The sequence below is a fragment of the Manis pentadactyla genome, chromosome 3, assembly GCF_030020395.1.
Source record: "Manis pentadactyla isolate mManPen7 chromosome 3, mManPen7.hap1, whole genome shotgun sequence".
In the NCBI taxonomy this organism is placed as follows: Eukaryota; Metazoa; Chordata; class Mammalia; order Pholidota; family Manidae; genus Manis; species Manis pentadactyla.
In genome coordinates, this window is record NC_080021.1 from 87,979,882 (window position 1) to 88,051,970 (window position 72,089).

The following is a 72,089-nucleotide window of genomic DNA, read 5'->3' on the forward strand; positions in this document are numbered from 1 at the left end:
ATATAGATGGCTCTTGTTTTTTTATCCATTCAGTGACTCTATTTCTTTTGATTGGTGCATTCAGTCCATTTACATTTAGGGTGATTATCGATAGGTATGTACTTATTGCCATTTCAGGCTTTAGATTCGTGATTACCAAAGGTTCCAGGTTACTTTCCTTACTTTCTAAGAGTCTAACTTAATTCACTTAGTATGCTGTTACAAACACAATCTAAAGGTTCTTTTCTATTTCTCCTCCTTTTTCTTCCTCCTTCATTCTTTATATATTAGGTATCAGATTCTATACTTTTTCTCTATCCCTTGATTGGCTTTGGGGGATAGTCAATTTAATTTTGCATTTGCCTTGCAATCAGCTGCTCCACCCTCCCTACCATGATTTTATTTTCTCTGGTGACAGCTATCCAACCCTCAAAACACTTCCATCTATAGCAGTCCCTCCAAAATAGACTGCAGAGATGGTTTGTGGGAGGTAAACTCTCTCAGCTTTTGCTTATCTGGAAATTGTTTAATCCCTCCTTCAAATTTAAATGATAATGTCACCGGATAAAGTAATCTTGGTTCCAGGCTCTTCTGCTTCATGGCATTAAATACATCATGCCACTCCCTTCTGGCCTGTAAGGTTTCCACTGAGAAGTCTGATGTTAGCCTGGTGGGCTTTCCTTTGTATGTGATCTTATTTCTGCCTCTGGCTGCTTTTAACAGTCTGTTCTTATCCTTGATCTTTCCCATTTTAATTACTATGTGTCTTGGTGTTGTCTTCCTTGGGTCCCTTGTGTTGGGGGATCTGTGGATCTCCATGGCCTGAGAGACTATCTCCTTCCCCAGATTGGGGAAGTTTTCAGCAACTACCTCCTCAAAGATACTTTCTATCCCTTTTTCTCTCTTCTTCTTCTTCTGGTATCCCTATAATGTGAATATTGTTCCGCTTGGATTGGTCACACAGTTCTCTCAATATTCTTTCATTTTTAGAGATCCTTTTTTTCTCTCTGTGCCTCAGCTTCTTTGTATTCCTCTTCTCTAGTTTCTATTTCATTTATTGTCTCCTCCACCGTATCCAACCTGCTTTTAATACCCTCCATCATGTTCTTTAACAATTGGATCTCTGACCTGAATTCATTCCTGCGTTCTTGGATGTCTTTCCGTACCTCCATTAGGATGTTGATTATTTTTATTTTGAACTCCCTTTCAGTAAGAATCATGAGGTCCATATCGTTTAAATCTTTCTCGGGAGTTTTATTAACAATTTTACTCTGGACAAGGTTCCTTTGGCGTTTCATGTTTGTATATGGCGCCCTCTAGTGTCCAGATGCTCTATTCTGGAGCTGCTGAGCCCCTGAAGCAATGTCAGGGGTCCCAGGGGAGTGGTACTGGGGGTAGGAAAGAGCTGTTCCCCGCCTCCTGGCTGCTGTGCCTGTCTCCACTGCCTGAGCCAGTGGGCTGGTCACACAGGTATAAGTTTTTGTCCCAGAGCAGCCGGGTATGGATCCCTGCTTTCCACAAGCAGCCAGAATCCCAGTCTCCCCAGGAACTCTGCCTGTATTAACTTTCCAACCTGGTAGTCATGTGAGTCTCATGAAAGCACCATGAAATGTAGGTTTGTGCTCCCAGCTACAGGACTCCGGAGCTATGTATTCAGCAGTCCCAAGCCTTCCACTCCCTCCCTGCTCTGTTTCTCTTCCTCCAGCTGGTGATCTGGGGTGGGGGAGGGGCTCGGGTCCCACGAAGCCACAGCTCTGGTACGTTACCCGTTCAGTGAGATCTGCTCTTTTCTCCAGGTGTGTGCAGTCTGACCCGTCCTCTTTCCTGTTGCTCTCTCAGGATTAGTTGCGCCAATTAAAATTTCTAATTGTATCCAGTTTTAGGAGGAAGCCTCTGTCTCTCCTCTCATGCCACCATCTTTAATCCATTCTCCTCACTTCTGACACTTTTAAAGTGCTTTTCTCTTTTGTTTTCTCCTCATCATTCTATGCTCCCTCCTTTTCTTATGATCAATACTGATCTCAGGAAAGGATTCAATATCAACCATATATAGTTCAGTGTGAGCTTTAATCAATATTCCGGCTGGAACCCATAATGTATGTACTGTTTTTCTAACTATGAAAATAGACAATCATAACATTTTGAAACTGAAACAGATCAAAGCAATCATCTGTACAACTGCTTCCTTTTAAAGAAGAGTGGTTTGAGGTCTAGTATGATTATGATGTCTTGCTAGGATCACACGGCTAAAGAGGTTTCTAAAAGACCCTTCATCCTTAACAATCATATACTTCCTAAAATATAATTCGTGATTCTTTTTATAATTTTAAGGTTGAAATTAAATCTTCTCATTAACACTCAAAGCCCTTGAGGAGGACAAATCCAATGATATTTCTCATAAATGCCAAAAGAACTGTGAGGACTTGAAACTTGACTCCTTTGGAAGAATTCATCCCCTGGTAAAGGAATTTCAAGCCACAGTGAACAAGTGGGAGGAAGATCTCAAAGGCAAAGCCTTACTGCAGAGCTGCAGAATCAGCCATGTGTCAGCAGCCTCCAAGCCCGCTGGGCCAGGAGCTCAGCCCTTGCCCTTCCCAGACGCCTGAGAACAGAATGATTCAGAGAGCAGAGGGGCCTCGTGCAGGCAGAGGGCCCTGCAGGCCCGCCTCACGGCCCTGTCCAAAACCATGCAGCCGGGCCAGGCACAGGGTGAGGGCCCTCCTGCCTCAGTGCCCTCATGAGGTATGCCACCTCCACAGGAAGCCGGTGGGCCTCCGTGTTGTTGTGTAGGGACCCCAGAGGCCCTCCTGGCCACCAGGCAGGCCCTGGAGACTCTGCAGTCTCCTCTGAAGCTGGGCTTCTAACATCCATGCTGGAGTAGCATTACATGACACTGTCTTTGGCCAGGATCCATAGATGGGATCACCTTCCTGCAGGAAGACCACATGTATAGATGGTATCATAATCAAAAGCTATTCAAAAGCAGGTGCTGACAAAACAAGCTTGAGCATTTCAGTAAGAGCCTGTAGAATGCCCCCTACCTACCCCAGTACTGGCAGAGGGCCTAGGCCCTGACCTCAGATAGCCCCCGGAATCTCAGCCTCCTGGGCCAAAGTCTGGGGGGGGTGTTGCCACACCACATCCCACCATTTCCCCATTTGCTGGAAAAGAGACACTGTGACACCCAAATAAACTTTTCTTGAAGAACCATATATTTTTCACCCAGTAAATATTAATGGAGTATAATTTTTGCTCTGAAAACACCTCTGTGCTGCTCAAAACAAACAATATGTGTGTAGAAGGTCAGAGTCAAACACCCCTAAAACCAAAATGAAACTCTGGCATGAAAATCCAACTTCCTCATATTAAGTTGGTTTTCAAAATTACCATTAGTTGCCTTCATCTTCCTTGGATAAAAGTCAAACCATAAGGACTTCATAGGAAAAAGGAAGCATGATTATAAAACAAAGTCAGGAATCTGAAGAGGTTGGAAAGCTGCGAGATTGTGTGCATCCCTTGCAAACTTTCCCTGGGAGATTCATCATTGTATTCCATTTAGTCACCCAAAAGCTGGGCCCCAGACAAGCTAAGAGCAATGACCTGAACACCTGCTGTCCACCTGTACATCCCGAGTGCCTCCAGGTCAATGTCGGCTCTCAGCTGGCCTCTCTGACACACACCACCCCCACTGCTCCAGCCCTTGCAGCCTACATTCCAGATCTCAGCACTTAAGCTAGGCTGTCTTGTTGGTACCACCTAATCCCAGGTCTCTGAAGCCAAGACCAGCAACACAGCCCTGCCCCCTGAGGCTAACATCAGCTCCAATTCCCCCAGCTTTTTCCCAGCACACAAAGAATGAACAGATTGCTCAGTCTGAGGTTCTGTCCTTTACATTTCAAATTCATAGTTATCTCAGACCCTGAAATGAGGAGCTTGAGCTGTGGAAATTCTGATAACCACAGTACTTCAAAGTAATTAGATTAAATATACTTATGTAAACTTGTAAAGGTTTAGAAAAATCAGATCAAGTGATTGGTGATTTATGTAAACATAAGAATTCATCTATTCCATTTCAAATAAACTCTTTCTAAGCAAACTGCAGAACTGCAGAATCACCCATACATCTGGCTCTTTTGCTTTTATATATATAAATGCATTTTGTTTGGAAAGAATTTATATGAAACAGAATATATATATTATATATTTGTTTTATATATGCTTATAAATACATATTTATATATAAATAATATATAATAGACATATATAATATATAACAAAAACTTTGCTTGGAAAGGATTTATTTGGAATGGAATTCATGAATTCTAATATTTACATAAACCACCAATCACTTGCTCTGATTTTTCTAAACCATTGGTTTAGATTATTCTAATAATTCATGAGTATTCTAAACCAAAGATTTAGAATATATATATATATATATATATATATAGAGAGAGAGAGAGAGAGAGAGAGAGCCTATTTATAATATGTATATATACAAAAAGGGAGAGGAAGAAATTAAATTGAGCCCTTTATGCCAAGACGCAGGTGTAAATTGACCACAATAATTAAAGTTCATAAAAGAGAAACAACAGTTCCCAGAATCTGTTAAACTCATGAAAACCACTCCCAGCACCTGTCAAACTCAGTCCACCTGCCCCTAGTCAGTCAGTCACAGAGAAAGACAGAGGATGGTGGCCTGGCTTCAATAGGCAGAAAGGTAAGTGTCCTTTATTGGAATAACCCCGCTCTCTTAGAAAGGACTGTGAGCCAAACCACTGTGACTAGGGGGTGAGGCCCCAAAGCCGTGAGAACAGGCAAACCATTTCAGACTGCCATGGACCGGATGTGTATGTCCCCCCCAAATTCATTTCTGTTTAAATCCTAATGTCCAGTGTGATGGTATTTGGAGGTGGGTCACTGGGGAGTGATTAGGTAATAGGGTGGAGCGCTCATAATGGGATTAGTGTTCTGTGAGAGACCTGCAGACCTCTGTCCCATTCCTGCCCCCCCCGTGAGGACACAGCATGGAGCCTGCAACCTAGAAAAAGCCCCCAGTGACCATGCCGCCCCTGATCTTGGCTTCCAGCCTCCAGAACTGTGAAATAAAAGTGTTGTTTATAAGGCATCCAGGCTGTGGTAATTGGTTACAGCAGCCCTAGCAGACTCAGACACACATAAACTTCCTTCTCATGAAATATTTAGATGAGCACAAGAGGGAGTCAAGCCATCTCAGCCAAGGCTGTCTACTCACACAACTCACCCAGAATAAAATATGCACCCAAAACCTTGCATGATGTAGCTTCTGACTGGCTTTTCTCTCTCTCCTCTTAGAAAAAGACTGCTCCTGTCCCCTAGCAGAGGGCCAACACCACCATCACACAAGGGAGAGCACAGGCCTGCCCCATGGACTCGCTGACTCAGCTCAGAGTCAGAGGAAACCCTCTTCCCGGCATTTCCCCTCTTTCCAGGAGTCCGCCCTGCCTCGGGCTCTGCCTGGGACCCAGCTTTCCCTGCAAGTCTCCCCTTCAGTCCTCCCCAACCTGGGCCAGACTTCCTTCTCTTTGGGCCCCTGAGTCTGCCCCTCCCGAAGAGAAACTGACCAGCTCCTTCTGCCTGGGACAGGAGGCTGCTGGCTGCACAGCACCTGCCTTGTGCTGCCCCAAGTCCAGTCCAGTCCCGCTCTGATAGCTCCACCCTTCTCCGTCTACCTGTTTACCAGTGCCCTTACACCTTCTCTGGAATATGGTGGTACTGCGCCTCCTAAGAGAGGCCTCCTGCTTTCTCTTCCCTTTTTCTAACCCACACTTTCACTTGGGGAAACAACTTAGCTCCTTATAATGCTGCATTATGTTATTCATGCTGAAATGGAGGTTATGTTCTGTGGAAAGAGAAAACAGAGAAAGCCATTTGGGAGTTCCCTGAACCCTTCCATGAGCCGTGACAGGCTCACATCAGTGCTCTGGTGCATGCTGGTGTGACCAGGATGGTCATTTGTGCTGGACAATGGGAAATCCATATTTATTTTTTGTCTGGGTTCTGGCATGGATCTCCTAAAATGCTTAGAATTTTCTGAGTGATCAAAGCATCTTCTGTTATTTATAATGAGCCCTTTTAGACCCTACCTGAGTTTATGCTAATAAAGTGACTCCTGTGAGTCCCTAGATAGCTTCAGGCCCAAAGCATAAGTAGAGGGCTGGATCTTCCAGCCTCACTCCCACGAAGTCTGAAAAGGGGAGGGGCTGGCAATCCAGTTCAATCACCAAAAGCCAGGGATTTAATCAATTGTGCCTCGGTAATGAAACCTCCATAAAAAACAGGGTTTGGAGAACTCTGGTTGGTGAACACCAGAGATGCTGAGAGGGTGCACCCCCAAGAGAGCATGGACGCTCCATGGGTACCCCCATACTGTGCCCCATGCATCTCTCCCATTTGCTATCCCTCAATGGTATCCTTTATAGTAAACTGGTAATAGCACATAGGCTGTTTCCCCAGATCTGTGAGTCATTCTTAGTGAATCACTGAACCTAGAAGGGGCTTGTAGGTTGCCCCAAATGTGTAGTCACCAGGCAGAAGTAGGAGTAACTTGGGCACACATTTGAAGCTGGTGTCTGATGTGGGGGACAGTCTCATGGAGCTGAGCCCTTAACTTGGGGGATCTGTGCTGACTCCATCAGGAGTTAGCATCAGAACTGAACTACTGGACACCCAATCGGTGTCAGAGAATCAAAGAATTGATTGGTGTAAGAAAAAATGCTCTCAGTTTGAAATAGAATGAGGTGTTCAGTTTTCTCTTTCAGGGTAATGACTGTGGGGCTGTATTTGGGCGCACTGTGACTGGAGGAGGCTGCCTCTGATGGGGGCGGGGTTTCTGTTCACACAGCAGAGCGCTTTGCAACCCTTCAGCACAAAAGGTTCCACATACATGCAAAATGTTATTGCAAGGTGTTAACAGTTCCAAATGAACCTTTCTATTTAACTGGGTCAACCTCTGGACTAGTCAGTCTTAACTCAATAGATGATGGAGGGGGGCAGAACTAATGAGTTTTTGTTTAGAATATTTATGTGTCTGACCTGAGAACTATGAAGAATTATTTCAATTTGAGCCAGGGGGGAGTTTTAAACATTTTTGCCAAAAACACATAGATCACTGAATGCTATTCCTCACTTTCTTTAAATATAGGTAGAATGAAACCCAGACATAATAATGGCAATAATGCCATTTTTCCAGTATCTTCCTTTTAAAAGCCTTGAGGATGTGTACATAGATTGGCTTGTTTATCCTTGCAACATCCCTGGCCTGCTTACCTGCAGTACCCAAGTGGGTGGTAGGGAAAGAGGGCCGGGAGCGCTGGCCTGTGCTCACTCTCCTCACCTCTGGAAGCAGGAGAGGGGTCTGCCTCTCCAGTGTGTCCACAGTGTCAGTCAAGCTTCTGGGCTCCAATCAGGCACTTACTTCTTCCGGAAGCTCATTTTCTTAGTGGATGCCTTCCGGACACTGCTTTCTGGAGACCACCAATCTGCCTCCCCTGCTTTATACTGAGGGTATTAATCAGGGTTACCTGGAGACACAGAGAACCAGCAAGATACTTGTATCTACATCTATATTGATATCACTATCAATATAGCATAGATATATAGATAGATCTATAGACAGATACCTATGAGAGATTGCTTTATTATAAGGAATTGGTTCATGCAGTTATAGAGGCTGGCAAGTCCAAACTCTGCAGAGCCCATAGCTGAGGTCCTAGTTCAAGTCCGAAGGCCAGAAACTGATGTAGAAACAGGAACAGTTGACATCCCAGTGTGAAGGCCACTGGGCAGGAGAATTCTCTCTTAACCTGAGGACATCAGCTTTTTGTCCTAATCAGGCCTTCTACTGCTTAGATGAAGCCCCACCCTCATTAGGGAGAGCCACCTGCTTTCCTCAGTCAAAGGATTCAAATGTTAATCTCCCCCAGGAACACCCAGGACAGTGACCTAATATTTGAGCATGCCATTGTCCTCTCACATTGGTCTGTAAAATTCACCATCAGACTGTGTGCACGTAAGTGCCATTCACAAGCAGCCATCTCTCCTTCCATGGAATCCAGTTTTCTCAGCCCTTCCACAGTCCATTGGAGGATTCAGCAGCCCAGCAGAGCCGAGGCCACCAAGTCCCACCAGCAGACGTCCTTTTGGGGCCCCACTGTCCCTGCAGATGAACTGGGATCATTCCCCTCAAGTGCTGAGGCTGCCATCAGCACCACGCAGGGGTCAGGCCCCTGCCCACTGAGCTGAGCCATAGCCCTTCCCATGGCCAGATGCTCTCTCCCTGGGGTGCATGCCATCAGCTCCCCAGGAACCAGCACCTGCCCACCACCCCTCCAAGAGGACCTCTGGACCCTCTGTCCCATCTCCATTCAAAAACAAGGATCACCTGTGTCCACCTCCTGGTTTACAGAAGGACTGGAGGCCTAGAGAGGTAAGCAACAGCCAAGATCACCCAGAGAGCTCATGGGGCCTAGACACAGCCCCTACTCCCACCAAAGGCCCCATCAGAGCAGCGGCTCTGCAAACACTGAGTGAGGTCTGGGCCTGCATCAGTCCCTTCTGTGCCTTCAGTGGGTACCCGGGTCAGTGCCCCCAGGGCCTCTATTTCCTTGGCACCTCCTACTGAAGCAGGCACCACCTCTCCCACAGGGCATGTTGGCATTCTGAATAGGGCCAGTTTTCCTCTCAGCCCGACCTAAGGGCAGTAGCATGCCCCAGCCTCGGTGAAGATCAGGAGAAGTCCCCACACTTCCCCAAATGCCCCTCAGGGGAAGGGGACGAGCAGCCTTGTGTTGGCTGGTAGCGGATCTGCACAAAATCCTCAGGAGAATGAGTCCACCCACCGTGGCTCTTCCCATCCAAAAGAGTGAGTCACAGCCAGACTGGCTTGGACTGCACAGCGCTCGGACTGCATGGCTCCAGGGCCTGGCCGCCTGGCCAACCTCGGCCCTCACTGCGGATCCGCACCTCTGAGCTCCAGGCTCCCAGCTGGAACGGCCCACACTGACGGATGGGGGCTGTCAGTGCCAGACCATGTAGTAGGTGAAAGTTCTGGAAACTTAACAGAAGAGTCAGTTCCTGTAAAATTTCCAGTGTGTTTTTGTTAGCTCCAAAAGAGAGATCTGTGTGCCTCAGCTGCTCCAGCTCTGCCCATTCTAAAGGGCAGCAGGGCTTTTCCTGGATGTTAAGAGTATGCACCATATATAGCCCTAAGTCAGGGCTAAATTCTCACTAACATTTAACCTTGAGTGTTTGTGAGAACAAGGAAGGCAAGTAGGTAAGTCCATATGCATTAAAGTCAAAAATAAGATAATGCCAAAATCATTCCTACTGAACTTGTTTTCAAAATGTTGGGTAGCATAGTGTTTGGTTCCCGGACATCCCCAGGAGGTACAAATTAGGATGGAAGGAGGGGCAGCCTGGGAATGTGCTGGAAGAGGGGACACAGGACAGGCTTTCATCCAGAGCAGCCTATGGGAGCACCCACAGCAGACCGCCTGGACTCCTGCTCCTCTGACATGATTGCAAAGAACTAGGGTCCAGCTCCCACTTACCAGTTCAGGAAAGAATATGGACCTCAAGTACGTGATAATTTTTAAGTGCAACATACTTTTCATACCGATTTTCTTTTGAGGAGTTAGAACTTGAGCAGAAAGCTTGATTATTCATATAGGAGCCATCTATAAATAGCCAAGCAGAAATCCAGGCTGGCTCACAGCCCGATCTCCTAGTACCTGCAGCCCTGTCCAAGTACAGAGCCTACCAGGTCCTGAGAGGGGCACTCCTACCATCCCCTCACATGTGAAGTGCTGAGAAATCAAATGGCCATAAAAGCACTACTCGGTGTGTAGTGCTTGTTTATTTCCATAGTGTAAATACTCCCATCACGGCCAATTCCAACCCACCAGAGTCTAACCACCAGGTGGCAGAGTCCCTGGATGTTTAATCACCCACCATCTTAGCCAATTGTGGCCAGTATCCATCCAAATATATCCAGACAATGACCACTTCTCAGAACCACCTGCTACACCTCTCACCCTGATCAGTAACCATCTCTCACACCAATCACTGTGACAGCCTCCTCCAGACAGTCTCTGTTTCTCAGCCTTTGCCTCCTTTTCTCTATCCTCAGCACAGCGGCAGCCTTTCACAACAGCAGTCAGAGCATGGCACAACTTTGCTCAAATCCATCTCTCGATGGTGACAGCCAGCCTGCTTGCACCGACTTACAAGCTCACGGAGATCTGGGCCGACCCCTCTGCCCCATCTCAGCACCCTCCCTGGTCACTTTCTCCCAAAGCACAGCCTCCTTGCTGGCCCTTAAGCGCACAGCATGCTCCCACCTCAGGATCTGGGGAGTGCCGGTCCCAAGGCTTAGATACCAGCCCCTGGCACGTCTGTAACTAACTCCTTCACAGGCTCCACATTTGCTCAAATGTCACCTTCTCAGGGAGATCTTCCCTGGTCATCTCACCCTGCTCCCCAACCCCCTTCTTGCTTAATTTCCTCCTTGGTATTTCTCACATATTCATATATTGTATAATTGATTTCTTTCATTTATTTTGTGTCTCCTCCCACTAGAAGAAACACCCCAAAAAGGCATGTAATTTTTGTCTGTTCTGTTCACTGCTGTATCCCCAGACTACAGCAGCAGCTGGCACATGATCAATGCCCCGCGTTTACAGGCTTACCTTGGAGATAGGGCAGGTTCCACTCCAGACCTGGAGCAATAAAGCAAATATCACAAAAAGCAAGTCCAGTAATTTTTTTTGGTTTCCCAGTGCATATAAAAGTCATGTTTACACTACACTGTGGTCTACTAGGTGTGTGATAGCATTATGTCTAAACATACAATGTATATACCTTAATTAAAAGTAATTTATTGCTAAAAAATGCTAACCATCATCTGAGCTTTCGCAAGTTGTAATCTTTTGCTCATGGAGAGTCTTGCTTTGATACTGGTGGCTTCGAACTGATCAGGGTCGTGGGTGCTGAAGGTTGGGGTGGCTGTGGCAATATCTTAAAATAAGACAATTTTATTTGTCTTAAGTTTACCATCTGGATTGACTCTTACTTTCATGAATGATTTTTCTGTAGCATGTGATGCTGTATGACAGCATCTTAACCACAGCAGAACTTCTTTAATAAGTATAATCAGTCCTGTTGAATCCTGCTACTGCTTTATCAGCTAAGTTAATGTAATATTCTAAACCCTTTGTTGTCATTTGAACAGTCTTCACAGCGTCTTCAGCAGGAGTAGATTCCATCTCAAAAAACTGCTTTCTTTGCTCATTCATAAGAAGCAGCTCCTCATCTGTTCAAGTTTCATCATGAGATGCAGCAATTCATTCACATCTTCAGGATCCACTTCTAATTCTAGTTCTTTTGCTAATTTCTCCACATCTGTAGTAAATTCCTCCCTTCAAAGTCATCCATGAAGGTGGGTTGGAATCAACTTCTTCCAAACTCCTGTGAATGTTGATATTTTGACCTCCTCCCATGAATCATGAATGTTCTTAATGACATTCTAGAATGGTGAATGCTTTCCAAATGGTTTTTGATTTTCTTTGCCCAGATCCATCAGAAGAATCACTACCTATGGCAGCTATAGCTTTATGAAATGTGTTTCTTAAATAATAAGACTTGAAAGTTGAAATGACTCTTGATCCACGGGCTGTGGAATGTATGTCATGTTAGTAGGCATGAAAACAGCATTAATCTCATTGTCCATCTCCATCAGAGCTCTGGGGTGACCATGAGCATTGTCATTGAGCAGTAAAAAGACTAAAAAAAAGGAGTCTTTGTTTTTAGAAGGAGTTCTCAACAGTGGGCTTTAAATATTCAGTAAACCAGGCTTTGTTATTCCATTTATAGAGCACAAGTGGAGGAAATTTAGCATATTCTTAAGGACCCTAGGATTTTCACAAAGTAAATGATCACTGGCTTCACCTTACAGTCATCAGATCCATTATCCCCTAACAAGAGAGTCAGCCTGTCCTTTGAAGCCAGACATTTTCTCTCTAGCTGTGAAATCCTAGGTGGCATCTTCTTCCAAAAGAAGGCTGTTTAGTCTACATTGAAAATCTGTTGTTTAGTGAAGCCACCATCATTAATGATTTGAGCTAGATCTTCTGGATAACCTGATGTATTTTCTCCATCAGCACCTGCTATTTCACCTTACACTTTAATGTTATGGAGATGGCTTCTTCTCTTAAACCTCATGAACCAGCCTATATACCAGCTTCCAACTTTTCTTTGGCAGCTTCCTCACCTCTCTCAGCCTCATAGAATTAAAGAAAGTTAGGGTCTTGCTCTGGATTAGGCTTTGGCTTAAGGGACTGTTGTGGCTGGTGTGATCTTCTATCCAGACCACTACAACTATCTCCATATCAGCAATAAGGCTTATGCTTTCTTATCCTGTACGTCCAGTGGAGTAGCACTTTTAATTTCCCTCAAGAACTTTTCTTTTGCATTTACAGCTTGGCTAACCATTTGGTGCAAGAGGCCTGGCTTTTGGCCTGTCTCAGGTTTTGACATACTTTCCTCACTCAGCTTAATCATTTCTAGCTTTTCATTTAAAGTGAGAGACATGGGACCCCTCCTTTCCCTTGAACACTTAGAAGCCATTGCAGGGTTATTAACTGGCCTAATTTCAATATTGTTGTGTCTCAGGGAAGAGGGAGGCCTGAGGAGAGGGAGAGATGGGGGAACAGCTAGTGGGTGGAGCAGTCAGAACACACACACTATTTGTCCATTAACTTTGCAACTTACATGGGTACAGTTTCTTGTGCCCTAAAATAATAACAGTATTATAAAGATCACTGATCATAGATCACCATAACAAATGTGATGATAATGAAAGAGTTTGAAATATTGTAAGCATTACCAGAATGCGATAGAGACATGAAATGAGCAAATGCTGTTGGGAAAATGGCACCAATAGACTTGCTTGACTTGGAATTGCCACAAATCTTCAATTTGTAGAAAACCCAACATTTGCAAAGTGCAGTAAAGCTCAGTGAAACAAGGTGTGCCTGTACCAAGCAGATGAACCCCCTATTTGGTCATAGCATCTGATAAGGAGTACTTTTGTCCCCCCCTCCCTTTTCCTCTGTTGCCCCTCCCCCATCTTATCAGCTACTCCAGCAGCCTTGCTCCAGGTGGGCCCTCAGCTCAGGTCTGCCTTTGCACCTGTGGGATAGACAGCTGGACGGCACTAAGCCTTCTCACTGTAATACAGATGGACTAGTTTGGGTTGTCCCTCCTACACAAATTATCATTTCTAGTACGAACTGCGGAAGTTTGTTTATGCACAGTAGGAATGAGCATTCACATTGTGTAACACCACAAAAAGAAAACAAATAATTTCATGAAGAACTATTAAAACGTTCTCAGAAAAAAATAAATCCAAGCCCTGCCATTGCTATCCCTGCAACAACTTAGGGGAAAAGCACTCTTTCAGGGAGGCTTTCTTGCCCCGCTGGTCCAGATGTTACTCCTGCACAGGCTTTTGCGGAGGGCCTGGTGCAATCCTGTGACGTCAGTGATGGATTCTAGGGCTTCCCTGAGCCACAGCACCCATCCTCGGGATCCTGCTCCACCCCGTCTCCCCTGTGCAGAGCCAGGTGGAGCCCAGCAGGCCCGGCCGTGAGGGGCCTCCCAGGTCTGAGCCTGTTACTGGCTCCCTCCCTGCCTGCCTTCCTGCACAGTGGGGCCAGGCAGATGGCCGTGGGACCCCGCAGAGCGCCGCGAGGACCGGCCTGCACCACAGCGCGGGCGCCCTCCTGCAAGCACACCCCTCTTCGCACGGGGCGGAGTTCGCTGCAGCAATCCGGGCGCGCACTCCCTCGGGTCCTGCCTCGTCAGGTCGTCAGGGCTCCGCACCTAAGGCCTGGATGCCTCCTGAAGTCGAGCCAGGAGGCCGGAAGTGGAACGGACTGCAGGTGGTGACATCTAGTGGCCCCAGGTGGTACGCAGCTTCATAAGTACACATTTGGTAATTATATAGATTGGGGGCGGGAAATTCAGAACACACTACCTGCGGCCTCCGCGGACCAAGAGCTTTAAGAAAAGGCACTGAGGGGCATCTGTGTCTTGCCTTTGTCCGTCCTGCTGGAGGACCTGGCTTGGTTTGTCATTTTCTCCAACTCCTTGCCTCTCAAATAGGTGTGCCAGCGAACCTTCCCCCAGAGCCAATGGGTGTCAGCTTGAAGCAGGAGGGAGCGGCAGCAAGGGCCCGCGCTAGGAAGAGCCTGAGTTTAACGGTGTGCAGAGGGTGACCAGGCGTCAGCCTTCAGGCCTGGAAGTGCTTCGTTTATCTCAGAAGAGAAGAACTGCGTTTTGTAGTCAAGGGGAGTCCTCCCTGCACTGAGCAGTATTTCCAAATACAATTGCAATTGCTAAGCACCTAACAAGAGCTAACAAGGCGGTACCTTCAGCCCGGGACAAAGGCAAGACTGAATTAAAAAACAGAAATAAAGTTGGAACTTAACTACAAGCTTCACGTAGTGAAATTTCCCAAGAGATTTATTACTTGGGTGTGCCAGCAAGTTTAGATACATATGCCCAGTTACTATGCAAAGAATTCTTGATATTTCTCCATATGGATAGGAATATTCATCACATAGTTTACAATTCAAACATACAAAAGTCAAGAAATGTAGAAAATTCATTCTTTTACTACCAACTCACTAATGTGGCTTATGTATACTTGGCATGTTAAAATAATAATGAGAACCATGCAATGACCATAAAATCCCTATATCCATAGACAGCTGAGTAATGTCAGAGGCAGAGCTTGCATCTATGAACTGACCTATTTATCCTGAATTTAAATGGGGTTCTGAAGCCTGACTTTTCTCCACCTCAGTTTTGGGGGTGGTTGGCCTTTTAGAGAACAGAGAGGGTCATTGTGGAAAGCAGGGTTCATCCATGTATTTCCCCCTGATCTGCAGCACCCTGCATCCTGCTACTTAGGGTTATTTTTTAAATATTTCTAAAAATTACTACCAGCCTGTGAGTCTTAGTTACAAGCTTACAGTAATGAGCACATCAAACAATTTTGTCATAAAATATTAACAATATATCCTTATTTAAGGGAGAAAAAAGACAAAAATAACTCAGGAAGACCTGGCTGGCTAAAGACAGGACCAATATAAAATTTCCATGTAAATCCCTTCTCTGAGATTGCCAGTGTGCAAAGAGAACAGCCTACCTTCTTGACCAACTCCTTAGGGATCTTAGCCCTCCCCATTCCCATGAGCCATCCCAGGGCAGAGAGCAAACTGGTAAGCAGGCCCTTTGCCTGAGGGGTAGTGAGTGCCCATGGGCAGCCACATAGAAAGCAGATGACCCACACTCATACACCCTGCCAGGCTCCCGGGAGTTGCTCGTCCAGGATAGAAATCATGGTAGGAAGCCCAAAGGAGAAAACAGCTTAAGAGGCACCCTAATGGAACCATTATAAGTCTCACTGAAGTGATTAAGAAATGCCTTTATTTAAGAAAGGGGATGTGCTCCCACAGTGTGCTTCAGCTCAGATCTGGGGCCAACAGAGGCAGAAATGGTACAGGAGACAAAGGGATGCTTTAGAGGGGACAGTCATGCCCCACACAATTGACCTTTAGCAGGTGCACTCCCTGCCTCTCCTCAGGTGTCCTCCTGGGGGCAGGCATGTCCTCTAGAGGCGAGTCCTGGTCCCTGGCCTTTCACACCCTCTTGTGGACAGCTGACAACCTCATTTGGCTCAGAAGAGTTCTATGTGGAGGGAGTGTCCTGCTGCATATGACCCTGGCCTCTGAAAGGTATCCTAGGACAGGCATCTGTGAGTGCACTTCCCCTTGATATACAAACAGCCAGCTTCATCTCAGAGTGCAGGATCTCTGAGGTCATTGCAAGGGAAGCAGGCAACTGAAATAATCTTGCCAGATGGAGGTGGATTAGCAGAAGAGAAACCCCACAGCCCAGACTTCAGGAGGCTGTCATCCATCAGACCCTCAGAGGATGTGAGGGATTCAGTTCTCTGCTTATCCAGAGGAGTGAGCTAGCCCCTTTCAGATACCAACTCACACACACAATCAAACTCACACACAATCACATACACACTATGTCCTGGAACACTGATTCAGGAATGACTCAAGAGGAAGATTTATCACTGAATGAATCACCAGCACTGATCCATGCCATATCCTGGGTTTTCCTGGGAGGTCTTCCCAGTAAATCCTAGCCAGGCCTGGTTCTGGTTAGCCAATGAGATCATACCCAAGGGCATGGACCCATCTCACCACCTATCTAACTGCAGGGACTCACTGCCCCTCCTGGCCCCCCACACACCCGCTGCTGGATTCCTGCATCTACTGCTGCTCCCTCTGTATGGAATGCTCCTTGCCTTCTCCCCACCTGTGAAAATCCTACCACCCCAAGACCAGCCCTGCACCGAGCCCCATTTGGCATCTCACACATGTGGTTATACTGTGTTCTCTGATTGTTGGATCTGCTGTCCAGAGGCCATGGGCTTCTTGAAGGTGGGGTAGACATAACCCTGTGTAGTTCTGACTCTGGTGGAGTGATAGCTGGGTAGATCCAGCTAGTTTCTCCAATCCAGTCGACTCTCCACTTTCTCCCAGTGAAAAGAGAGACTGTGCTATTCTAACCTCCTCTAGCATAGACACATTGAAAACCCTTCTCAGTGGGAAAAGGAAAAGGAAAGCGCCCATCTTCCTAGTGTCCAACACCAAAAATCCCCTAAATTAAGAAGTGGCTTCTCCCCAAGACTAATTCAATGTAACTCAACAAAAGGTCACCTCTGCACAAGGCCCTGGATGAGGCAACATGCAGCCACATCTGGATACACTCCTGCCACTGCCTGCCTGCCCACCCACCCACAGAGGCATGAGGTATGGTCTGCAGTCTCTCGCGCTGCCCACCCAAAGGGCATTTCCTGGCACTTACAATGTCTCAGGCCCCGTTCTAGAACTGGGAATGTAGCAGGGTCCAAAGCCCCCTGTTGCTCACATTCTAGTCGGGGAACAGACAATAAACTAAGCACAGACAAAAATAGCTCCCCATTTCAGATGGGTCCACACTATGATGAAAGTCAAGCAGGGAGATGCTGGCTGTGCCAAGATGCTGTGTCCAGGCATCAGGGGAGGCTACCCTGTCCAGCCAACAGTTGGCCAGTGATCTGAGTGACAGGAGGGGTGAGCTCTGGTCTCCTGCTGTGAGACCTCAGGCCTCTCATCCAGTCTGGCATCCAGTCTTTATCTGCAAAGTTGAGGTAAAAGTCTTTCTCCTAAGGTGCTGTAACAGAATGTTGCAAAAGCTTAACCACAGCAAAAAAACCTGTTAAGCATTTGTCCTTCTTGCTCTCCAGTCTGAGGTGGTGCTGCTATAACTCCACAGCCAGTACACAGGTTGCCGTCCGCCTGCTCCACCTGCCCCTTCTCAGCGGAGGCCCCCAGCCCCTCCGAGAGGCTTACAGTGTTCTTCGGGATCCTCCTGGGCTTGACGGGCTGTATAAATCTAAGTGCATCGTCATGAACCTCAGCATAGATTTAGCCTTCTTTTCAGGCACCAGGCTGGTTTAATGAAGCGGCTGCGGCAAGACAGTGATAGAAGCTATGAATGTGGAGAAACCACAGCCCCAGAGAGAGAGACTCTCCTAGGCAGGCCCACGCTCAGGGGCCTCAGGAAGTGGAGTGTCTCTGGCATCCCCCAAGCCAAGTTCAGCCTTCACTCTGCCAGGGAAAAAACAGGCTTCTTAAGTGTCCCAAGCCCTTGGAATTTTCCGATATCTACGATACAACTTGGGTCATCAGGCTATCACTGAGATCACCCCCTTAACCACTATCTTACTTCCTGGGTTTTGTTTAAAATGATGTATACACATATACATATTTCATAAACTATGTATATATATCATCCCACATATACACATTTTTTCTTTAATTCCCCAAGTCCTAATGCACATCATGTATCTCCACCATAGCCTGTAGTCTGGTAAGACTTCCATCTCCAACCTACTCCCACTGTGCCTCAGCTACTCTGTACACACATGAGTGCACACACATATGCACACATATGTGCGTGCATGTGCATACATGCACACATATGCATGCATGTTTGCATGCATGAACACACATGCAAACATTCTCCCAAATGTGTGTGCACACACATGCACCTGTGCATGCAGTCACATGTGTGCATGTGCACCAGCACACACATGTCCATCCTGCCACTTCCTTAGGCAGAGCCCCCTTCTGCTTTCCCACTGACATGTTCCAGTCCCGTTCTCCTGGGCTTTTCTAAGGTAGACTAATGTGATCAATTAATCTATGCTAAAATGTTGATAAGTTTGTCATGTCTTTCAAATAAATTGATAATATGTGTTAACAGAGCCCTTGAAAGCTTGAACCCAAAGCTTAAGTGGGGATTTCTGGCCCAAAGGAGGCATTTGGGGGCAGGATGCCCTGAGTCATCCCCCAGGTCACGATCACACCATGGAGGTGGCAGCTGAGAGGGCCTGGGTGAGCCCGACCTGGTCTGTGCCCTATAAAAATTAATCCACTCAACTTCTAGGGAGGGAAATGTGTGAAAATAAAGTGAAATGGGAATTATTCGAGTCTTTAGTCCACCCACAGTGGCACTCCTGGGGAATGTACATGCTCCACGCCTCCCAGTAATCCTGCTTTAGAGGGAAAAAGAAGATTTCCCACAAGTGGAAAATCCTACCTGTGGCCTCGGTGATTTAGTAGGTGCCAGTCTGACCTGAAATAATAAATGCCATTATGATGTCACTGTCTCACTGCTCACTTTTAGAGTCTCTGGGTCTTTCTCCCAAAACCACGAGCTCATGAATAGGACTCTGTGATGCCTGACATGCCGTTTCTGGGGCGGCACGGTGGCAGTGACTGAGCCTGCAGTGAGAGGCTTTACAAGGCCCTCCGGGCAAGCCTGGTGATAGTTGGCCCTTCTGCCTTGAATGAACCTAGTTTAGGCTTCCAAGGGCCAATGCTGAAATTCACCTTCCACACTGAGGTCTGTAACTGCCTCCACAGCCAGTTCTGATGGAGAGTCTCAGAGAAAATATCCCCTCTGTCCCCAACTGTGTCATGTGACTTAAAACTATTCATTTACTGTCACCTCCATTTTTCTGAATGTCACAATATTTTGTGTATGTGTTCCCTGGAAGGTGGCTGCAGATGAAATACAAAAGCCATATTTCTGATACACAATTTCCACTTTCAAGAAACATATTGTTTGGGTCACAAAAATAGGAGTGAAAAATGTCAAACTGTTGGGGCAAAGAGGTGGGGAGAAAAAAATCCAATCACAAGTGACCTCACTTGCTCCCCAGGAGTGTCCAAGAGGAGGCGGCACTCAAGGTGTGGTCATGGGTGGGATGGAGCCGTGCACCCAGGAGAGCAGGCACACACCTTTCCTCCTAACATCAGGAAGAGCAAAGAGCACCTGCACCGCGCAGTAAGTGGTAGTTGATTAATTGTTTGCAGAACACCTTGTCCCCTCCTCCTCCCCACGCAGTCTAGAGTCTGTGAGAAGATTCTCACGCTTTGGGAGAAGTGACTCCCTGCCTCCTCGGCTTGGCACATCTGAGCTGCCCTGACTCTCCCTCTGGGTGCTGCTCCTTACCATTTGTGACACTGTGATATTAGACAGTATCATGCTAAGTGAAGTAAGTCAGACAGAGAAAGACAAATACCATGTGATTTCACTTGTATGAGAAATCTAAAAACAAAGCAAACAAACAAAAAAGAAACAGACCCATAAATACTGACAACAGACTTTTGGTTGCCATAGATGAGGGATGGGAGGGATGGGTGAAATAGGTGAGGAGGATAAAGAGGTACAAACTTCAAATTATAAAATAAGTTACTCATAGGAATAGAAGTACAGCATAGAGAATATAACCAATTGTAACCAATAATACAGTATCTTGGTATGGTAACAAGGGATAACCACACTTAACACAGTGAGCATTTTAGTAATGCATTAAATCACTATTTGTACATCTGAAATCAATATAATATTGTATATCAACTTATTCCAATAAAAATAAATAAATGAAATAAAAAGGGAAATTTAAAAAAAATAGTCTTCCTTGACCTTCCAATGATCCTATCTAATTCTGCCCACAGCAGCCCAGGGTCACAGTGCCTGTTGACTCAGGGCCATTCTGCTCACTCCTTCTGGGCCATCAGCCTCGCCGCAGGGTTCCCTAAAGTTCCTACATTGAAACCAGCCTCCCTCCCAGGAGTCCTCCAGCCTTACCGGCATAAATTAAATAATAAACAATAAACCACCGGCTTTTGAATGCCCTCCTTAGCTGATTTGCATGTGTTTCAGAAAGTTCTACAGCTTATATTTGCAGTTGAAGCAATAGGATATTTAAAGTATACATTCCTTTAAAATTTAGGCATAAGTCCTTATTTAGGAAACTAACCCTTTACTCATTGTTTGTATGGGAAAACTAGATTTGACTTAGATCACTTCCTCTTAAAAATCTTCAAGAGCATAGCCTGCCTTAAAGACTGAGTATATTTGAAAAACAATTTTTTTCCTCACTAATCTTATTCTCTGACCATTGAAGTTCTCTCAAGTATTTCTAAGCAAGGTGGTAATAATGACAACTAAAAGAAAAAAGTTAAAAAAGCTAATGACAGACAAAATTTTAAAACACACAGGGAAAGAGACCACTTTGTCAAATCCACCCAGTCATGTCACTGTGAGAGAGAAGTGAAAAGCCAGATTTGGAGGTTGAATAAAGTTGCTGGACAAGCTATATAACTCCCAAGTTTCAGAATAAAATTCAAGTTACAACACTTTACATACTTTCATTATCAGAATCCTTACTACTAATAATATTCTATTTGGTTTCCCTCTACATGGCAACTTCTTAAATGCAATCTTGAATTACTGTTAATTTTTTCTCCTAATTTTAATGAATGTATTCCTTCATGCCTCTCCCCAGAGAGCTTTATTTTATAAACAAACAGAAGGTTCTGAGATTGTCAAGTATGATGCTGAAACTTGTTCCAGGAAATCAGCCAAGCCTCAGGCAGATGGTCAGCTCTGGACTTGCCCACCACACCTGAAATTTTCATAGGTGAAGTACAAACGTGAAGATATCAAGGCAAAGTGCACAGAACTTGCACGTGCACTTATGCATGCACATTACTTATGAACGTTAAGCAGAGTAAATGTCAGATAATTTGCAAATTAGGACCTCATTCTTAATAGTATACATAGTATAAAGGAAAGAAAAAGTTCTAGAGTTCCAAAGATGAGTATTTTTTATTATCTTCAGGACCTCTCTTTTCACAAAATCCAATGCCAGCAGCTTTTGAAATAATCCTTTATTGAGAAAATATGACTTTCAACTGCTCCTGGGTTGGTAATGCACATTGCCTAACTTCCTCCTTCATGGGAGGTCCCCATGGAAAATATGATATTTTTACTTTTGGTGCCCTGAAGCCCAAATAAACGCTACTGTTTCACGCCCTACATTTTTCCCTACTGTCAGCAGCAAGACAACCGTTAAGTGGATCTCACCTGTGAGATGCTCCACACAGTGCCCCTGGGAAAGCGAGCCCAAGCTAATTAATTTGCATGGGCTCCCTCTGCTGGTTATGAAGACACCAGGGCCCACAAAGAACACCACTGCAGTGAACCCTCAACAAGGGGCTTGTCGTGAAAAGTCAACCAAACACATCACCTGCAGTGTCAAGATCTGTGAAGAGTCTGGGATCTGCTTTGGCCATCCTTATGAGCTAATACATTAGCTTGTTTCTGTCTCATGGACCCTGGCAGAAGACGTGAGTCCCCTGGGTCAGAGACACAGGACTTCATCCCTTAGGGCACAGCAGGCACCATAAGTATCAGCATGCAAACGTCAGCTCTCCTGTCCCCAAGTCCCACGGGGCTGATGTGGAGGGGCCCTGATGGATGTGTGACACATGCTGGGTCTGTTATAGATGAGGAACACTGAGTTGAAGGATCCACATTTGTTACAACAAGCAGTTAGCAGTTTGTCCTGGAGGGAGACCTTACTGAATCACTCAAGGTGACTCACTACAAACAATCCTGAGAAGTGGCCCAGCTAAAGAGCAGAGGGCCTGATGTTCTGGAATACACCCAGCAAGATTTGTAGAAGTTCAAAAACCCATAGAAAACTGTCTTTCCCAACAAAAACCAGATAATTAATATTGCTACTAATTTAAAATTTCAATTTCATTAAGATCCTTGCAGAATTTCTTTCTTCTTGTTTTTTGTAGACCATTTCCTTTTTTTTAACTTTCCACCATGCTGTTAGTTAACAACTCTTTGTTTCTATCTAAAACTATAAGTAAAAATTTTACTGCCTTTTATCAAATAGTGCTAGGTCCATTTGGTCAAATTATAAATGAGGACTAATATTTTACAGAGTCACTTTTGAAATATTCAGGGCTATAGAATTTTAAATGGAATAGAGTATTATAGAATGGCCAGAATCCACAGATAAGCCCTTAAACTTACAGCATCACAGAACTGAAAGCCTTAGGGTTAGTCAGAAACCAATTATAATATTTTGACAGCTGGCTTTTATGTTCTTATTTTAGCATTAGCCAAAAATCTCATACCACCACAGTGTAACAGCTTTAAATCAAGCAGTGGTCCAGTTTCCACGATTGCTATAAATATTTCTGCACTGCATTTATAGAACACTTGGCTGTCTCCAAAGTGCTTTTGCACACCTTCCCTCCTTTGAACCTTGCCTTAACTGTGAAGTTGGAGTAGGAAAGATTGATTTCTCCCTTTCATCCTTGAGGGAATTGAGAATCAGAGTGGGCAAATGGTACATGGGGAGCATGCAGCCCGTCACTAGAAGGCAGGGCACATTTGTGTCCCAAGGCTGCTTCCAGCGCTGCCCTTCCCCTGCTCTGTCTCACCCTCTGCCAGCTGACAGGCATGGACCGCTGGTAACAGGGAGGCATACGCATACTTACTTAGGCTGCACGGAATTTCCAGGCTCTCCTGACTGACTGACAAGTCCAGGGGAGGGGCTGCTCCAGTGAGGTTTGATGAAATCACCATCCACATCTTGCCATCCTCTGGGTGTCTGCTTCCTCTGCAGGCTTCCCAGCTCATCATGACAAGCTGCCTGCAAGCCATCCACGCCACACCACACCACACACCCATCACTCAGATTCAAAGGGAGATCTTCTCCCAATTGTTAAGAGACATTCTTGGGCATCCCTCTCATTAGACCTAAACCAGCCATTTTGACCAATCTAAGCAGCAGGCCCAGTGTCACTAGACTGATGGTTGGGAAAGGCACGCCGTGCAACACTCTTTAGGCAGGAGGCTCCACGCCGACACCTCATCAAGCTGTAACTATCTCTGAGGCCTTGGAATAAATGCAGCGCTTTACATGAGTTATCTAATCTGTCTCCCACAACCTTACCTCTATAAGTAGGTGCTATTATTTTGCTCCCTTCATAGATGAAGAAGCTGGGACTTAGGAAGATTGAAACAGTTTGTCTAATGCCACATGGCTTCCAGGTGGGAGAGCCTGGATTTAAGCAGCTGATCCCAGAGCCCAGGTCCTTATGGTTGCTGTGAGGAGGGGAGAACAGGGCTCCCCGCCTGCATGAATCATATACCCCTTCTGGAGACTCAAAATCCAGAGAAAAGGGACTGACTTAATGTATTTAACCCAATATTTCCCAAGTTCGCAAGCTACAGTTTTTCCTCTCTGGCCCATCCAGAGAAGAGACTCTGGGGCTCACATAGGCACTTACCTGGCCTCAGGGACACGCCTCGTCATGATTCTAGGAAGGAATTCACCGTAAACAAGCTCCTTTTCCTTGGAGAGCGTTTGCTCCCATCCCATTTGCGCTCAGGGTGGTGCCGCCTCTGTCCTGTTTGCACCCGCCCCACATACAATGCGACAGTCATCAATGGGTGCTCTGTGTGTGGGGCAGGAGGAGCTGGCCTGGGTGTCTGCCTCCTGCTGTGTTCCTAGTGCTCCTCCAAGTTAGTGTTTGGATGCTGAAGAAACGAGCGTTGTTAAGACAAAAATAGAGTAATGCCAACACTTCTAATCCCAATTTTAAAAATTATACGGGAATACTTACTCAGCTTTTAGCAAACCAGAGAACAGTGAGTCCTCGCAGATACTCCTTGGGAGGATGAGGAAAAGGTTATGATAATCAGGTAGCTCTGGCCCTGTGGCTGGGAACATGCAGAGCACCCCCTACCGTCCTGAAATGATTTCATTTCCGAGGCCTGCTCACACTTCACACATCAAAGCTTCTTCCTCCGTGCTCCTGACCTGGTGTCTGAGAATCTGACTTGGCAGAGTCTGCATTTCCTCATGTTCTGTGAATGTGTCTTATCCACAAATTCAACCATCAGTCAGTCGTTGCCTGTCTGGGTCATTTGCTGCCCTGATACAAATTCTCGGCCTGCTTGTTTTTCAAAGCACACAACTGGGAAGAGGTTGTTTTCATTTGAGATGCAAGAAGTACGGAAGTGTCACTGACTCCAAAGCTATTTCAGGCGGAGGGCAGGTAACGTGTCTTTGATGAGCATGCAAAGCACGGACACTTTTCAGTCTTCTGCTAAAGGCAGCATTAGAGCCCCCTCATGGGGTCATCTTATATTCATTGGCACATTCTGTACTATTATCAGTATTGCAGAATTTGTCTGTTAGCGTTTCAACGATCCTCTCCAGGAGACATATCTGAAATCTTAGTGTTTTTCCATCTACTGTGTGTAGAGCGCCTTGGCTTCATTGCCCATCAGCAACCTGCAGTCACTGGTCAAGATGCTCCCAGTCTCACCATGGAACAGGGACTTGCCCTGAGAACTTTGCTCTCCACTGGTGATTGTCCTGGAAAGGTGAATGCTTATGCTAGGCAACACCTGCCCTTCTGGGGACATGTGGTTACAGACAGGACCCACAGGCTGGGAGTACTTTGCATGATAGGGCTTTTCTTTCTAACTCCTTCATGAGAAGAACACAAATAACCCTCTCCCAGCCTCCTTGGGGCCACCTCACTCTCCCCCTCAGCCACTTGCAGGTATCTTACACCCATCTCATGCTGGGATACCAGACCCAGAGGCACAGAGGAAGAGTTTGGAGACCTCTCCCTTAGCTGCTCAGGACCAGCGCAGAGCCGGGGTTCCAGGCACACACTTCCTCCCACTCTGCAGGACCCTGCTGGCTGGGCTATGCTGGCCTCACTGTCGTCCTAAAGACAGATCCACATTTTTGTTTGTTTTCGCTGGAATCCCCAGCAGATTTTGTGTCCTCATATTTCAGGCCCCTGGAGTTGGTATCATTTGCAAAATAAGGTGGCAGCCAGATGCCTCACCAACCCTGACTGATTACCACTGATGGCAAGTGACTCCCTCTTGTGACAGACAGACTCTTTCTTTCACCACCTTTTCCACAGAAGGTCTGCTCTGCTCTCAGGGTATCAGCCTGTCTGTGATTGAGAATTACCTTCTAGAATCCCATCAGTGTCCGTGGACACCACCATGATCAGATTACTAGCAGGTATGACAGTCTGGGAGCACATCTGTTATTAAACCACAGAGAAGCACATCCAGTATCCTTGGGAGCTCAGATCACCACTGTTTTGCTACTCAGCATGCAGCCATGTTCAGAAATGTGGGAGAAGGTGTGGGAGGAAAATGGCACAGTCAGTGAGTCTGTGTGACCTGCCTCTGCCTGAATGAGCCAGGCACAACTTACCCTCCACTTCATCACCCTTCCTCAAAGTTCTTTAAATGGCTAGGTGTTGATACATGCTAGATTTCTCTATTGCCACCTGGAATTTCTCCTTGGGATGATCAGACAACCTGAGCTGACCTTGACTCCCAGTGTAAACTTGCAGGCAAAGAGCTAAGACAACAGGTTACAGAGCAAGAAACCAAGCCCTACTATGCCATTTTTGAGTGGTATGATCTGGAACACAGCTACTTTGCCCCTCTAAGCCTCGGTTTCCTTATATGTAAAATGGGATTAAGAGCAGAGTTAATACCTGAGGTAGATGGCAGAAATGGCCACAGCCTTCTGCCCCTCTCTGAGCCTCCCCCTACTCTGGACCAGGCACTGGGTGACCTGTCGTCCCATGTGTTCTCTCTCACAAATGGGGGGGAGCTAGCTTGGACTGGGGCATTCAGGATATTTACTTGCCAAGTGTAAGCTTTTTGACTGGTAAAGTATAATAATGGGGGAAGTGGTGGGAATAAACTACTGTTTTAGAGCAGTCCATAATTGGGAGTGAAGTATTTTGTTCTGGGTCATATAGATCTGTGACTTCTAAAATAACCTACATTATAAACTTACTTGAATCAGTGCTTAGTCTTCCTTTTATGAATTCTGAACTGCTAACTGTGTGTAGGGTTTGGGTCCAAAAACAAATAGTTTCCATTTCTACCCCTGGTTAGAAACAACATACATGTGGAAAACTTGGGTTCAAAAGCACATTAAGCACTAATTACAAGAGACGTCAACAGGCAGCCCAGGCTTCACACCGCTTCTCCATTTCACAGGAAATCTGACAACACTTCATCGTCAGTGAGTACTTATTAATCACTTTCCTCTGTGTACTTTATAACAGTATTTGTCACTATAGTGATTCCCTGAAAACTGAGCTGGTAAGCCAACGAGGCCCCCTTTCTCCTTTGAGCAGGCTAAAATTAACTGCTCATTATGAAGTGCTCCAGGAAATCTACTAATGTGTCTTGTCCAGCAACAGTCACTAAAATCCATCACTGCTTAATGAGGTGAACTATGAAGTCTGTGTGTTCACAGTGCAGCCCTGCCCGGAGCCTTGATCCTAGCTCGCTGCTGCAGAAAAGCCAGCCATTGTTCCCAGCAGCATTTACATTCACTTGTAAGTGATTGCTGCTAAGCAAATTTACACTTGTCCACCTTGGCTCTCCTCAGGAAATTCAAAGCAAGAGTCCCAGAACAACCCAACATAAATTAAGTTTGTGGAAATTAACACCTACATCGAGAGAATTTCAGCACCCATAGCAGTGCAAGCAATGAGGAAGGAATTCAAAGTTTCCCCTTTGGAGGTGGGTAGTATGGATCTTGATGATGCACTTGCATACAGAGTCCCAGACTCTCTGCTTTCCACTTGCTTTTTTTTATTATTTGGCAAAGACATTTAAAAGTTAATGACAGGACTTCTTCTGCTTCTGGAAAGATGGAGTAGGTGTACTTTTCTCTACTCCTTCTAAGTACAACAAAAACATTGGACATTTTATACATAAAACAGTGAAAGGTGGAAAAAAGAAGCCAGACTGGCTAGAGAGCTTAGGACCTGAGGAATGACATGATGCTGAATTTCCTGGGCTTTCTTTTTGCCTCCTGTATATCACAGACTGGGAGCTAGAGAAGCCAGGAACATGGAAACGCCAATGGGCACAGACTGAAAAAGCCCCACTGAAGCTCACTCTCTCTGGGCAAAAGACCAGGAAAGGGGCAGCCTAGCAAAACAGAAAACTTAGCATACAACAACTGTACTCCAGCCAACCACCACAGAAAAAACTATGGTCCCTCCCCCACACCATAACAGTAAATACTAATCAGGAGCCTAGATTCCCACCCTCTCCAGGATATAATAAGGTACCATGACCCCAGTCCCACAAGCCCAAAATTGGTCCTCATGGAGACCACATGGAGAGACTGAACTTCTATTCCCACCTGGCTGTAACAGGGTGTCCCACCTTCTGCCAGCTGGGGTGATGTCAGAGGAGACCAGGGGAGAGTCAGGACCAGTAATGGCCCCACCCTTGCTATGACACTGGTGCAGGCTACCTGGGAGCAGTTTTAACCCTCACAGCAGAGATGTATCCATGGATGTGTACTGGTGACTCAGAACTCCTGACACCCCCACCCAGACCAATGAGGGAATCCCCCTGGGGGTCAAGGGAGACTGAGTGGAGAGCCAGGACCTCACCCCACCCGCCAATAATGAGGCAGCACCCTCCTGCCCCCACTGGAGCAGTGCTGGAGGAAGCAAACCAAAACCAAAGGAATCATGACACAACACTCCATGTTCAGGTGTCAATCTAAAATCATTCATCCTCCAAGAACCAGGAGGAGCTCAAACTGATTGAAAAAAGACAATCAATAGCTGTCAACACTGAGAAGACACAATGTTAGAATATTCTGACAGGTTCTAAAGCAGCCAACATAAAAATACTTCAGTGAACAAATACAAACATGCTTGAAACAATGAAAAAAAATATTCTGCTGAGCAATAGAAGAAAGAAGAACCAAATGGAAATTTTAGAACTAAAAAATGCAACCAAAATAAAAAATTCAATGAATGGGCTCAACAAAAGAATTAAAGGGACAGAAGAAAGAATCAGTGAACTGGAGGACAGACAGATCAATAGAATTTACCCAGTCTAAATAATAGAGAAAACAGATTCACACCCTCTCCAGGCTATAATAGAGTACCATGACCCCAGTCCCACAACCCCAAAATTGGTGCTTGTGGAGACTGAAAAAAGTAAATAAATAGAGGAGCCTGAGAGACCTGTGGACTATAACAAAAAATATAGTTTGTGCCACTGAAATCTCAGGAGGATAAAGTGGGTGGATCTGAAAAGTGCACAAAGAAATAATGGCTGAAAACTTCCTAAATTTCGCAAAGGTCCTAGCCCAGCAACTCAAGAGGCTTACAAATTCCAAACAAGACCAATACATGGAGATCAACAACAAGCCACATCATAATTAAACTACTGAAAACTAAAGCAAAGTAAAGAGAATTCTTGAAAGAATCCAGAGAAAAACAATACCTCACCTATAGGGGCAAGGCAATCCAAATGACCATAGAGTTCTCATTCATCAGAGATATGGGAGCCAGAAGAAATGGCACATGATTCACATGCTGGAAGAAAACAACTGTCAGGCCAGAATTCTACAACCAGTGAAAATGCCTTTGAGGAATGAAGGGGAACTCTAAGGATCCTCAGATGAAGGAAAACTAAGAGAATTGGTCACCAACAGACCCACCCTAAAAGAATGACAAAAAGAATTTCTCCAAACAGACAGCAAATGATAAAATAAAGACTCCTGGGATATCAGGAAGGAAGAAAGAACACAGTAAGAACAAATGTGGGTGAACACAACAAACTTTCCTTCTACTGAGTCTGTTATGGTACATTACATTATACTAGGTCACATAGCATTATGTTATGTTACCTCATATTGTGTTACATTACATTACAGTTACATTACACAGTTGAAGCGAAAATTTTAACACTGTGATATGGTCCTAAATATATGCAGAAGAAACGTTTAAGATGATTGTATTATAAAAATGGGAAGGTAAGGGGATTGGAAGTGAAGTTTCAACAAGTCATTCCAACAGGCAAAATGACAGATCAGTACATTGTGTAAGTTATATAATGTAATACCTAGAGCAAAAACTAAAAAAGTTAAAGAAATACACTCAAAAACTATGGATTGTTGAATCACTATGCTGTACACCTGGAACTAGTATAACACTATGTTAACTATACTTCAATAAACTATTTTTCAGTTTTTAAAAATTTTTTTATTGAAATACAGGTCACATACAATATTATATTTAAAAATTTTTTAATTTTTCAGTTTAAGTATAGTTGGCATACAATGTTATGTGTTCCAGGTGTATAACAGTGATTCAACATTTATATACTTTATGAAATGCTCACTAGGATAAGTCTAGCTACCATATGTCACAACACAAAATTTATTACAATATAATTGACTATATTCCCTATGCTATACTTTCATCTCTATGATTTATTTATTTTATAATATAACCTTTTAGTCCCTTTCACCCATTTCACCCATCCCCCTACCTCCCTTCCCTCTGGCAACCACCAGTTTGTCCTCTGCATTTATGAGTCTGTTTCTGGGAGGGTTGTTTGTTTCTTGTGTATTTGTTTTGTTTTTTATATTCCACATATAAATGAAATCATATGGTATTTGTCTTTCTCTGTCTGGCTTATTTCACTTATAATAATACCCTCTAGGTCCATCCATGTTGTCAGGAATGGCAAAATTTAACTCTTATGGCTGACTAATATTCCATTGTAGGCATGCATCACATCTTCTTTATCCATCCATCTATTGATGGACACTTAATTTGCTTCCATATTTTGACTATTGTAAATAATGCTGCAATAATCATAGGTGTGCATTCATCTTTATGAGTTAGTGTTTTTGTTTTCTTCAGGTAAATACCCCAAAATGGAATTACTGGATCATATGGCACTTCTATTTTTTAATTTTTGAGGAACTTTCATAATGCTTTCCATAGTGACTGCACTATTTTACATTCACAACAGCAATACACAAATAGTTGCCTTTTCTCCACATCCTATCCAACACTTGTTATTTCTTGTCTTGTTGATATTAGCCATTCTGACTAGTGTGAGATGGTATCTCATTGTGGTTTTAATTCGCATTTCCCTGATGATGAGTAATGTTGAGCATCTTTTCATGTCTTCTTTGGAAAAAATGTCTATTTAGTTGGAGACTTCAACACCCACTCTCAACAACTGTTAAAAGACAAAAAATCAGCAAGGATATGGAATAAATCAACACCACCACTAATAAACAGGTCTTAATCAACATTTGTAGAATACTCCACCCAACAACAGCAGAATTCACATATTTTTCAAGGACCCAGAGAAAATACAACAAGATTGACCACATCCTGTGCCATTAAAAAAACAACAAATTTTAAAGATTGAAATCATACATTCTCTGACCACAATATTAACAAACCAGAAATAAACAACAAGAAAATACCCAAATGTTTGTTAACTAAAAACTCTCCAGAACACCTCTAAAAACCTACAAGTCAAAGAGGAAATCTCAAGGGAAATCAAAAAATAATTGAACCCAAAGACACTGAAAATACAACATACCAAAATTTGTGGAACACAGTTCAGTCACTGGTGGGAGGGAACTGTATGCCACTAAATACATACATTAGAAAAGAGGAAATTTGAAATCAATAATTTAATCTCCCACCATAAGATCCTGGAAAAAAAGAACAACATAAACTGAAAGCAAGTCGAAGGAAGGAAATAATAATGATAAGAGCAGAAATCAATGAACTGAAAACAAAAATAACAGAGAATATCAGTGCAACAAAGAGTTGGTACTTTGAAAAGATCAATAGCATTGGCAAACCTCTAGCAAAATTTATAAAGAAAAAAGGAGGAGACACACACATCAAAATTAGGAAGGAAATGGGGGATATCACTTTCTCTGCAGACATTAAAGGGATAATAAGGAAACAGTAGGAACAGGTTTGCACTCATAAATTTGACAAATTGTATCAAATGGAGCAATTCCTTGAAAGGAAGTCAAAACTTTTAGAATAGGAGAGGATTCAGAAGTAGGCAAACATAGCACAAGAAAGAAAACTACAAACTAATATCTCTCATGAAAATAGGAGTAAAAATTCTTTTAAAAAATGAGCAAATAGAATTCTGCAATATGTAAAAAAGAATTATACACAATGACCAAATGAGTTTTATTTCAAGGATGCAAAGCTGGTACAGTATTTGAAAATCAGTCACAGTAACCCACCATATTCATAGTTAAACAAGAAAAATCATAACTGTATCAATCAATGCAGAAAAAGCAGTTGACAAAATTCAATACCCGTACATGACTTTTTTAAATCTCAGAAAGATGGGAATAGAGAGAAACTTCCTCTCTTTGATAAAGAATATCTACAATACCCTGCAGCTAATATTATACTTACTAGTGAATGAATGAATGACTGAAAGATGTCTACTCGCACATTAACACAGTGCTGGAAGTTCTGGCTAGTGCTATAAGGCAAGAAAGGAGGATGAAAGGCACACAGACCAGAGAAGAAAAAAATAAAACTGTCCCTATTTGCAGACAGCATGGTGGTCTATATAGAAAACCCCAAAGAATCTGAAGGAAAAAAAAATCCTCAAACTAAGTGAACGCAGTGATCACCAGATACAAAACAAACATAGAGAAATCAATTGTACTGCTATACACTAGCAATAAACACATAAACCCTGAAATTAAAAATACTGTTCGATTTACAATCAGTCAAAAAAAACAATACTCGGATGTAAATGTTAACAAAACACATACAGGACTGTATGACGGAAATTACAAAATGTTGATGAAGGAAAACAAAGATAATTTCAACAAACAGAAAAATACATGGTGTTGATGGATTAGAAACTCAAATAGTAAAGACACCAACTCTCTCCAAAATTGATACACAGATTTAACACAACTCCCAACATAACCTCAGAAAGGCCTTTTGTAGTTAAAACAAGATCATTCAAAAATGTATGTGAAAAGGTAAAAGAAGTAGAGTAGCTACAATTTTGAAAAAGAAGAAGAAGGTGAGAGGAATCAGTGACCAATTTCAAGACTTTTTAACTACAGTGACAGGCTGTGTGGTAATGAAGGGACAGACACGCACACCAGAGGAAAAGAATGGAAAGTCTAGAAGTTGACCCACACAAATATATCCAGCTGGCTTCCAACAAAGTGGCAAGAACAATTTAATGGCATTAAGATAGTTTATCAGCAAATGGTGCTGGAGCAACTGGACATCCACAAATTGGCCAAAAAATTGAACCTACATTAAGTCTCACACCTTCTACAAAAATTAACTCAAAATATGTCATGGACTTAAATTTAAAGTGCAAAACTATAAAACTTTCAGGAAAAACATAAGAGGAAGTATTCATGATCTAGTATTCAGCAAAGAGTTCTTAAACTTGATAGCAAAAGCACAGTCAACAAAAGAAAAAATTGATGTTAGACTTTGTCAACATTAAAAACTTTTTCTCTGTGAATGACACTGGTAAAGGATGAATAGACAAGCTGAAGACTGGGAGAAAATATCTGCAAGCCACACATCTGACAAGGAATATATAAAGAATATGGAGAGAAAATATTAAAGAACTTTCAAGGTTTAGCAGTAAAATAGAAAAAATCCATCAGAACATGAGCAAAACTTTTCACCAAAGAAGGTATACAGATGGCAAATAACATGAAAAATAGATGTACGGATGGCAAAAAGAAAATCAGCATCATTAGCCAGTAGGAAAATGCAAATGGAACTTTAAGATATCATTGAACACTTATTAGAATGGCTAAATTGAAAAAAAAGTAATGAGAATACTAAATGCTGGTGAGGATGCCAAGAAAATGGACCACTCATACACTGCTACCGAGACTGTAAAATGATAGCAATTCTGGAAAACAGTTTGACAACAAAAAAACTAACCATGCAACTACCATACAACTTAGCAATTGCTCTCCTGGGCATTTATTCTCTAGTAATGAAGATTTAAGATCACACAAAAACTTGTACATGAATATACAACTTTATTCATAGTAGTCCAAAACTGGGAATAACTCAGATGTTCTTCAGTGGGTGAACAGTTGACTGAAATGTAGGCCATTCATTACATGGAACACTGTTCAGCAGTGAAAAGGAATACACTACTGACACACAGAAGAGCTTGTATGAATCTCCAGAGAAGTATTCTGGGTGAAAACAAAAGTCACACACCATATGCTTCCATTTATAACATTCTTGAAATAACAGAATTATAGAAATGGAGACAGATGAGTATTGTCCCCTTTCAGGTGGGTGCACAGGAGAGGGTAATAGGTATGGCTAAAAAGGGGGAAGTGGATGGATCTTTGTAGTGATGGAACATCCTCTGCTTTGTGTCACTGTCAATATCCTATTCATAATATTTGTTCTATAAATGTACACAATGTTACCATTGGGGGAGACTGGGTCCTGATTACATGGGACCTCTCTGTATTATCTGTTACAACTGTGCCTGAAACTACAATCATCTCACAATAAAAAGTTTAGTTTTTAAAAAGTTAGTGACAATTCATTGACACCCAAAACTAATGGGAATACAGAAAAAGTTGTCATTCTTACTGCTTCCTATCTATTCGTTCCTGCAGTTGGAATGAGTTCATCCTTCACGAACAATCTGCAAAGCTATTGAGCAGATCACTTACATGGGCACTAAACACCATCTTCTTTCCTCCCCATGGTAGAATGAACTCCCTGGTTCACAGATCATATAAAGTTGGAAAAAACAGCAGTACAGATAAGAGCCAAACGTGAGCCAGAGTTTGGACGTGCCTCCCAAATCCGTGTGACTTTGAATGAGTCACTGAGCCTCTTTGGACTTTATTTCTCCACCTGTGACATGTACCTGAATGTTGCCATTGCATGAAATACGAAATTGTATGGAATTTACAAATTAAACCACTACAGAGAAACACGGACCTATTCTGTGCCTCCTTCATAACAAGTCGTTAGTCAGGAAAGTACTAATCTGTTTCCCTCTCCCTTCTCCTTACGTCAGAGTTTCCGTAAGTAAGTCATGGTCTCTGCCCCTTGACTGAGCCTCACTCCATGTCTCTGGAAGGATGTCAGACCTATGCTGGAGCCAGTACCAACATCCCGACCATGCTGGTCTCACAGTGACACATGCTGATGCAAATAACCTCTGGTAAGAAGCGGAACTGATGAGCCCATCGCAAAGAAGAACACAGCCACAGTAATAACAGTCACCATGCAGGGTATTCACTGCACTGATAAACTCTAGTTTAAGAGTTTATGTAATTTAATTTTTAAAAACACCCTAATGCAATGAATACTAGTGTCCCCAATTTCAAATCTGGACATAAAGACCTAAATGCCCTCCCTGTGTGCAGAAGGAAGCCATGCCTGCTGAGGGATGCAGGGGCGCAGAGGCCGCTCTCCCAGCCGCAGGAGTGCTGAGGCAGGTGGGGCTCCTGCTGGGCCTGCACTGAGTGAGATAGCCTGGTTTCGAAGACCCCAGGGGTGCTGGGGCAGCCCAGGAGGGACCCACACTGCACTGGATGTGTTTCCCACCCACTGAGGGTCACCCACCAGAGTCGCTCTGGGCCCCATGGCATCCACTGCTAATTCCAAGGACTCTTTCTTGGTATCCAAGTGTTCATTTAAACACAATATTCCACTTTATTTTTCCTATGACCCAAATAAACAAAGGTTCACTGTCAACATTCAAAGTCAATTATGTCCCCCCACTGCTAGGGAAGGTTTTAACCTTACTGCTCACTCTACTCTGATTTTAAATGACTCAACAGCAGGATTTTGCCAATACCCTTTGAAAGTTATTCCCTGGTGGCCAATAGAAAGTGTAAGGAACAGGTCAAATCCTTTGTCTATGCTTGGCTCCTTATTTGCAACCACACTCCCTTGGGCTACAACACCTGATTCCCAAAATCACACCATCAAGAGGTCCCAATTTAGTCATCTGGCCAACTGGGGAGAGACTTGTGTCCCAGTGCAGGGCCCTGGGAACACTGCCCTGGGGGCCAACATGGCTCACCCGAAGGGCAGAGGGCATTCTCGGGCAGGGCTGTGCATCTCTGACATGTCCAGGATCGAGGCTGTGCCACAGGAGCAGAATAGCACATACAGAAATAAGTAACTGAGTCAGCAATGGGGGAGCAAGAAGGACAGAAGGGACTCGATTACAGATGCATATTCATTCATCCTACACTCAGGGTCTGGAAGCTGCAAAAGTCTGAGTCAAGCTTGCTTTGTGGTTCTGTAGGAGGCAAATGTAACATTTAAATGATCCATTCCATTAATATTGTAACATTTTGTCAATCTGGAATGCATTTTAATCAAAAGCCCCTCTTGAAATGGTCTCCTTTGTTGTATTTTCTTGTTGGCTCATTTTATCAACATCTGCTATGTTTAGACAATGTGAATTAAAACTGAGGAATGCTGTTTGTACTCAGCTACTTCTGTTAGGAGTGTAACATCCCAAGATTGGCAGTGTTTATGTAAATCAGTGTGGCTGACACAGCCATCATAAACAAATGAGGAAAATATAACAAACACATTGTTCATGCAGGAAATGTTTGTTTTGAGAGTTGGCTTTGGTCTCACCAGATTGATGAAGAGTTGCTGATATTGCAGATCTGCCCTGCACACCATGCTGCCTCCACAGGCGGCCCAGGGGAGGCCACCCTCCCCATGGCCAGCCAGCAGAACCAGGGCCTCAAGCCTCATCCACAGCCCACCAAGGAGGGGCTGCAGCTCACCAGCTGGATGCTGACTAGCTGCATGGATTTGGACACCCTGTGGTGCCACAGATCCAACTAGGCCACAGGACTCAGCCAACTGCGCACCATCACAGGGCACTTAAAATGGACAAGGTTTCAGCAAGGCCCTTGTATCTTTACATCGTAATTATCATTCAGAAAACACGGCTAATAGGGAAATAATCATGCACATGTACCATGACACACATGCAGTGCTGTTCATATACACAAAGGCTGGGAACAACCAACAGTCCAACAGTTGGGAACTGGTTACACAGACATCAGTATATCCAAACCATATCATGTCACATAGTTGTGAAAGAGCATAAGATGGTACTGCACAACACTGTCCATCCTTACCGTGCCATGCTGCACCCCACTGTGAGGGCTACACTGCACCATACCATATTACACCAAACTGCACCACACTACATTACATCTCACTGCACTGCAATTACCATACTGTGCTACACTGCAGGTACTGCACCGCACTGCACTGCAATTACTGTACTGTGCTACACTGCAGGTACTGCACTGCACTGTACCACAATTACTAAACTGTGCTACACTGCAGGTACTGTACCACACTGCACTATGCTATTATGTAGTGTACTTGCTGTGCTTCATCACACTTCATTATACTCTCCAGAGCTGCTCTGCCCTCTGCTGCACTGTAGCATACTTGCTGTGCTACACTGTACCATATCTTACTGTGCTACACTGTACTGTGCTGTTATACTGTAGTGCACAATAGCTAATGTGCTGTGCTGTGCCACACTGCATCCCACCACACACATCACAGCACAGTAGAGACTCGCTGACCAGGTAACTCATTGCATTAATGTAGTTATTCTCCGAGCATCTGTCCCTTGGCAGAGTTCCTGCTCTGTTAGCACTGGGACTTTTAGGAGAATCAGCTGTGATCCACACCCTCAATGAGCTCACAGTCTTGACTGCTAACTGCCCTGGACTGACCACTGCCACAAAGAAGTCTACCAACACCACCATCTAGAGCCAAGACTTTCACCTAAACTTACATGAAGCAAATTTCTCCAACTTCAAAGCAGACTTTCATTATTTTCCTGCAAACCTACTCCCTGAACCCCTGCCTTCTCCCACAGTGCGGCAGAGAGGAGGCCCAGCCACTGCAGATGGTATCTCCCAGCCCCTTCAGGGATGGCTTCCTTGCTCTCAGCAGAGTGGGTTGTGGGTCAGTCCAGGGTCCTGTGTGAAGGAGCACCACCCCTGTGCTAGCTCACTGGGGGCCCACAGGCCAGAATTCAGGAGCCTTGAGTACAGTCTCACCTGCATTTCTTCCTCTTGAGCCTCAATTTGGCATCCACATGAACTTTCAAGGCAAGGTGGCTCCACCCTAAGTGAATTTTTATTTTAACCGAAGAGCGAACCTAAAGAATGACACCTAATAAATGAATGTCTAATGGCAAAATTTGAGTCATCTACTCTCTGGGTGGAGTAGGATACAGCAGAGGGTTGTACTGAAGTGTATAAAATCCCACTAGGTAGGCAGTGAGCTGATCTTTTGAACCATGAAGCTGATGCTTCTGTGAAATTGAACTTGAGATTCCAGTTGTATTTCTGGGAATCCTGACTCTGGGCTGCATAAACGCCATTCCAATGCCATGCACCCCTCATGCCCATGAGTGTCTGAAACCTCTTCACACCAGTGTTCTCATGACCATTATATCTCACCACATGGCAACCACCCATTGTCCCCATTCCTCACCATCTCTGCCTTTGCCTCTTAAGAGCCAGGTCACTGCCAGGCACAGAGTAGACACCCCACAAGCACTTGGTCCACAGAGGAATGGGTGTATGAATGAATGTATGTTGAAAGGAGCCCCAGACTGGGACTGGAAAAGTGGAAGCTGGAGTCAAAGGTCAATGCTGGTCAGCACTGGTTCTCCAGATTCAGATTATGACTTTTAAGTGTATATCACTCTGGGATTATAAAGGCTGAAATGCACTTACTGGCCAGTAACTACTGTTCTGGCCTTTAGGACATTATCAAGATGACATAAACCTTTGTGGCATTCAAAGTAAGAGAACACACCACCCCTTTCCTCTTTATCTGCCCACCCAAGTGTCCACCCACTTGCTGTTCACTTACTCTCCATACATATGAAGTCCCTGCTTTTAACCCAGAATTGTATGATCAAAATTCAGAAGAGACAGCCACTCTTCACAGATGGCGGCAGGGAGGAAGTAGAAGGCAGAGCATGAACTGGGTGTGCACCAGGCAAGAACTCCCCACAGCGGCCAAGGCGAGAGCAGGCATTTTCTAACTGGCAATGCAGGGCGGGGGTCTGTATGAGGGTAGGGCTGACCATGGTACTTCAGTGCCGCTAGTGTTTCTTCTAATGGCCAGAAGGGAAGTGATGCAGCAACAAATGGCATCAGGGAAATTCCTGAGATTGTCATAATCTCAGGTTATAAAATACCTACCAAGGTTAATAATAAGTAATGTGCACCATTAATATGCCTGTATATACCTGTGCAGAAGAGCAGGACCATTTCATAAATGAGACCCCTTTTCACACACAAAACCATGGTGTCTGCCCCCTCCTCTTCCCACTACTCCTGCGGAGAGAGCAGGAGCTTTTTGCCATGCTTCAAAAGGATGTCAACAAAAATCCACAGACCTTCTCTGCAGTGATGCAGGAAACAGGAGCAAGAAAGTGGACATACTAGTTAGATCGGGTCATGACGAAAGAGTTAGAGGGCCATTTGCTATTGCTTTGTTTGACAGAAGGAAATAATCAGCTCTGAAAATCACTCTCTGTTTTGTAAGAGAAGTAACACCTCCTTCCCAGAGTTTGGAATTGCTCTCAGCAAATCATGGCCACAGACTATTTCTTAATATCTTCAGGAAGATTATGATGATACCACATTTCTGGACTAGAGAATCTTTCTTCCAAGAAAACACCATTTGGGGCACAAAAGAAATAAGAAGTCCCATTTCACCCGAAACTCATTTGCAAGTAATAATTTTCTTTCATTGATGAATCCTTTGCTGTTCCAAGTAATTTAAAAATGATAAAATAGCACTGTATTACTAATGGGAGCATAGAAGTGTCCACTGTGCCATTTTACCTTGAATTTAAAACTCTTCTCACATTTATCATTTCATTTGCACACTCTTTCACCAATAAACTTCATAAGAGCACCACCCACCAATTAATCAAGTATTTATTAAGAATACAATATTCCAGGCATACGTGAGGTGTTTATCATAGCCAATAAGGTACCATAATCACTCTGTCATTGTCAACATGCTAAGGCCTCAGCAAAGTCTCCCTAAAAGCCCTCACCCACTCCATATTTAATGCTTGCCGTGTTTCTTGGCCCATGCGCATCTTTTCTCCCAGAGCATGCCATAAAACCCTCCCCATCCAGAACAGGGGGGCTAGGGGACACAGATGGGCAACAGACTTTCCTCTTTATATTGGGATTTCTAGCACCTATACAAGATTCAGCACCAGTGAGTGTGCAGGTGGATAGATAGAACCTCTAAATCTGTAATAAAAAGAGAACAAGATGGGGAAAATGGGATTTGTGCCGATTAGTAAGACTGACAGGAACAGCCTAGGATCCTGCAGCTGGCACAGGAAAGGCAGGAAGGCAGTTCCCTCTGTTCTTAGGAGAATTCTAAACTGAACTGAGCTGAAGGAGGTTGAAAAAAAAGGCTGTGTTAGCACAACAGAAAAGACACGTATAATCCCCATGTTCAAAGGTATCTATCTAAAATGAAGAATTGACTTCATACTTCTGCTTCAGTCTTGACTCCTCCAGACAAAGGAAAAAGGAAGAACATGTCAACAAGCCTTTTTTCAGGGGTTCAAATGTTTGGTGAAGCTATGAGGATATATAGTCTCCATCCTTAGTTTTACACTCCTTCTGAAGGAAGATAAGAGGCTTGGCTCACTTAGCATACAACTTGATAAGATCTTTGAAAATCAAACCTGCTGAGCATACTCTCCAGGAAACACAACGCTTAAATGCTCTGGAGCTTAAAAGATGGAAGCCATACACCATGTGTCACAGAGACGCTATGAACATGACAGAGATAACATCTTACAGGGTTAGCAAAATCAACAGGGCAAAGCAGACTGCACACAGCAGAAGTCTTACTCATCCTGTGGCCTGGTACTGAGCCCCGAAGAAATGAAAGTGCTCAAAAATAGTGATCTCTTCAACTTGGAAATGAAGTTAGATGGCTTTTGGGCCTTGACCTGTATAAAGTGGAAACAATAAAATGCATTTATAATTTAATGTGAATTTATTAAATTACATCCTAGAAAAGCAGATTTATCATAGGAAGGGTAGATGTTGACAGACGGAGGAATGGGAGGATGCCCAGGGAGAGGGCAAAGCCCAGAAAAGGGAGGACGGAGGCCAAGGGCCTGGCCATGCCACAGCCCTCATTGGACCAGTCATGAGGCTGAGGAAAAGCTCTGTCGACCCCAGAGCTGTGGAAATAGCCAGGTTTGTGCCACCAAGTGTCCCTGTCCACTGAACCCCCCTCCCAACTCACTGTGCCTGTTCTGACCCAGGGGGATACCAAGCAGTGAGGAGGATTAAACTCCTGGTGAGGGAATCTGCAAAACAAGCCACCATCTTTTAGAAATGATGCAATGGGGTGTGATAATATAAGACAGAAAGAGACTCCGTGGACATGTGTCTCACAAAGGTGCTGTGAGATTGAAATGTGTGGGGCTCATGCAGACCGAGGAGGTCTCTCTCACCCACCCTTTATTTCAGAGTGAAGCTCTCATTGCTCAGGTTGGTTAGAGCCCAGAGCCCCACCCAGTTCCAGGTGATGCGGAGACACCGAGTCACACCTCCTGATTCTCAGTCTGATCATAACAAACTTGACCCCAGAAAAATCTCATGACCTGGTGACAGATTGGAAAGAATGTTTAACAAGTTACTCCTTTCTGCAGATCACACTGAGCAAAAAGCTGCCAGAACAGGGCACTCAGTCAAACTCAGAGACTTACAGCTGGAAGTGAAACCAGAAGATATTTCAGGCCTCCTCATATACAAAAGAAGGAACAGACCCAGAGCAGTTTATTCAGCTCGTCGTATCAGAACAAGGACATGAGCCCGCGTCCCCTGGGCACCTTCCACCATACCACCACGGCTCCTGGTCTGTGACAGAAAATGCCAATCACTTAACATCTTAGGCATTTGTGCCTAGCGCTATGGAACCACAGAAAACCAGCCCAAGATTACTGCTTGGCAAAGTCAAATACAGATGAGCAGCAGGGAGGGCTGTGGTGGCCGAAAGAATCTATTACAAAACTTGTCCCATTCAGAGGTTGAAAATTCATGTTTTCTTAGTAGAAAGATCAGACTTGATCACTTCTCAACTGAGATTAAACACAGATCCAGGGGATGAATTACTCAACAGATTAAAATCTTGGAAATGTGCAATAGCTCTATCTTTTCTTCAGTGAAGAGTTCCAGATGCCCAAATGCCATGCTAGGGAAGCCGGAGACCATGTGACTAGGCCAACCTAGAGCAGCCACCCCTGGTCCTGAGCTCTGTGGCAGGCAACACAATCTGTTGCTTCACCTGCCTTGCCAGAGAGAGTGCAGCCTTCTCCGGCCCAGCTCTCCCAGCGGGGCTGGGCAGGCAGCAGGCCGAGTGCTCCCGTAGCCCAGTGGCCTTCGCATGAAGACAAACTGCCTGTGGTGGAGAAGTAGGAAGACCTGAGCTGCAGCTAGACTCACTTCTTGGCACCAAATAAACCATTTTAGAAAATATTGTTTAAGTTTTTCTAAATAGAAATAGAGCCCATTTCTACAGAACACTAAAAACACTGTGGTGTCCCCCTCCCACTGCCAAATCTAGCAAAGAAGGAGATGCCTGGAAAACACTGATAGTTATAAAACACTTCTCTAAAATAATGTGTAATACACTGTGTTCCATTATGTATTTCTGATCACAGTCTTCCCAGTCCAAATTGCCCAGGCCATTCATTAAAAGCCAGTGCCTCTCAATGCTGAGCATGGAGTACTTCTCCTGAGGCCAACAACTTTCCCAAAGAGAACTAACAGCAACAATCATGATCTCAAAGAAAGGAGATGTGAATGAAAATGGAGTTGTGGGCTCAGCGTCCAGCTCTGCCACCCCAGGAGGCTCCTGGGATTCCGAGCCACAAGGCAGGGCTGACCACAACAGGGCCTCATGGGGCTGGGTGGGGAGGCGGGGTAAATGCCCAGGCCCCTGGCCCGTGTCCGCCACAGCAGGTCCACACTGAACCCAGCCACAGCCAGGTGCTCTGCTCAGGCTCAGAGTGGGCACAGCAGCCACCAACAGGCTTGCCTGCCTGGCACGGGGCATCTGGTCTGTTCTGTGGAAAAGGCTCCTCTCTGTCCCTGCAGCTTTCTCTGTGCCCCTGTCCTGGGTGTGCATGCACCAGCTGAATGGAGCCTGCACCCAAGCAGAGTCACCTGTGAGCCCCGAACAGGCTATCTTCCCTCCCTCCCCATGCCACACTTGCCCACACACACTCACCTGAATGAACACACACACACATATGCTAATACTCTGTCATACTCAACAGACACACCACTCCAGGACTCACAGAGCTGGAGGGTGGCATGCAGATGGGGCTGGCTGTCCTCTAACTGCTCCTGTTCTGCGGCAAGACAAGCACAGAAATCGGCAGAGAGAAAAAATGTTACAGCAATTTGACAGAGTAAATTGATGTCTGTTGAATCTAGAGATAATCAATTGAAGTTGTACTTTGTATGTCTTGGATTTTTATCTTTTTTTTTAGTAATTTATCTTATCATGGTTTATAAAAAGTAGACTTGTGATACATTGAAAATTGGAGGGAAAAAAAACTGGCCTCTCTTCTCAGTTTGAGAAGCACTACAGCATTATCTTTTGTCCACCTAAATTTTAATGTCTGGATCATTCCACCCCCCAGTGCTGTGCTGGGGCGATTTTCCAGGATCTGGGGGGAATCCCTTTTCCACCCACGGCAAGGCCAGCCGGCTCAGGCAGGGGCAGCAAAGGTTCAGCTCTGTAGCTGCCAGCAGCCGTGGGAGACTGCAGGCGACCCAGGTCTCTTCCAGAGTGGAAGGGAGAGTGCGGGGCAGAGCCCAGGCCAGGGTCCCTATGAGGAGGGCAAAGGAAGCCTGAATCCAGCCCCTCTTTCTGAGCACCTCAGGGTCTGGGTGCTGTGGCCTAGATTCAGCCACTGGGAATCAAGCTGTTTAGTTCTTAGCTCCAGCCAGCAGAGAGTCATTTAGGTTAGATTTGAAAAGTGTGAGAAAAATCTGGCAAGTCAGAAAGGCAGACAACATACCAAGGGAAGGAAGCTGTTAGCCTGCAACTGATAAAAATGCAGAGCCGTAGAACCTCACATCACAGAGAGGGTGCAAGCATGGAGCTCTGCCCAGAGCCCTTTGATGCTGCCGGCTTCCTTCCTGCCGGTCACGTCACCAGGCCCGGGAGGGGCCAGCAGCGCTCACTGCCTCCCCCAGGCCTAGCAGGAAGGCTACTGCCATCCCAGAAGCTGGAACTGCTCACTCATTCACTTACTCCTGCAGGGACAAAACCCTCAGGTCCAGGATTTCATTCGCCTAGCAAAGGCAGCCCCAATGCGTGTTCCCCACAGACAAGCAGTTTCGAGACTCTAGCACTTCAGATTAAGAAGCACCAGTCCACATGCCTCTGCCACATGGAGCATGGTCATCAGCAATGGCAAGTATCCAACAGCAGCTTTTATTCAGTCAGAGAAGTACATTCACTTGAGAAACTAAAAGTGCACAGTTTGGGAGCCTGATTGAGGGATGGAGAAGAGAGGTCCAAAATACTGGCTTTCTTTTTTTCAAACTTCAGCAAATTCACTCAGGACACTGAGTCATTCTTAGAGCATGATAATGGCCTTCAGTGAACATGATTTTTGTTTTAAGGGATAAGTGTAGTTCCTATCTTTTAAAAAACATATTTTTTGCATCTTAAGCGCATGCTTGAAATACATTTGGGGCAAAAAATGAGCTGGGTTATTTCCAGATTAGTCACTAAACTATTTTGCAGAGTGACAGAAGTGTGTGTTTGCTCCGGTGCTACTTTTTGCAGACCAAGTGCCTTAAAGCAGGTGCCCAAGCAGGATGAGGGTGCAGCCATCCTTCCAGAGACCACCCAGAAGGCACCAGCAGGCTCCTAATGCTTTACACTTCTAGTCACATGGAGACAACTGCCTGATTCATTTAAGACCTTAACTCTGGCTTTAAGTATCTGTATGATGACTTTTTGAAGAGCCCAATGGTTTGATGAGGCACTAATACAAACTTCATTGCCTCCCCCTGCTGATGATTCTATAAGGTCCTCCAGAGCATCAGGTAACAGAGGTTACTCTGTGCAGGAAATTGGTCTCCCCGTGGGACAGTCGGTTCATCTCCAGAGGAAGACACAGTACACTGACCTTGTTTTCTGCTTCCCAGTCTGATCGCCTGGAGCTAGTGCCGCTCCCCAAGTGAGTCTAACTGATGCCAAGGTCGAGATCCACTGACCTGGTCTGCGGTAGGGACCCAGGTGAAAGCAGACAGCTATTCAGATGCAGCTCTTCAAACTGCTAATTTCCAAGGCCCACGCAGACATATGAAGTTAGACCCCATGTGGGCAGGAGCCTGCAGCCCTGTTTTAGCCCAGCCCTATGATTCTCGCTGTGCCGGGCTTGAGCTCTGTCCCTGCTCCTGCAATCCATGGGCCGGGCCGCACCCAGGGGCCAGCCGGGTAAGTGCCCTCCCTAGTGCTCACGGGGGCGAGCACTGCCATCTGAGACAGCAGGGCATGATCTAGCCAGGCCAGCTTCTTGTTCCTCATGGGAAGGTCCTTCCCTGGATGAGGCCTGCAAACCAGGGGAGGACAAGCAGTGAACACGCTCTGGGGGGCCACTGGTCCCTGGGCTCAGCAGCCTGACAGAGGTGCCTGAGGGCGGACTCCGAAGCCTCTTCCAGCAGAGCCACTGCTGCCCTGCCAGGTCCTCCTCCTTTGCTAAAACTTTGGAGAGTGACCAAGGATTATGAAATAAAACAAAAGCATGTATGTCCTCCTTCTGGGAGAGCTGTACGGCCTGCTGTTTGGCCTCACTAGAGAGCCAGACTGCTGGGTTTTTTATTTACTGATGGGTAAAATGGAAACTGTGAGATGGCTGAGGCCGCCAGGCCCTGAGCTTAACAAAAGGGTCCTGCTGAGCAGTTCCCAGGCCCAGCATGGTGGCCGAGGGAGGCCCTGCTCCTGTTGCCCACCGGTGCTACCCGCCCGGCATGCAAGCCAGACACAGGAGGGCAGGGCAGGAGCTGATGCTCAGAGGGCAGAAACACCTGGCTGCTCTCGTAGCACCCGCCGGCCATGGGCTAGCACCGGCAGGCCCTGCCTCCACCCCCGGCGCCCGGGGCCCCCGCGGGGTGGTGAGAAGCCGCATCGCCTGGCGTTCGTCGCCAGGGCCACGGTTGTTCCCGCGTGGGGTCGCGTCCCACTCTGTCGCCACTCACTGCTGCGGCCGCCCGCCCGGGAGCGTGGATGCAGACGCCGTCTCCTCATCATCTGCTTCCCTTCCCTAAGCAAGCGCTTCGCCAGACAGGGGGCGCCTCGCCAGACAGGGGGCGCCTCGCCGGCTCGGGAAGGGGCCCTGGAAGCAAGTTCATCTTGAGCGCAAACGTTGGCTGCAGTCTGCCGCGTGCGGTCTGCGCTGGGAGTGGGTGGCTTGCCCACGGGACGGCAGGTGCCGGCCGGTGGGGGTGCGCGTCGGGACTGCGGTGAGTGCGGTGCTGTCTGGAGCACACACTTCAAGGGTGACACGAGCCAGAGAGGGCAGCGGTAGGCTCCAGCTGCTGTGGGGCCAGAATCTGAGCCAGTAGGGACATTCTTTAAGAAAGAGAATGCACAATTACAAATACGAAATGACATTGAGATTTTATCACAATGAAAAAGAAATCACAGAAATTAAGTACGCTTTGGAGATTCAGTTCCTGTATTCTGACAACTCTTTGCCAGAGTTGTTTATACAGAAATGCTTGCTGACAGCACCCTGGCTCCCATTCTCTACTTCGAACACGGCTCCCAGCATATCCCCAAGCCAGTGCAAAGGGGCGTTGGAGTTTGCCTCTGAGATTCCTCAGCACCCTGCCCCCCACCCCAGCTCTGCTCTGGCAGATGGAAGCAGCGCCCCCGCCGTGCGCTGCACCGCTCCTTCTGGGCGTGGGATGACCCCTGCCCTCCCTAGAGCCTGCTCTGACCTCTGTGAAACTACCCTCCACTACAGTGTTTACAGACTCCCGGCGACTTCTAAATCCACAGGAAAAGCAGGGACCTAGAGCATGTAAATACCAGGGGTACACGTCTCCATAAACGGCATTGGATGTCAGAGACAAATATCCAGCGGCAGCAGCCCCAGGAAAGCGGTTCTGAGGGTCCAGCACATTCCTCCAGTGTATCAACATGTGTCCCTTCCCAGCGGTGACTATTAAGTGTTCCTACCTCCTCCTAACTGCCTGCCTGAGGCACCCCTGACTCAAGGCCACTGGGCTCCATTTTTGGACTAGGGAAGACTCCAAACTAATAAACTGCTGTGGAAATATATACGCACTCCCTTGTATCAATTGTTGTCCTCTAAAGGATGTTGCTGTGTGATACAGCTTTAAGTTTTCAAGTCTGTCATATTTTCTAAACTATGATCTCTTCCATTTACTTTAACGGCTGTGGCATTCCCCTTTGCTGGAGTGAAAACTAAACAATGTGGTTTGGATTTAGTGTTCCCATGCATCACCATGAAAATGTTTGTCTCAGCAATCGCATCGTTACTGTTACTGGGAACAGCTGCTCTGCCCTCTTTCCTCTGTGAACTGCAGTCCGCTGCCCCAGTTAACAAGTGAGCAAGGTGGACCCAAGCCACTGGGATAAGAGAGCCGCTACAGGGTGAACCAGGACCTGAAAGGATCCGCTCCCAAGCGAGCCAGGACCAAGTATAAGGAACGGCAGCCCTGGCAATGGGTAGCATGGCTCAGCAGGTGAGGAGACTAGGCTGTGGCGCATATAGGCGGTCTCACCAGCCTGCTGTGATGTGATGGCGAGTGAGCCAGGCTAGGCAATGTCCCCCCTGACCCGTGAGGACTCAGTAAATGTCAGGAATCTCCTTAGGGCTTCCTGCACTAGCCCTGCTTGGCAGGTGTGGGATTCCCACAAGGAGAGTGTCCTGGCAGAGAAGAACTGCTGAGGGGGCCGTTACTGATCCCTTCATGGGTTTCTGGACATGGGCAGGACATAAATTTGCCTGTGGATCATTGATTCCCCACAGAAATGGGTTCCAGATGTCTGGGTCCCTGGAGCTGTCCACCCTGCTCTTATCAGGCTCAGCTGGAGCCTGAAGTTTTGCACAACACATTTTCGAGATAAGAAAAGGCTGAGCATTCCAGGCTCTGTGCCAGCACCTCCACCTCAAGACCCCTGGCGTGTGGCCCACTGCCTGCTGGGCTGGGCATGGCCCAGGTCATGGATCTGGCCCACTTTCCCCTTCTCTTTTTTTTCTTGTCTTTTCACAGGAAACAATATACACATCCATTAACAAGAAACTGGCTAGGTAAGTTACTGTACCCATATACAAAGGAATTCTTCCAACCATTAAAAAATACTGATGCAAAGGTAGTTTTATTGCCATGGACAGAGGTCCATGACATATTTTTGTATTGAAAATTAGGTAACAAAACCACATAAAAAATAAAACCCTATTTATGGAAAATAATAAATATCTATCTACCTAAATTTGCATACTTGTATATATGCACAGGAAGATGTAGAACGGTGTGAAACCAACAAATTAAGAGTGTGATTATTCCTAAACCATGATATCTTGTCTAGCTCCCAAAGGGAGAGGCGGGTGCTGCAGCTGTCCCCCACCGACCTGCCTGGGGAGGTGGGGGCACTAGAGATGCTTTTCACGTGGCAAAGACAGGGCTGGCAGGACAGGAAGTGCTGTGTGGTTTCCAGCCCTCTGCTCCACAGTTCAGCAGCGCCACAGAGCCACTGCTCACCCTTCTGGAAATGGGCAAGTGAAGCCGACTGGAATGGCCAGCCTCCATCCAGAGCCTATGAGCATGTGCCCTGATGTGCACCCTGCAGCCCTGATGTCTCCCCCTACACCTGTTGTGTGTGGGAGCCAGCATGCTTCAGATGGTTCCCTCACCCCATGCAGGAGTGGGGCTGGCACCTCCACGTGGCCCTCCATGTGGATAGTTAGCCTCTGTGGCCACTGGCTCCCCCTACAGGTGGATTTGAGAGAAAAAGGAAACTGCCAGCCTTGCAGGCCAGGCCCAGAGCTTCCCTCCAAAAGTGTCAAAGTTCTCAGGTCAGTCCTGACGCAGAGGAGCAGAGAACACTCCCGCCACATGGAGGGAGCCCATCCAGGGCACGGGGCATAAGCTCCCACTGTGGAGGCCCCTGGGGGCTGCTGGGAAGGGACAGAGGCGCCCACCACAGAGGCCCCAGGGGGCTGCTCAGGACTTACCTCGCATCAGACGTGGGCAGGCCAACGGGTCTCAGCCCTCAAGGGACAAATCGGTGAATCACTGTTTTTCTCTCCTTCCAAGCAGTTGCTGCTTTCTACCCCATGGACAGTCTTGTTATGGACTTAAGTGTAACCCCTCTTATCATGGACTAAATAGATACTGTAAACGGCTTGCCTCGCTGTTATGCTCTGTAAAACAATGTGCCCTTGTCACTGCTCCTGTCACCAGCTGACCCCACCAGACCCTCAGTGATTCGCAGGCTGGGCGGACGAACAGTGGCTATTACACAGTGTGAGGGGCAGCAGCAGCCGGTGGCTCCGGCTTTGCTCGGCCTTTGTTTCCCCTCCCAGCACCGGCCTCCTCTCTGTCAGAGGTGAGGTAAGAGCGGGCCCACCTGCCCAAAGCGGTAGGTTCCTCCACATTAGAGCCAGGGTCCCAACCCACACCCCCGACCTCTACAAGTACAGCTTCCAGTGCATATGAGCAGACAGCTACCTGTGTCCACATGGGACGTGGAGGCCAGCCAGACAAATAGCCTGCCCCCACAGGCCAGCATGCACCCTTGCTGATTTACAGCCACCACTGTATTTTTTGCCCCTCTGCCTACCTGGCCCACTGCCGCAAAGCTGTGGAGTCTGGTGTCCTCTCACTCCCAACAGCCCGACCCACGTCCGCTGGCCCAGGCCAGGGATGGCCACACAGCCCACAACCGCCACCTCCTGGCAGCAGCTGCCTCCTCCCTGGGTGAGTTGCCCTCAGATTAGCTCCATCCCCAGGTCCTGTGGCTCGTGACTCCTCTGTCCATGCAGAGGGCTTGGAGACTCATGAGACCTGCAGGGGCTCCCAAGACCTACTTGGAACTGAGGCCAGATGTACTTCACAGAGCCCAACCCCACAAGGGGCTCTCAGTTCTCCAAATGAGTCACTGTTTCCCAACCATAACTTTGCAAAAGTTAAGCAAGCACATTTGCTCATAAGCAGTGAAGAAATTAAAGCACTTTACCAGGAGCCATGATAATCTGATCTCTACTACCACCTGTGCACAGGCACAGTGTTGCGGGAACTAGTTCCTGCATTTCTGCTTCTGAGCATGAGTCAAACTGCTAACTCATGGGATTGGAAGGTTCCCCATAAAAATAACCAGAGCTGTCCAAAGGTTCAGAAAGTATCACCCACGAATCACAAAACTATAAATGTAACCATCTGGGAAAGACTTTTTCCAAGTGGTTGATCACTAAAATTGCAAATGTTCTGGCCTGCCTTGCCAAATGAGGTGACAGGAAGACCCTGTGCCCACTGCCCACCCACCAGACTCCAGGAGTCCAGGGATGAGCCTGATGCAGGAGCAAAGACAAAGGAGGAGGACTTACTTGGAAATCCAAGTGAACCAGTTAGGCATCCTGCTTCACGGACACAGGAAATCCTAATAGCTCAGTGAGAAGGAATGGCCAGGATGCATGTATCTTGCTGTCTTCACCACTGCAGGTAGTCAGGGCAGTGAGACATGAACACAGGACTGACTTAAGGACTGGCACCCAGTGCCCATTATTTAGGCAATAAAGATTTTACACTGGCAATTTTCAAAAAGGTAGTTTCATATGTAGATGAATTTGTGGAACCTCCTGGGCCTCTGCCCTAGTCAGTACACAAGCCCAACCAATACCAAAGGTGAGACCTAGTTCCCTGTGGGGAGATAGCCAAGGAATTAAGGCATTTCCATCAATCTCAGCAATTACACATCCACGGCATGTAACGTGTGCCCTAAAACTCACTCAGCACTCAGGGATGCTTGAGCCACCTTCTGCACCACTTTATCTCCACAGGCCCACCAGTTAGCATGGAAAGGCATGCTCCTGACCTACATGCTGGTCTGGGCACTCCCAGCCCTGGGGAGCTGTGTCCCTAAGGGCTCGCATACCCAGCCAGCAGTGACTCCAGGGAATGATCTGAGCTGCGGAGGCAAGGGGCACTCTCTCAGGCCCCCCACAGAAGGCTCTGTGACATCTCTGGCAGAGACACTCAGAACTGACACTGGGGTGCACAACAGAGAGCCAAAGGCCATCCAGCAAACTCTCCCAAACTGGCATTCAGTGAGCTCCTAAATTGTCAGTAAATTGCTCCAAGCTGAAATTTTCGATCTGTTTTCTTCATAACTCTTTTAAATAACTCCCCAGTTGCTTATCAACCTGTGTGTGGACATGCAGTACACGTGCTCTCTCACAAACTCAGTTTACTATATACAAGATAACCTCAACCAGAAGTGTGGCTCCATCTCCCTAAGTGGATGCCCTCTGAGCCCTAGTCAGTGGCACAAGTCCTCTGTGCCATCTTCCTGTGGGGTGGCCTGGGATTAACCAGCAGGCACCCTGCCAGTGGAAATAAGCCAAGGATTGTCACATGTAAAAATCTCCCCTTCTACCACTCTCAACCCCTTAATCGTCAAGGAATGTGGAAATCATTGTGTTGGTTTGTTTGCATTATATTAGGGGAATTTGTTTGTCTTTCTTATTGGCTCTAGACAAATCATGTTTGATCACTTGAAATTAAATAGGTAAAACTGCTGGGACACAGAACTTTCTAAGTGACGGAAATTAGGATAGAAGGATGGGAACTCCAGCTGGCCGAGTCTGGCAAGGCTCAGAAAAGGGGCTCTGCCATTCAGAGGTGGGAAGGTGCCTCTGGCTCAGAGAATCACAGCTTCCACCAGGACCACTGGACGGAGCTGGTTCAACTCGTGTCCCCATTTCCTCAGAGATCCCATTGTTTTATGCTTTCTCCAAAACACCATCATCATAGTTTGACACAATTTGAGAATTCCCCTTCCTCAGATGTGGAGTACATGGCTTCAGTACTCTGACCGCAGCCGGACCGTGCTCCACCACTTTCACCAGCCACAGCTTTGAAGCATGAAAACCAGGCTCCTGAAGCAAGGAAGAACAGTCACCAAAGTGAGCAACTGAAGACTCTGAGAGAGTCTGAAGGCCTCATTTTACAGAAAGGGAGACTGTGGCCCCAAAAGGTTGTGATGCCCCCAAATCACACAAATCCTCATCCCAGTTCCCTGCATCCTCCCTTCCCTCAAGAGCAATGGAAAACTCTAAGGCCACTCTTGCACTGATGTTTAAAGATAATGCCATCACCTCCCTGACACAAGTTCAAAGGGAGCCAAACATCCTTGGCAGAAGATTCACCACTTCTGTATCAGAGCTGTTGACCACAGAGAGCCTTCCCCAGTTCTTTCCCAATCTGCTAAAAATTCTTGTCATGGAACCAGAAAGAAAAGCAATAAGTGAAACCAAATACGAGGCAAAACCCATGTGTGCACCGCCTGCAGGCTCACTCATAGCTGCCGATTGGAGGTCCAGCCTCACGAGATAAGAATCAAAATCTACAGCACTTTCAAGAAAAATGTGACTCAGTGTTCACATCAAATTCTTATCACAGCAACTTCTGTGTATCTTTAAAAAGAAAAACAACTGCTTTTTCACCACCAGAGAATGCTTACATCCAATAGCGCTGTTCAGCATGGAAACCTGCACCCAGTGGGCCCTGTGCTGCCACCACCCTCAGACTGGCCCTGGGTATGGGAGACCGGGTGGCTTGCCCTATGCTGTTTAAGCCTCATCCATAAATTCAAAAAACTTAAACAGACATAGTAATGACAAAACCCAAATTGCTACAGGTCACATTTTTCAAATCCTAAAATCTTCAGGCAATTATTGCACAATGCAGTCAGGACTGGAAGCCTTGTTCTTGTCAAACTCCAGTGTAGAGGGCTTCTGTGATGTATGTCAGCCACTCCCACCCTAAATGAGGCCACCCCAGAGAAGGAAGCTTCATTTGCTCTGCTTTTTGTCACATCACCACCAAATACACTACACACTATAGCATACATACTGTTCACTTTTCATATGTCCCCCCCAGTGGCTAGCATGGCATCTCCATGAGGACAGAAGCTTCATGAGTGCTCTCGCTACCAATCCTCAGAGCCTGGAACAATCTCTGTCTGGCACATGGGAAATGCTCCATAGACGTTTGCTGAATGAACATACAAATGAAAGAATGAATGGTTTTTAGATCCTTCATGAGAAAAATAGACTCCAGGTGTTTTGCCACAAAGGATCTCAGGCATATTTAGATGTACATCAGCATGTTGGACTTATTTTGTTATTAGAATAACACCATGTATGGGTGCCTGCTCTGTGCCAGGCAGAGTTCTAAGTGCTGTACATGTAGGATTTCACTGAATTTCCACAGCAGTACTGTCCAGGGGGCGGCACAAGAAACTGTGGCATGTCACCCAGGGTCACCCAGCTAATGAAGGAGGAGTGAGCATTCACACCCAGACAACCTCGCCAAATTCTTGGTTATAGAAAATACTGGATATGACATTGCGTTGTGCACTAGGCTCTCAGAGGACGTTGTGGAGGGCCTGGGCTCTTCTCGGATGGTGTCTTATGTGAGCTTCCAGGCCAGGGAAGGTGTGCCTATAGCTGTTGGCCGGTGTGGCGGGTGTTACCTCTGCTGCTCAGGTGCTGCTCACACAGTGGTGTAGGGGGCCCACTGGGCTGCACATATCAAGGTGGTGCTGAGCACCACCACCCATGCCAGGTGCAGCTCCACTTCCACCCGACTGTCTCTGGCTGGAAGAGAGGACAAGGCGATTCCCTCAGACCCTCCAGAGAGGAGTGCCCACCTCAATCCAGAAGGAGGGGCCTCACAGCCCTTCCTTGATCCAAGCCCCCAGGCCATCAGCCAGCAGGCATCCACATGCCCGTACACCAGCCTTTTTCCATACCGGAGCACTATTTTCCAACCAGAGGTTAGCCCCCAGTGACTAGCAAGGCATCTCCATGAGGACAGAAGCTTCATGGGTGCTCTCGCTACCAATCCTCAGAGCCTGGAACAATCTCTGTCTGGCACATAGGAAATGCAGGTTATGTAAAAGCTCAATACATAAAAGAGATAAGCATTAAAATGGTTGAGTTGCAGCTGGGACAGCAGCTCCATCCTGCTCTATGTGCCCTCCCTCCATTTGCCAAGGCAGCCCCGGCCAGCTCTTCTGAGAGGGGCGCCACTGTTCAAGGCACATTACACACTGTGGGTGCTCAGCAAATATCAGTGGATCTGAGGACAAATAGTTTAACGTGTTTACAGTCAGAGTCATTCTGTTTCACTTGGCTTCCAGAAGCAGCTTCGCATACCCTGGAGACCTGCTCCTGGGTGGAATGTGGCCCCCAAACAAGTCAATTTCATTCAACTTGGTCAGTGCCCATGTCTCCTGCATAATTTTGACTTTTACAAATTTTCAGATGTTGTTAGTCTAATTATCTACCTAGATAATAAATCTATTTGTTTTATGCATTGCAAATACATTCTCCCAGCCTTTGACTTTTCATTTCACCTTTTGATGTACGGAAGTATTCATTTTTCCTGTAATAAATTTACCCACCTTTTCTTTTAGTCTTTGCTTTTATATGTCTTAAAAATATCACCATCCTACGAAGTCATAAAGATGTTCTCCCATTATTTTCTTTTAAAGTTTTAAATTGATTTTTTGAGAATAGTTTGGAGTAACAATGTAAAGATTTCATTTTTAAAACCAATTGTCCCAGGGCCATCCCTCACTAGCAATGCCCCCATCTTATATCACATTATTTTATTTGTACACATTTTCCTGGACTCTCTACTCTTACCCATCAGTTTGTCTATCTCTCTCTATAGTTTTTTAATTATTAAAGCCATATGACAAATCTTCTTTCAGACAGAGTCGGTCCCTCCATTTTTCTTTTTCTTCCAGATTATCTTGCCAATTGTATCAGTAGGCTGTTGCTTCATAACAAACCATCTCAAAACCAAGACAGTTAAGGCAGTAAGCATTTAGTTAGTTCTCCAGATCTGTGGGTCAGCTACTCAGGCTGCACTCAGCTGGATGGTTCTTCTGGTCTAGACTGGGCTGGCTCACACTCAGGCAGTCGGCTGGCTGTCAGCTGGGATAAAGAGGGTAACTCGCCAGGCCACATGCCTCTCATCACCCAGCTGGCTAGCCCGGGGGTGTTTTCCCACAGGCCAGGTAAGCAAGAGAGTAATAAAACACACCTGAGACCTCACTCTACTAGCCAGAGCAGGTCAGGAGGCCAGCCCACATTCAAAGGGTGGAGAATGGATGCCTCTTGGTGTGAGGAGCTGCCAGCTCACGTTGCAAAGGGTGCAGAGGCCAGGAGAGTGAGCAATGAGATCATACTGGAAATCAGCCCAGTGCAGCTTCATGGGGACTTTACTATTCCATGTTAATTTTAGAAGCTGATTTTTAAGGTCACAAAAATAAACCCTGTTGGGATTTATTGCTAGGTGATTAATATATTATTATAATTTTTCACAAGGTATCCTTTTAAATTTCATTTTTAAGTGTTTGCAACTGAAGTATGAGAATATAATGGATTACTGTGTATCAGCCTTGCTAAACTACTATAATTCCAATAATTCACCCACAGATTTTCTTGGGTTACTCTGTAGGAAAGCACTTCCATTGAATGATCTCTTGCCAGGATTCCTTTACAAGTGCAGCAGGGGTCAGAGCTGCTGCAGAATGTATTGTTATTGTGATTTTAGGGTTGCATAAAAACACTTAGTAACTATCATTAGATCGCAGGGTGATTCTGCATCTGGACTGCATTGTAGGCCATTTTCAAGTTGGAAACAAAATAGATACAGATAATCAGAAAAACAATACCATATAAGAGTTTACACTTGGCATAAGACAATTACACACATGCTCAGTTACAACCTCCAGAAATCCTGGAAGCAGGTAGGTTGCCTTCAGTGCCTGCTGTCATGTTTTTCTCCTTGCACATTGATCATCTCTCCATAATTTCTTCTTCAGTCAGCTTCCGTGGTCACCCATTTCTGCATCTAACCCTACATTGTTCCAGGCCACCGCAATCTCCAACTCTCTCCCTCCCGGTCCACCACCCACCAGTGAATACTACCAAGTCTCCATAACTTTCTTTATCTCTCACACAGTTAAATAGTGAGTATGATAATGTGAATCACACTGACAGAGTGTGGCAGCATTCATACACACTCAGGAGGGCAGAGTGAACAGGATGCACATTGTCATCAGTTGGACCTGAGTTTGAATCCTGCCTCTGGCACGTATTAGCTCTGTGACCAGAGCAAGTCACTTACCTCTCCAAATCTCAATTTGTTGCTGTCATGAGGTTTAAACAAAACAATGCATATAAAAAGAAAGAATAATGTATTTCCATGTTTCCCTACCATCAGGACAGTGAAGGCAAACAGGCTCCAGATGACCCTGGCTGAGCTGGCTGCAGCACGCTGCATTCTGGCCTGACCGGCCCTCCTATGGGCTCCGTCATCCTCACCGTAGTCCTGCTCCGCCTGAGAGGCAGCAGTGCCCTGGGCCCAAACCCCTCAGCTCTCCGGCCTTCTCCTCAGCCCACGCAGCCACCTGCGCACAAGGTCAGCCCTGGCCTTGCAGTGCCCCAACTGCTCCTCCTCTGAAATGACGAGCTATAACCAAACCCCATCCTCACACGTCTTGGTGCCCCTGCCGTCCTGGTGGCGACCTGTGCACTCTCACTGTGCACTCTCTTCCACTTCCTTTCCAACTTGTTCATGGTCCACGAGCTGGACCAGTTCAAGGGGTCTGTTCTATGTTTGAAGATCCATAACAGTGAAGATCTGCCCTGGGCTTTCATTGCAGTCACTTAATTTTATGAACAAACCAGAGACAAGTAATCAAGCAGGATTTGTGATCTAAGGACAAAGGCATGGCTGCAGCTCCCTAGTGTTTCCCAGAACCCGCCAAGCCCTGCTGAGCTGTTCTCTCACCACGTCTGAACCAGGGCAGCTGGGCACCGCCGAAGGAAGCCACACGCTGGGCACACTGGCTCCATCCCAAGTTAGGGTCACCACTTCATTTGCACTTTAACACTACCTGGAAATAATATAGTGTTTCTCTGGGGAACTTGCTCTACTGCATCTCACAGTCATTCTTTCAATCTCCTCCATCCCTCTTGCACCTCGACTGCCAACTCCCTTCCCAGCCAGGTGTCACACACCCTGTCCCATGGGAAAAACCAGAAGCCGTCACATGCAGTCTCTTCTACTTCCCGTCACCAAACCCAGCCCACCCCGTCCATCCTCACTCTCTCCTTTCTCTCCAAAATCTTCAAATCTCCCTCTCTCCCTACCACTGAACTTTCAATTTCCCCTCCCTTCTCCCCAAATGTCCAGAGTATTTCTATCTGCTGTCTTCTCTCACTTGCCTCCCACTCACCACTCAATCCCCTCCAAATCCATCTGCTCTCTCCTACTAATGTCCCATCTGGGATGTCTCTCTGCACAAGCCAATGGACATCTTTCCATAGTCATCTTGCCTGACCTCTGAGCAGCATTCAACCCAGATGAATTATCCTTTTCTCTAAAAGACCCCTCCCTCACCTTCTGGGAAAGGAAAGTGGCAAAAAAGTGAGTCAGGGCAAACTGATGTTGGACAAATCAAGAGACATGGTACCTTAGAATGGTTTTTATTCCTGCTGCATTTATAGTTTCCTTCTGAGTCTATTTATGTTTAATAAATATACCTACTCTTTTAAATTTTATTACAAATAAATGTTTCCCTGTTTTGCATGTAATTTACTCTGGTATTTCTTCCACATTTTCAGTTTTTCAATCCTGAAATTGTACTTGCAAAGCTGCTTTAACAAAAGATCCACATGCCACTTGATGGCAATGACTAGAATTAAGGCAATCATCCACAGATAAAATGAATACCAGTTTTTAGACGTCCTACAAAATCTCAAGAAGCAATTGTGACAATATATTTGTTCTCTAAAGGACAGACCCTAGTGGTGGAAACCTCAGACACCAGGGCAAGTAGGGTTTGGGAACCCAACCAAGCCAGAGTACATTAATGCCTGCCAACCTGAGACTGTGGACCTCCTCTGTCCCACAATACAGGTTCCATGCAGTTAGAAAATAATGGACATGGGGAACAGATAATCCACAAAGGACAATGTGGAATTTTAAGTATCTTTTATACTACTTTACCCTCAGCTTCAACAACATCAAAATATCAACCTTCTCCAATTTTCCAAGCCCACCCAGAAAAGGAAGCTTCAAAGACAAACCATGTGCTACAAAGCATCTGATGCCTCAGGAAAATGGCACTTCATAATTCAAGGCTTAGAATTTCTGCTGTGACAGTCTTCCTTCCAAATTGCTTGAACATTGTTGATGTCTATTGGTCAGTCCTTGACTCCTACACTTTCTTGCCAATTTAAAAATGTACTCAATTTATGCAAAACCTCTATGGTTTATGTTAAAGCTATGAAAGGATGAAGGCTGACCACTTGAACAAAAAAAACACATAGCCAAGGTCCACAGTAGTGGAATTTATGGCTGTGTTCCCTTATCACTTAAAATCTGAAGTATTATCAAATTAAGTAAAAGAAAAAGATATGAAATTGGAGTTGGCAATGGAGGGCAAGAGTATAGTGGGATTTGAGGTGGAGGTTTTTAATTGTAAATGTGAGATTAGAAGAAAATGAAGATATGTCTAATCACCCTGCCGGAAGACCTATCATTCACCAGAGTGCTGAGCAGCTTCTGGTCTGTGTGTTCCAGAAGTTTGTCCAGATTTAATAAAATCTAGGATTTAAAATTAAAATCTTAAAATTCCTCTACTTTGCATGGGTAACTTTCCCTTGGTGTAATGATTTGACAATAGAGAATAGTGTTTACCTCTGTACTCCCAGTGCGTGCCCGTAGTAGAAAATCAACATCTATTTGTTTTAAACTATTTGTTGAAAATGATTTATTGAATAAAATGATCGAACACATGAATATTTTTCTTTCACACAATTAAAATTCAGATTATTTTGCTGTCTTTTTTTAAACAACTAGAGTTCTTAAAAAAAAGTGAATCATAAGAAAATGGATGGAGAAAAATTAAGGTTCCACGTACACTGTTTCACAATCCAGTAGCCTCCTAACTCCCTAGAATACTGCTGCATATGGGAATGATTTAGGGCCGGTGTTAGGGAGGTGCCTCTGCCTGTTTAAATCAACCTGGGTTATTCTCAAACAGCTGCCCTCTTCAGGGATCTGTGTTTGGGTATTACAGATAGATTCGTTTCCCAAAGTAAGTTCTACAGAACATTCGTGCCATGATTTTTATGAAAATTAAATTTCTTATTCAAATGAGTTTTGATATAAGGAACACTGTGTGCTTCTTGAGGATCACAGCACATTTGCATATCAAGGCTTTGAAATACACTTTGGTGGGAAAACCTTTGTAACCTTCTTAGCCTTTTACTTGGAACACGTTTTTTTCTCTCATTAGCATCTGGTAACTCCCATTGTCCAGTGTCCTGCAGAATACCCTTGGAGAAGAAAGGTCCTATGTTCATAGACTGGGATTTGTAAGACCTCTTTGGTCAGTCACCTTAGGATAAAGCATCTTGACATGATTCTTGACAGATGACCAACTGGTCTCTACCAGAATGAGTACCTGTTTGCCATTTGTATTTTTCAAAAGTTTTAAACTTTAGAAAGTTCTCCTTAGAGAGAAGTAAAATCAGATTCATGTAAATTCCATCCATTACCCTACTCCTGCCTTCTGGCCCAGTACAGAATAAATACGTAACCATTCCCATATCTTAGGCTTCTGTGTGAAGACAGCAATCATCTGATTCATTCATTCATTCCAATGCATCCACACTAGGCAGGCATGGTCACGAAGGATGGGTTTATAGCAAAGAGCTGGAGTGTGCCTTCTGATAAGCAGACTTGAAAGAGAAACTAGTGAATGAGGCAGTGAGATCAATGCCAACATCAGGGTAACAACTACATGTTTTGGAGGCATGGGAGTGATGCCTGATCCTACCTTCCAACATCAAAGAAGCCTTCCTGGAGGAGTGGATAACCAAGCTTATGATGGTGAGAGCTGGTCAGAAAGAAGGGGCAGGATGGGGGCTTTTTCCACAGAGGAACGGTTTTCAGATGTCCAGAGAAGAGACAGAGCATGCATTTCATCAATGACTCTGCCCTTCTAACTGAACATGCCCAGGCCCCAGCCATCCTCAAACGTCAGAATTTTAAGGTTTTCACCTTCTTGATCCAAACTCTTAGGACACTCTGTCTAGTCTGATAGTGTCCCTTATAAAAACAGACTTAATCACAAAGGTCCAGCTGAGCCTGTCATCAAGGAGTACGGTGGGGCAGAGCCTAACACAAATACAGCCAAATGGCGTCCTGGGTTACAGAACAGTGTCCACTCAGTTTTCTCATTCACACCAAACTCGTCCAAAGCGTTCAGGACCTTGAGAAACTTAACACTACAAACTGATTTTGCTTTATGATTTAGAATGTTCAAAATAAATTACCTATAAACTAAAACTTATAGTCTATATTTTTCTATGACTTCTATTATAATTCCAGAGACCCTTTTCTAAATCCCAAAAGCACAAAAACATACTAAAATTCACATTTTAATGTGACACATTCTGTGCACTTACCCCTCCTGATTTCAGGGCATGGCAATTGTTTAAATGGAAAAAAAAATGATGCATAGGATCAATGCACACCCATTTAGAAATACTCATTCAGAAGGTGCCCAGTTTATCCCCACTTCCCTGGAAACACTTGCAAACTCCTTGAGATGATTAAGAATCGTGCTGTCTGTGCCACTGCTCCAAGAATACCACAGAGCTCCCCACGGGGAGGCCTCTCTGAGCCCTCCTTTTGGAAAAGAACTCAGATACACCAGCTTGCTCATTGTTTTATACTGAATCCACTATTAAAAACCAAGTGTAGATTTTATCTCTCCCATCCACAGCGTCACTGATAATTAAAATTTAAAAACACATATTAGTCAGATATCCACCATTACATATTTAAATAAAGGCTTTTAAGCCTTAAACTATTGTGAGATTTTGGATATTCTTCTGCAGACACATGAAGTTTTACATTGCTCTGTTTAATTTGACACTGACGTTGAGGTAGAACAGAAGTAGTGACAAGTCTCAGAGACACAAATGTATGTGATGTCAAGTCACTGAAGTGTCTCTGCAATTTGATTTTCTCTCCCATGTCAAGTTCATGGATGGTGCAAACCTCATTCCTAAAATCCTGCAATGACCTCTAAAGCAGTTCTTCTAAAATGTGATCCCTGAGCCAACCGCATAGGCATCACCTAAGAAATTATTAAACGTGAAAATTCTCAGGCCCCACTCCAGACATACTAAATCAGAAACTCTAGAGAAGGAGCCCAGCTGGGGCCACCAGACTTAGCAAATAAAAATTCAGGACACCTACTTAAATTTGAATTTCAGATAAACAAATATTTTTTAAGGATATGTTCTATGCAACATTCGGGATATATTTATATTAAAAATTATTTGTTGTTTATCTGAGATCCAAATTTACCTGGGCACCAACAATCTAGTTTAACAGCCTATCCAGGTGATTCTGATACTAACGTTTGAGAATCACTAGTGTAGTTGATCACCCCTGATTCAACTTCACTGTATTAATTCCAAAGTAACTCATGCTTCTTGTAAATGTGTACATCAGAACTGTTAAGTACCTACATATCTCAGAACTGCTATAATTGTAAGGGATGTTTTTCCCCATTATGCTTTCCAATTGTCTATTGATAGAATTTTAAACTGCTGATTTTTAACAGCTTTATTTATATACAATATACATGGCAAACTTTAATGTATTTTAACACATGAAACCACAATCAAGGTAATGAGCATATCCATCACCCCAAAAAGACTATTAAAGCGCTTTAATAATCCCTCCTTCCTGCCCCTTACCACCCACCCTACGTCCACTCTACATCCTGAGTCAACTAATCTATTTTCTGTCATTACTAGTTTGCAATCTAGTCTTTTATATAAATGGAATCATATAGTCTGTATAATTTTTTTTGGTCTGGCTTCTTTTTATTTTATGGTCTTCCATAGTCTTGCATGTATCAATAGTTCATTCCTTTTTCTTGCTGAGTAGTGTTTTCAAGTATGAATAGACTACAATTTGTTTATCCCATCATAGGTTGATGACATCTTCAATTGTTTCAAGTTTTTGGCTATTAAAAATAAAGCTATGCTTCTAGTTGATGATCAACACGTAAATAACTTAGAAGTGATCACCCCGTTTTCACAAGAAAAAAGCTGGCCCAAGCTGAATCATCAACTCTTCTTAGCTTTAATCAGAGCATTGAAGATACAGGCCCCCCAAAATTATAGAGAAGCAGAAGGGCATGTGCAGAAATCACAACACCGTGGAGCAGAAGCCTCTGTGGGGACAGGGACACACCCTCCAGGCCCATCAAGGGGCTGCAGGTCACCAAAGAAAGAATCAGTGAGTTTGAAGAAATATCAACGGAAATTTCCAAAATTGAAATGCAAAGAGGAAAAAGAGAATGAAAAAGACAGAACAGTCTATCCACTACCTGTGGTACAATGACAGAAGTCATCATACATGTGTAATGCTAATACCAGAAGAAAAAGAGAGAAATGAACAGAAGAAATATTTGAAGCAATGATAACTGAAATATTTGAGGCAATGATAAACCCCAAATTAACAATATGCATCAAATCACAGAATCAGGAATCTCAGGGAACACCAGGCAAGATAAATACCATATCTCTGCACCTAGCCATATCATATTCAAACTGCAGAAAATCAAAGACAAGGAGGAAAAAAACCTTGAAAGAAGCCAGAGGGAAGAACACTGTGCCTATAGAGAGGCTAGGGTAAGAATTATATGGGACTTTTCCTCAGAGACCTTGCAAGCAAAAGCGAGTAGGGTGACGTATTGAGTGTTGAAGGAAAAAAAACCTAGAACACTGTATCCGGTGAAATTATACTCAAAAGGCAAAGAAGAAATAAACTTTCTCAAACAAAAATAAATTGAGGGAATTTTTTGCCAGTAGACTTGCCCTGCAAGAAGTGGTAAAAGAAATTTTACAGAAAGAAGGAAAATACACATAAGAAACTCAGATCTACACAGAGAAAGGAAGAGCATTACCGAAGAGACAAATAGAGGTTATAAAAAAACACAGCTGTATGAACATTCGTTATAAAATTATTATTTCTTCTATAAATGTGTAAGATATACCACTAAAGTCATCTGAACCTGTAATTTACTTTGTAGGAAGTTCTTTAATAGATATAGGGCTATTCCTATTATGTTTAGGATAGAAAATTGTCTGTTTTATCATTTTCAAGTTTTTGGCATAAGGATATTAATAGAATTTTCATTTGATTTTGTAAACTAATACCATATTTGTAATAATATTCTTTATTTCACTTCTAATAGAGTTTAAGTTTTCTGTCTTCCTTTTCTTGATCAGTCATGCCAAAATTTGTTGACTTTTTAGTCTTTCAAATAATCAGATGATTTGTTAATCATCTGTTTTCACTTTTAAAAACACTATTCCTATATTGTATTGGTTTATAATTTTGTCCTCACTATTTCTTTTCCTCTAACTGCTTTGGTTCTGCTGCTGTTTTATAGCTTCTTAATTAAACACTTAGCTCATTTATTATCTTTGTTTTGTTCAATAAATGCACACAGGGGTGTAAATTTTCATTTAAATACTTCTTCAGTTTTAAAATGTAGGGCTTTTCTTATTGTTGTTAATTTATAAATATTTTATATTTTCCATTGTTATTTTCTCTTTAATTCATGAGTTATTTAGATTTATTTTAATTTTTCATATTTGTGGGGGTTGACTGTGTTTTCATTATTGATTTCTAACTTCATTATATTCTTGTCCAACAGCATTAGTGTCGAAATGGCCAGACCTAAATGCCCTTCTCATCCAAAGGCAATATTTTCTATCCTCCTCTCAGAAGTCACTATAATCTTCATCTTTAATCACAAACTATACTTCATATTTGTTTTTATTCAGAAGCAATTTGTACTGTCATATCAAACAAGTATCATTAAACTTATTGTGGTGTCACTATAATATTTAAAATTCTATTAATGGTCTCTTTCATATTTTTGTCTATTGTTAGTACCAGAGTAGTTTTGAATAGTACAAAAATAAGTGGCTAGCTGTTTCTCCTCTTCAACTTTCTGGAACAATTTTTGTAAAATTAACAAACCCTAAATTCAACAAATTTAATTAACAAACTCTAATTTTAACTAACCCCAACTCATTTAGTAAACAGCCCTGAAGGAAATTCCTCCCTTTTGAGTATTGCTGGTGTTTTCCCCACTCCCTCCTCCCTGCTAGCTGTGCCTGCCTCCCCAGGCGGGGCTGACATGCTAGATACCTCCTTCCCGAACTCCTTCAGCTAAGCATGAAGAGGGGTCCTGGGGGAGGTCCGCTGGGAGGATCTGGAACAATTTCCCTGCTTATACATAAGCAGAGAGGCATGGAAAGAGACTCCCTCCTCCTTGACCAAACCTTACTGTACCCACATGGGCACCTGAACTGCAGTAGCTGTCTTGTCTCCATGAGGGGTGAGCACAAGGTCCAAGGCCATTCACCAAGGAGGATGGAGCAGAAAGGGGCCTTGTGTGCAGGGGTCACTGAACCCCAGAGCAAATGACTTCTAGACTTCTTGTGTAAGAAGAGTAAGGGCTCCAATTTCTTCACATTCTCATCAACATTTGTTAATTTCTGGGTTTGTTTTGCTTTGTTGGTTTTTGTTTACACAGCAGTCTTAACAGGTGTGAAGTGGTATCCCATGTTTTCAATTTATGTTATCTGAATTAGTGATGATTAGTGATGTTGAGCATCATTTTATGTGTTAGCTGGCTATTTGTTTAGAGCACACCTCAGAAATATTGCAGGTTCAGTTCCAGACCACCACAATGAAGAAAATATTGCAATAAGGCAAGTCAAATGAGGTTTTTGTTTCCCAGTGCATATGAAAACTATGTTCACATTATTCTGTAGTCTATTAAATGTGCAATAGCACTAGGTCTAAAAAAAAATGTCCATATACCTTAATTTAAAAACACTTTATTGCTAAAGATGTTAAACATCATCTGAGCTTTCAGCAAGTCATAATCACTGATCACAGATCACCATAACAAAAATAATAATAATGAAAAAATTTGAAATATTATGGGAATCACCAAAATGTGTCACAGAGACATGAAATGAGGAAATGCTGTTGAAAAAAGTGGCACCACCTCACTTTCTAAAGTGTGTAACCTTTTCATCTTAAACTCTTTCTCTTCAAAATTTCAGGGCACTCCTCTCTCTCTGAGGTCACCTGCACTTGTTTTTCTCTAAGTAACTTTAAATAAAACCTTCACTCTGCTTCAAAAAAAAAAAGTGGCACCAATAGACTTGCTAGACGTAGGGTTGCCACAGACCTTCAATTTATAAAAAAATGCAGTATCTTTGAAGCACAACGAACCAAAGTACAATAATTTTGCCGGTATCTTTGTTGGACAAATGTCTACTCAAATCCTTTGCCCATTTTTTAATTAGGCTGTTTGAGGTTATTTTGTTATTGAGTTTTAAGCATTCTTTATGTATAATGGATATTAATCCCGTGGCTACTTTTTGCAAAACTTTCTCCCATTCTTTAGGTTGTCTTTTCAGTCTATTGCTCCTGTCCTTTAATGCAAAAAAGTTTTTAGTTTTGATGAAGTGTAATTTACTTATCTTTTCTTTTGTCGCCTGTGCTTTTAGGGATATCCAGGAAATCATTGCCAAATCCAATGTCATGAAGCCTATTTCCTATGTGTTCCTTTAAGAGTTTTGTAGTTTTAGTTCCTACATTTAGGTCTTTGATCAATTTTGAGTTGATGTTTGCATAGAGTAAGGATGCAAAACTCATTCTTTTGCAGTTTCTCAACAGATATCCAGTTTCTCAGCAGCATTCACTAAAAAGACTGCCCCTTCCCTATTGGATAGTCTTGGCAACTCTGCAGTAAGTTTTGAAATCAGGAAGTGAGAGTTCTCCAACTTTGTTCTTCTTTTTCAATATTGTTGTCTATTTGCAGCTCCTTAAAATTTGTATGAATTTTAGGATGGATTTTTATATTTCTGTAAAATCATTTTCATAGGAATTACATTGAATCTGTGGATCACTTCAAGTAGTATTTGTATCTTAACAATATTAAGTCTTCTAATCAATTAACACAGTATGTCTTTCCATTTATTGACATCCTCTTTAATTTCTTTCAGGAATATTCTGTAGTTTTCCATGTACAATTCTTCAATTTCCTTGGTTATTTCTTAAGTATTCCATTCTTTTTAATGCTATTGAATATAGAGATATTTTATTTTCTTTTTTAATTTCTACTACACAGGAAGTCAACTGATTTTTGCATGTTGGTTTTCTATCATGCAACTTGGCTGAGTTCATTTATTAGTTCCATCAGTTTTTTTGTAGACTCAGTAAGATTTTCTATAAACAAGATCATGTCATCTGCAGAGATAATGACTTCTTTCCATTTTGGACGCCTTTTATTTCCTTTTCTGGTCTTTTTCTTGCCCTGGCTAGAAGTCCAAATATTATGTTGAACAGAAGTGACAAAAGCAGGCATCTTTGTCTTTTTTCCTGATATTGGAGAAAAACTTTCAGTCATTCACCTTCAAATATGATATTAGATGTGGGTTTTTTTATGCTGAGTTATTTTCCTTCTATTTATAGTTTGTTGAGAGTTTTTATCATGAAAAAGTTGAATTTGTCAAATGTTTTTTCTGCATGAATTAAGATGACCATGTGTTTCTTTCCTTCTTTCTGTAATGTGGCATATTGCATTGATGATTTTTGATTGTTGAATGATCCTTGAATTCCAGGAATAAATTCTACTTGGTCATGGTGTATAATCCTTGTACTATGCTGCTGAATTTGGCATGCTCTTATTTAATTAAGGATTTTTGACTCAATATTCATAAAGGATATTGTTCTGTACTTTCCCTTTGTGGAATCTTTGTCTGACTTTGGTATCAAGGTAATACTGGTTTCATAGAATGAGTTAGAAGATATTCTCTCATCTTCAGTTTTTTGGAAGTGTTTTGAGAAGGATTGGTGTTTTTTTTTAATGTCTGATAGAATTCACCAGTGAAGCCACATGATCCAGGACTTTTCTTTGTTGGGAGGTTTTAAATTAGAGATTCAATCTCCTTACTAGTTACAAGTCTATTCTGATTATTTCCTCATGATTCAGTCTTGATAGGCTCTCTGCATCTAGGATTTTGTCTATTTCTTCTAGGATAAATTATCTAATTTGTTGCATATAATTCTTCATAGTAGTCTCCTATGATTCTATGTATTTTGTAGTATCAGTTGTAATGTCTCCTTTGTCATCTCAATTTTATTTGAGTCTTCTCTCTTTTTCTTAGTCTAGCTAAATATTTTTCTTTTTTTATTCCCTTTTCAAAAAAACAGCTCTTAGTTTCATTGATCCTTTTGCTTTCTGGTCTCTATGTCATTTATTTTGACTCTGATGTTTATCATTTCCTTCTTTCTGCTAACTTTGGTATTAATTTGTTCTTTTTCTAGTTCCTCATGATGTAAAGTTAGTTTAGTACAGATCTTAATAATTTCTTAATATATGCATTTATCACTATAAACTTTCCTCTCAAACTGGTTTTGCTGTACCCATAAGTGTTGAAATATTGTTATTTCCCTTTTCATTTGTTTTGAGTTTTTTTAATTTCCCTTTTTATTTCTTCTTTGACCCATTTATTATTTAAAAGTGTGCTGTTTAGTTCCCATATATTTGTAGATTTTTCCAGCTTTCCTCCTGTTGGTTTCTAGTTTATATCATTGTGGTCAGAAAAGATAGTTGGTATTTCAATCTTCTTAAATGTTCTAAGATTTGTTCCGTAACATATGATCTGTCCTGGAGAATGTTCCCTGAGCACCCTGGAATAATGTATATTCTGTTGCTGTTGGACAGAATTCCTATATATACCCAGATCCATTTGGTCTAAAGTGTAGCTCAACTTCAACATTTCATTTTTGATTATCTGTCTAGATGATCTTTCCAATGTTAACAGGGTGGTATTGAAGTCCCCTACTACTACTGTATTGTTGTCTATTATTTCTCCCTTCAGATCTGTTATTATTTGCTGAATATATCTAGATGCCCCAGAGTTGGTTGTGTATATATTAATGATTATTCTCTCTTCTTCATGTGGTGACCCCTTTATCATTAAATCATGAACTTCTCTGTCTCATGTTACTATTTTTGGCTTGAAGTCTGTCTTTTGTCTGATATAAATATGGCTATCCCTGCTTTCTTTTGGTTTCATTTTCTTTGATTTCCACTTAGAATGGAGTATCTTCTTCCATCCCTCCATCTGGAGCCTATATGTATCTTCAGAACTGAAATGAGTCTCCTGTAAGCAGCAGTTGGGTCTCCTTTATTTACGCAGCCAGCTGCTCTGTGCCTTTTGATTAGAGTTTAATCTATTTACACTTAGTGATTATTATTATTATTTATAGGTGAGGGCCTACTAATGCCATCTTATCATTTACTTCTTGTTGTTCTTAATCTCCATTGTTTCTTTTCCTGCCTACCTTTGTAAACTGGTGGTTTTCCATGGTGGTATGTTCAGTCTCCCCTTTTTTGTGTTTTGTGAATCTACTCTACTCCAGATTTTTGCTTTTGTGGTTACAATGATGCTTACATGAAACATCTCATCAATACAACAATCCATTTTATGCTGATAGCAATTTATCTTCATTTGCCTATAAAGTCTTCATTTTTACTCCTCCCCTTTTATATTTTTGATATCACAATTTGCCTCTTTTTGTGCTGTGAATTCACTAACAAATGATGGTAGCATAGTAATTTTTACGCTCTTTCCCTTTGATCTTCATACAATAGTTAAGTGGTTAACATATACAGTTACAGTTTTCCAATTCTGTTTATCACCTTTACCTGAGTGTTCTGTACTTTCATATGGTTTTACACCTCTGATTAGCATCTTTTCATTTCAATTTAACTCCTTTTAGCCTTTCCTGAAAGGCAAGTCTCAAGGTGGTGAACTTTCTCAGGTTTTGTTTGTCTGGCAAAGCCATTATTTCTCCTACATTTCTGAAGGATAACCTTACCACATAAAGTATTATTGACTGGCAATTTTTGTCTTTCAACACTTTAAATATGTTATTCCAGTTTCTCCTGGCCTGTAGAATTTCTGCTGAGAAATCTGCTGGTAAATTAATGGGGGCTCCCCTATAGGTTACTTTCTTTTTGCCCCTGTATGCCTTAAGATTCGTTATCATTGATTTTTGACAGTTTCATTATAATATGTCTTGGAGAAGATCTTTTTGCATTGAGATAATAGGATGATCTATTAGCTTCGTGGACTTGTATATCCAAGTTTTTTCCCAGGTTTGGGAAGTTCTCCAATATTAATTCTTTAAATAAATTCTCTGCCCCCTTCTCTTCTTCTGGAACACCAGTTATTATTGTATTTGTCTTTCTTATTGAATCTGATAGCTCTAAGTTCTCTCTACTCTCTAACTGAATTATTTCTCTATTCCTATCTTACAAGTCACCTCTCCTTTCTTCCACTGGTGCTGCTCTGTTATTGATTCTTCAACTCATTCACTGAATTCTTCAGCTCCAGAATTTCTGGTTGATTCTCTTTTATAATTTCAATCTCTTTGGTAAAGAACTCCTCCATTCATAATTTTACTCCTGAGTTCATCAGATCATCTTTCTGAGTCTTCTTGTAGTTAGCTGAAATTCTTCAGAATTATATTCTGAATTCATTATCAGATCACAATATTCCATGCCTTTGAGTTTTCTTGCTGAAGAATTATTTTCTTTTTGTGATACTATCGTTCTTTGATTTTTCATAGTGTTTGACAATATGCGCTTCTACTTTCACATTTGAAGTAGCAGACATCTTCCTTAGTTAAGAATTTATGTTTGCTTTTTTCTTGTAATTCAACATGCTGGCAACTAGAAATCTTTTTGTATTCCAGAAGGTGGCGCTATAGCTCAAGTTTCTGGTTTCTCCTATGGGAGCTGACTCTTCAGTATGAGCTTGGAAGCATTCACAAAGAGCTGGCATCAAAGTGGACATGTGGACCCACCACCTGGGCCCAGCAGGGGGATCCTGACTGAGACACGCCCCACAGGTCTGTGAACGGGCCTCCTGTTTAAATCCCACAGAGCAGGAGATGTGGTCCTTCTGTGTCTTGTATATTCTTGTCTGCCTCCTTCCTGTTCCTCTCCCTCCTCTGGTTGTCCCTCCTGATAAATACAAGTGCTGCTGGAGGGAAACGAGTCCTTCCAGGTGCAATCTGCACAACTGAGTCAGCCAGGTGCCACTCACCACTTTCACCTTTCACCTCCTCTGTCAGAGAGGTGACCCCTGACACCACCAAAAGTCCAGCACCTTGCAGTGTCACCCTGGGGAAGGAAGCCACCTTGGTGAGTTCCTCCTCTTCTGCTTCAAAACTTGTCTCTAACCTGCCCCAACGGCACACCCCATTCCCCCATCAGGCAAGCTGGACTGCCCCAAATTCTGTGTCAGAGTGAGTACCTGCCCAGTCATGCGCTCTTCAGGTTCCCTTTTCCCATAGCAGCAAGTGGGGGTGAGGGGGGCTCAGAGACTCCCTTGATCAGCAGCCCCCAGTAAGGTCCTCTCTGCCTACTTCTGGAAGCAAAGGTGCGTGCATAGTTTCAGATGCATAGAAACTCCCAAGTATGTGCACAGGCACTTAGGTTCACTTACGGATGTGCAGTTAGCTGTAAATCAGAATGAGAAAAAAGGAAGGGCTCACTGCCCAGATGCTGATGTCAGCCCTCCACCCTTCCACTTTCAACCACAGATCTAAGATGAGTCTGCTGTAAATAGCATGTAGTTGGGTCATGTTTTTTTATCCATTCTGCCAATCTCTGCCTTTTGGTTGGAAAGTTTAGTCCATTTAAATTTAAAGTAATTCTTATAAAGACTTACTTCTGCCATTTTTCTATTTGTTTTCTATATGGGCTTATATCAAACAATTTTTTGTCCCCCATTTCCTCCATTATTGCTTTCCTTTATGTTTGGTTGATTTGTGTAGTGACACGTGTTGCTCCCCTTCTCACTTCCTTTTGTGTATATTTTATAGATATTTTCTTTGTGGGGTTACATATACTATTCTGGTTATGACAATCAAATTTGAATTCATATCAACTTCAATCACATATAAAAACTACTCCCATACAGTTCCATATTATTGATGTCACAAATTAATCTTCATACATTGTATACCCAATAACATAGATTTTTTATTATTTTTATGTATTTGCCTTTTAAATCATGTGGAAAATAAAGTGGAGTTACAGACCAAAATTACAATAATATTTGTGTTCATATCTGCTGTGTATTGATCTGTACCAGAGATTTTTATATATTCATATGACTATTTGCTGTCAAGCATCTTTGCATTTCAACCTGAGGGACTATCTTTAGTATTTATTGTAGGGTAGGTGTAGTTGTTTTGTAATAAACCTCCTCAGCTTTTATTTACCTAGGAATATCTTAATTTCTCCCTCATTTTTTGAAGGACACTTTTATCAGGTACAGAATTCTTGGTTGACAGTGTTTACTTTAGGCACTTTAAATGTATCATCTGAGCCCTCTCACCTCCAAAGTTTCTGCTGAGAAATAGGCTGATAATCTTACTAAAGCTACCTTACATATGATGAGCCACTTTTTTTATGCTGCCTTCATCAAAAAGTTTCTTTTTGTCTTTGCCTTTTGACAGTTTGATTATAATATGGGTCTCTGTGAGTTTTTCTTACTTGGAATTATTGAGCTTCTTTTATTTGTACATTCATGTTTGTCATCAGTTTGGGAAGTTTGGCCATTATTTCTTCAAATAATCTGTCTCTCACTATGTTCTTCTGAGACTGTCATAGGGCAAATATTGGTCTGCTTGGTGCTATCCTACAAGTCCCTTGGAATCCATTCACTTTTCTTTATTCTTTTTCCTTTCTGTTACTCAAACCCAATAATTTCAATTGTTCTACCTTCAGGTTTTCACTTATCCTTTCTTTTCCCTGATCAAGTCTGTTGAACTTCCCTAGTGAATTTTTCATTTCAATTATTATACTTTTCACGTCTAGTAGTTCTGTTTGGTCCTTTTTATAATTTCTATCTCTTTGTTGACATTCTCATTTTGTTCATACATCACTCCCTTCATTTCTATCAGCTCTTTCGGTGTTTTCCTTTAGGTCTTGAGCATGTTTAGGACAGTTGTTTTAAAGTCTTAGTCTGGCAAATCCAGGGTCTGAGCTTCCTCAGAGGTGGTTTCTGTCCATTTTATTTTTCCTTTGAATATGCCATGTTTTCCTATTTCTTTGTATGCCTTGTGATTTTTTTTCTTGAAAACTGAGCCT